The sequence below is a fragment of the Microtus pennsylvanicus genome, chromosome 16 (assembly GCF_037038515.1).
Source record: "Microtus pennsylvanicus isolate mMicPen1 chromosome 16, mMicPen1.hap1, whole genome shotgun sequence".
In the NCBI taxonomy this organism is placed as follows: domain Eukaryota; kingdom Metazoa; phylum Chordata; class Mammalia; order Rodentia; family Cricetidae; genus Microtus; species Microtus pennsylvanicus.
The window spans coordinates 17,603,093-17,675,181 of NC_134594.1; the positions used below are offsets into that span (position 1 = coordinate 17,603,093).

The 72,089-nt window shown below is 40.9% G+C and overlaps 1 long non-coding RNA gene across 2 annotated transcripts; it reads left to right on the plus strand.

Annotated features, from left to right (window-relative positions):
* Window positions 1–11,493: 11,493 nt before the first annotated feature.
* LOC142836271 (uncharacterized) lies at window positions 11,494–32,188 on the plus strand. Of its 2 annotated transcripts, none has more exons than XR_012908038.1 (3): window positions 11,494–11,636; window positions 29,510–29,652; window positions 31,961–32,188. It is a non-coding gene; the product is annotated as an uncharacterized LOC142836271 (long non-coding RNA). The 2 variants fall into 2 exon arrangements; XR_012908037.1 differs by lacking the exon at window positions 11,494–11,636 and adding an exon at window positions 11,841–11,897.
* Window positions 32,189–72,089: the final 39,901 nt, after the last annotated feature.

Genomic DNA, 72,089 nt, shown 5'->3' on the forward strand with positions numbered 1-72,089 from the left:
AATCTACATAAAACCTGAGAGGGCTTGGAAAGGAATTCTACACACTAAATAACGAAGTTTAGATACACATTTTTTTTTTTTGGAGGAGCTCTGGGCCTCCCACTACAGACATGGTGGAAGGAGAGAACCAATTCCTACAGGTTGTTCTCTGGCATCCATACATGTGCTATCATATATGGGCTCCCACACATACAAAAATAAATAATAAATGATAAATAAATGAAATGTAGTAAAAAATATTTTCAATGCAAAATTTGTTTTTCTATGTCTGATCTTCTACTACATCCTGTCCATAAAGTCATATTTGTGGTTCCTCAAGTCTAACATGCAAAGCCATATAGTACCATAAGCCTTCTTTAAATGACTGTTCTCTTTATGAAATAGTTTCCTTTCACCACAGGTATGACTCTCATGTCTTTATAAACAACTTTCGACATTCTTACTATATCCCGTACTGTTATTGCTTCATGGAGGTTTTAAACTGCTGCTTTAGTCTTGAATATAGAAACATTGTTTGTAATCTTATGCCTCATGAAGCACTTTTAGAATTTAACAAGTCAATAAATATACACTGAATTCCAAAATAAAATATGCAATTCACGATGGGAGTTTTAAATAAACACAGGTGGTGTCATCATTTCAAATATAAGCTCTCAAAGAAAAGACAATGTTCCTGAGTGTTCCAGCTGGTGGGAGTCAGGAACAGCGCTCTCTTTCTTAGGACCCCAAGTCCAACTCTCCCATCTGCCCCAGGCATTGATGGGTAGAAAGAGGGCTTCTTTCCCCAACCCATACCACCGCAAGAGAGATGAGAAATGGGGGCAACTCTCCCATGCTCACAGTTTCGGGGCTGGTTCACCCACACCTGCACTAACAGGGTTGCCCCATTGTGCTGCCCTGGCATGGGAGAGCCTCGGGAGAGCAGGCCCTGCACCTCAACAGGGTGGCACAACAGAGCCAACTCTGTTAGTGAAGGTATGGGTGTGCCGGGCTCCAAGATGTGAACATGGGAGAGCTGCGCCATTTCTCATCTACTTGTGGCAGTGTGGACTGAGAAAAGAAGCCCTCCACTTGTTCACCAATGCCTGGGGAGGTAGGAGAGCTGACCCTCTGGTCATAGAGTGGGAGAGCTATCCATTACAGTTATCAGCTGCAGCACTTGAGAGAGCAGGCCCTGCGCCCCGCCAAGGCAGCACAACAGATCAAGCCCATTAGCGGAGGTGCTGGTGAGCCACCCCTGAAATCATGAGCACAGTCCGGCTGTCCTCATTTCTCATCTGGCAGAACAACCCTATAGCTGCCCAGGCCAAGACCCAGGGTTCTGATTTGACCTGCCCCTAGGATCTGTTGGAGCATGTGAAGGGACGTGAGCTGCGGAGCCAAAGGTGCAGGATCTCCACAACACATTAATACCAAACACAAAAATTGTTTATTTTGACTGTCTTTTATTTGTGCTTGGGCAGCTTCATATCTGTGTGTATCTTTTTCCTGGCAAGACAGTATTGTAGCATTCAAGCTGTACGGATGGCAATGTAGCAACTTCAAACACTATGAGAGTTCGGAAGGATGTTTTCAGGCAGTTTCAACTTGATTTCTCTATGTCCTTTAACCGGAATGTGTTGTATCTTCAGTATTAAGATCTTACTATCTAGTTAAATTGGCCAACAAAGAAAAAAGCTCTGTTATTTAGGGATTTATAGAGAAAACCCATGTGTGGCCTTGGGATTGTTTTCTGTGCTTCTGGAGGAAGCATTCTTCACTCAACCAGAGTCCCAGTGTTCAAATTGCTTATAAAGTTATGTATTTTAAATTAGCTAATACATATATTTCCAAAGGATTCTTTATAATCCTTACTTTTGGTTAACTTTACTCCCATCCCCTTTAAACATGACAACTTGAAAATGGGCGGCAGAGAAAATCTAAGATTAATATGACATGGCGATTGTGACCATTGCAAATAGAAAAGCAAAAGTTTTCGAAGTTAGAGTTTAGATTTAGAGTTCCCTAGTTTCTTAGAATGCTTTTGACATCGATAAAGCCCAGTTCACAGTGACCAAATAATTTACTCCTGTCCACTTGCATCAATAGCTCAGAAGCTAATGCTTTTGTTCCCTAGAGTTTTGTTGTCAATATGTTAGGCTTCCCTTTTGCTAGATTATAAAATTTGACATAAAAGGCAACTGAAACTGCAGTACTTGTTACCTTTAACAATACATTTTCATTTCAGTTTTCCTCATTTCATGCGCATACAACTTTAAATTTCAACAAGTGACAAATTGCAAAAGATGACTGACAATGGAGAACGCACCAGCGTGGGTCTTTATTGTTTCACGGCTCTGTTTTCATACAGCCACAGAGCACAGATGATGCGTCATTAACTATGACATCTGCCCAATTTGTCAAAAAGATCCTGGTGCTCACAGCACCATTGGACTTGGCATTCTGCTTCCGCTCAGCAGCCCACACCTGAAAACTTAATGACTCTTTGCCACTGTAACAGTGATAAAAAGTGTGAACCCTACCACTGGAATCTCAGGAATGTCTGTCTGTCTGTCTGTCTCTGACACAAGGTCATTCTATGTAGCCTCGGCTGGTCTGGAATTCAGCCTGGCATCCAGTCACAGAGATTCACTTGCCTCTACTTCCCAAGTTTTGATATTAATGGTGTCTAGCAACATGCCTGACAGAAGGAGATTTTATTTTTCTTATTTTGGACCTTAGAAAATCTGTCTGATGGTTTTCTGATCCGTCTGACCTCTCTGGAGGGCAGGGCAATGCACACTGGACTTCAGGCCTGCGAAACGGCCCCACGTGCAATCATCACTGTTCCGTTCCCAGCCTTTAATCAGTTCCTTCCGTCTCTCACTTCTGGGGAATCCTATTTTAAGATGATTTTCTCTTTTGGCAAAAAATATCACACTCCCTCACAGTCGTCTCTCCTAAAACAATATCTTAGAAAGCAGACTTTGGAGGAAGTATTATCGCTGAAATGAGTTTCCTTAGCCTCTGGTTACTTTTAGACTCAGACCATTTTAAAATATGCCTAAGTAAAAGCTGTTCTGGCATGCAGCACCGAAACTGCGATTTGTGAATCTGGGATGCAGACTGAACAAAGTGACAGTATCTCATAGCTGATTTTTTTTTTCTCAAATGCTTATGGTCCCATACACTAAGATGAAAAATCAGTGCAATTGGGGGATAAAAAAACAATGGTTTAAAACAGTTTGGAAGAAAGAAAGTATCCCAATAAATCATTTGTCATCGTGGATAATGGAATACTGCATCATCTCCTATCAGCCAGAATGAAGGTTATAACACTGCTTGCTCCCTAAACTCTGTGATCTTGCTGGCATATTCAATAGCAGATTCCATCACGACTGTCCCTTTGGTAATGGAAACGCTTCTCTTTTCTGTAATTGTTTGTAATTCCTGAGAACTCTCAGGGAAAGCCGTCTTCTTTAATAAGTAATACATTCTCTGCTGAATGTGTTGAGACTGAGTATAACAGCAAGCCAGAAAGAGATCTCCTTTTCCAGCAAGCACAAAATACTGACAGAGCATTTCACAAATTATTTAAAACACTTTACATTAAAAGAGGGAGTTTAGAAAAGAAAGGTTGTCTTGCTCTAAAAAATGGTAGCTTTCAAATACGAGGGCATAGCATTGAAAACTTAATTTGAAAATCTTGAGGTATTCCCCCCAGGCCATTATCAGCACCAATCTGTCACTCAATCCCGCCATTAGCTCTGGTTTACCTCTTGACTCCAATCATCTCTTGGTACTTTTTGCCTCATTCCCATCTTTTTTTTTTTTTGAAAATTTTTGAAGACTTTATTTAAGTGACAATTGTACATGCACTTTATTTAAATAACTGAAATACTCTTTTAAGACCACTGAGGAAACATCAGTCTGCAGACACTCTTCCCGTTTTCTTCTGCTCAAGGAGTGAACTCCCACCTGATTATTTAGCTATTAAATTGATGCTCCTAATAAAACGTTCACAGTGCTGAATTTGGTTGTTCTGTTTCAGTTGCCATCTCTTAATGTCCCACTACAGGATAAAGCTATAGTGCTTCTTTCTGCACCTCTCTGCCATGTATTTATTTATGTACATACACACATTCATATATATGCATTCATAGTATATGTATTCATTACATATACATATGTATTACTGACACCTTCTCAATGGAGTTATATTTTGAAATTGAACAAATGAATATCCAGAGATTTCACAGTGATAGCTGGGTAGGCTCAAAAAGCCAAGATAGAAAGCTACATGTTACTTTTTCTGTATTGTTTTTCCTTTTATCGCAAAGAAACATGTCATTTATTTGGTTTATTTTTGTTCTTCACTGAACCTTCTTAAAAATAAATTTCAACCCCTCTATGGTTGCTCACATGATCATTATTAATATCACTCCACAAATTGTGTATATTAATATCACCCCATAAATAATTTTCAAAAGATTTAATTATTTTATTTTTTGTGTATGGGTGTTTTTCCTGCATGTATGTTGGTGTATCATGTGTATGTCTGGTGCCCAAGGAGGGCAAAAGAGGGTGTCAGATTCCCTGGATCTTGAGTGGCAGATGGTTAGGAGTCAACATGTGGGTGCTAAGAATTGAACCTGGATCCATTGGAAGAGCACCCAATGCTCTTAACCAATGAACTAGTTTTTGGGGACATCTCAGCTTGCTCCCATCTGCACTGCCTCCCTATACATTTATTACTCTCTATAACTTGATAGTAAGGCCACATTGCTGAAGACATCACTTACTTATCTCGTTGAATGTGGAGAAGTCAAGCTGGTGCCCAGCTAGAACTTCCCCTGCACTGACTAGCGTTCTTGGTGCTGGAAGATACTCTTCATGCTACAAAAAGAGAAAGGCAATCATCAATTTCACCAAGCTATAACCCCAAAACCTACAATACGGATCTTCTCACAAGACAGACTGGTGCGGCAGTGGCAAAGCGTTCTGGCAGTAACAAACCACTTACTGATTAGGTTAAGGCCCACTCCACGAGCTAGAACCCATGCCTGAAAGTGGCCAAGAACCTGAGACTAGATTGATCATGAGTCTCAGGGAAAACCTAATACATTATTCTACTAAAGTAACATAGCAATTAAATGACTCCTAGTGACATATTACTGTACTCGTAGATCAGTGTCTCACCCAGTCCCCATCAGAGGAACGTCTTCCTGCAGTAGATGGGGTAGATCAGTGTCTCACCCAGTCCTCATCAGAGGAACGTCTTCCTGCAGTAGACGTGGACCACGCAGAGACGCACAGCTGGGTAATGTACAGAACGGAAGCCGTCAGAGCATGCCGTCCTAAATGTGAAAACCGCTTTCCTTAAGGTTCAGTGACTCACATGGAAGTGAGAGTGAAATAGTCTAGGAACCAGATGACCCCAAGGACAGTGCCTTCCAGATACAATGAGACCGATACACATATGCAGTGACAGACACTGTGGCAGCATGTGCAAACTACACAGGTTCAAGACGGTTCCATCGCTGAGAGGGGGAAGTGGACACAGAGTCCCACTCATAACTAAGAAGTTATTTGCAATTAATACTTGCTGGCAAATAGAAAATTATTTTTCTCTAATGGAGTGTCATTGGGTGTATTAAATACACTTTGGGGCAGGCACCATGTCCAGGCAGGAGTAACTGGCCAACGACACAACTCCATTTGTGGTGTGTGTGTGTGTGTGTGTGTGTGTGTATTTTGTCTTATTGGAATTTTTTGCTGTTGTTTTGATTATCCTTTTTTTTTGTTAGAAAGACGGGGAGAGATCTGGGGAGGGGAAATATCATCAAAATATACTGTATGAAATGTATCTTAAAATAAAAAGAAAAATAAATAAAAATAGCAAAAAATCCGCCTGCTTCAAGTCTTACCCAAGTGCTGTAATTTTTTTATAGTTAATGATAGACTCTTTCTTTGTAGCTTCATAACACTTCGTTGTGCACTAAAACTTAGATGGGCAGTCAAATTTAAATGAAAGTGGGTGGAGCTTTATCCAAGCCCAAGTGCAGGACGTCTTCAGTTCTTCCTGAGCCACTTGGAACTACGGCACGTATGTTGGTGTGGTTCTTTGTTATCTTCAGTATTGGATAAGATATTGAAGTAGGGTTGTCCTCTCCCTCAGCAAGTTATGTTTGTTCAGACACTTTCTACCTTCCCAAATATGTGCTACTTTCTTCTCTTATCTTGCTATTGTATTGTCTATTCTGAGTCTCCTTCTGATGTGAGATTCCCCTCTGTATTCTGTGAATGTTATGGGTTAATAAAGGACTGTCTTGGGCCTGCACAGGGCAGAATAGAACTAAGTGGGGAAAACTATGCTGAATGCTGGGAGAAAGAAGGCGGAGTCAGTGAGAAGCCATGTAGCCCCGCCAGACACAGATGCCAGGATTTCACCCAGTAAGCCTCATGACAATACACAGATTAAGGGAGATGGGCTAATTTAAGATATGAGTTAGCCAGAAATATGCTTAAGCTATTGGCCAAACAGTATTGAAAATCATATGGTTTCTGTGTGATTATTTCGGGAGTCTGGGTGGCCAGGAAACAAACAAGCAGCCTACAACAACATCCTTCAAATAAAAATACTTGTGATTTTTATCATAGCATGATTTATAAAGGGGCAGAATGTAGATATATATTCAATTTGCCATTTTGAGTAGAAATACTAAGGGTTTTGTTCTTCAGCCTGATCTTTAAAGCCGGTGCTTTACGGGTAGGCACCACCTGCACTGCGCTTTCCTTTCCTTCCAAGTGCTTACTTCCAAGCTTACCCATTCCTGCCCCTCCAACCACTGCTTCTAGCTTTGCAACTACTTTTAGTTAGAGGTTCACTTCCAGATGGAAGGTTCTCCCATTTTACACTCAAACTAAATGTATGCAACTAATATCATTATTTTTCTACAGGCTTATTGCAGTTTTACCTACACACTGCTTGATGGGCTATTTTTTTTTTTTGCCAGTGAGGTCCTCTTTTATTGGCATAACTTGATTTACAACTGGGAATCATTCTTTACTATACCTATGCACTTTACTCGAATAATCAGTTAGTAAATTTACCGTGTATGTGTCTTTCAGTGTGTTCTTTTCATTCCTCGTCCATTGTTTGACAGTCCCATCTTGGTCAAAACTTTCCATATCCATTGCTATAGACTTTTGTAGCAACCTAACTAAGTTCATACCTTCCCTTCAAACTCTTACATTCTTCTATTGATGTAAACACTCAAGAGATACCTACAGAATATGTAATTTGTGTCTTGTGTAGTGTGCACTGGCAGTATTATGGGAAAAATAAATGGTTACTCTTTGTGTTAATAGAGAGCATAGTTTCCTGGTAAGTGATTATATTTAGGGGGAATTTCAGAAGAGTCTGTCAGTGTTATAATGGGGGGCATAGCAGGGACTAGCTAGACTTGTAAGAGAAGATTCTGACTTACTTTGGGATATTTGGAAATATTTCCCAGATGAGCTTTACTATATTTAGACCAAAAACTAAGATGCGTACTCCACATAGAAGAAACACCTCTTGCCAAAGATCTAGAGTGGTAGGAATACTGATGGACTGGAGGAGGCTCCATTTAGGTAGAGGAGAATGAAATAGGGATAAGGCTGGGAAGATGGTCAAGAGCCAGTCACTCAAATTCTTTTTAGCACAGGTAGGGAAATTAGGAATCTTATTCTAAGAAAGCAAGAAATAGATTACTTAATGTTTTACTTTGCATTTGATGAAATCTATCTGTGTGGGGGGAATAGATTGAAACAGATCAAACTGGCAGAGGTAGATAAATTGTGATAACTGAGGTGGGAGATAGTGATGGCTTAGAGTAGGGAAAGGCAGTGGCGTGAGACTAGTTAGCTTTTCTGTGTAGTTAACAATAGATATGGAGGATTGAAGAACTGGGGGAATTAGAAACAGAAAATGCAGGTTTGATGGTTCAGTTTTCATTATGTTGTTTGAAGTGTTATTAGATATCTAAGAATATAGAAATATGTACTTGGGCATGAACACCCACCACGTCCTACCGGATGGTACTGTGCTATATGTCTTGTTGAATGCCTAAATTCTTATTTATTTTCTTGTCTCTAATATGCAGGAGAAGGTACAGAGTAGGTCTTCATAAACATCTGTTAAGTGATAGGTCTGTTCTTTGTACATGGAAAGAAAATATTAGCTAAGTTTGAAATTCTCAGTGGAAACGGGTCAGATATAAATCGAGTCTAGTGGAAAACACAGCTTGATATTTTCCTATCCCTCTATTTTCTTTGGACAATATAGATTGACTTGCTGATGACCATGTTAAGCTACTTATTGCCTCTTTGTCACAAAGTCTGGGCTAATATTCTTTTGAAGACATAGGAATTGGATCTAAGAAGGAACTTAATAAAATTAACAAACAAGCTGGAAACGTAAAACCCGTCACTTAAGAATGTGTGAGGTAAAGAGTGTATTGACAGTTCCAGTAACTAAGCAGACGGATATTGATGGCAGAGCCATTTTGAAGTGAATAATCACTGGTGAGTATATTGACATCAGTTGTAGGAGCAGATATTCAAATGTGCTATCTATAGTGCTATCTTTGGCCCTGATAGGGCCAAATATTAGTAATTATTAATACTATTTCTCTAATGCGTATTTTGAGCTTTGAAATACACTTGTTGGCTTCACACAGCAGTGAGCCCCTGATGGCATGAGCTTGGCCTGTGATTCAGAAGTAAATTTCTAGAGAGGACAAGCTTCAAATGGTTTTGTTAAAAACGAGCATATAAATGGAACTAGATCCTCCAGTGGTTTAGGAACATCTTGGGTTTTTTAAAAAAGCTTTTGGAAATGTATGAAGTTTTTAAGACCACATATTTTATAATCTCAAGAGTCTTCCTGGTTTCTTTTCAGGGGAGAATATAGGTTTTAAGAGAGGAAGAATAGGCAAACACTCATCTGTAATTTTGACTCTCAACCTGTTAACGTCTGAATCTGTCGACAATTGGAGCTCTGAGGATTCCAGTCTGAGGGTATATCCTTCCTTCAGAAAAAAAGGCTTACATGTAGTGTTCAAGGAAGTAGATGGGTATTAAGTGTCTGGGAGCCAGAGTAGCCCATGGCACAGAGCTTCTGGGTAGCCAGATTGTTTTCTGAGATGCTTAAAAAGTCTGCATTTCCCTTCTCCTCTTCTTGAAGAAGAAAAGAACAACATGATGCTATGTTACCCTCTTCATTGCTCATCAGCTTCTAGGCGCTGTTTTGAAGGAGCTGGGTGTGCAAAGAAATGAAGAAACCATGGCTGCTACCACACAGCTACAATGTCTGTCTCTCTCAATGCACTAATAACTAATACCTTAAAAAATCTATCATCTTTTTACATTTATTTATTTATTTGTGTGTGCACGCATACGCACACGCGTACACATGTATGTTGGGGAATAAAGCTCGTGCCATGGTGTGCATATGAAAAGCAGAGGACAACTTGAGATAGGTCAATTCTATCATCTATGTTCCAGAGATTGAATTCCGGTGGCAAGGACTGATAATTACATCCAAATCGGTAAGTTTGCCAGAAACAGCAAACATTTGACGTGCTCTCTACTCTACATTTTCTCACTGTTCTCAGGGCATCAACCAAGAGCCAAAGGAACTCCTCCCAACAGTTCAGAGGCACTGTAGTGTGGACCAAGCTCCATGGAACCTTTCCCGTGACGTCGTATTTTAGTGGAGCATGGAGCTAAATGTGGGAAAGCAGCTTACCAGAGTCAACAGTCTACCATGGGAACCAGCCTCTCTTTCTTTAAAAAGCAAACCTTATTTCTGCAGACACAAACTATACAATAGCAGAATGGCTCCTTGGCACTGGTGAGCATCACTATCGCTGTACGTCACTGACTCGTGGTGGATGCTACACATCCAAATACATGATGAAGAGAATAAGATAGAGAAAAAAGGAAGGGTGAAAGACAAAAGGATGAAGGGAGATAGTAAGGGAGGGAGGGAGGGAGGGAAAGAGACATGAAGGGAGAGAACGAGGGAGAAGGAATAGTTAAGAGGCAGTTTAATAAGCTGATTTTTTATATAACAATGGCTATCAGAAAACATCTTTAAAATATGGAAATGGCCCAGTGCAGCAAACCTAACTATAATTTATCATACAAGAAGGAACCAGAAAGGAGAGAATAGTAATTTTCATTCTAACGCTTCTGTGACTCCAAAGCCAGCTTTTATTAAGAAAAGTTTTTAGTTATTCACAATATTCATTCTCCCTGAAATTAACAAACTCTTTAATCCTCAAACTTTTAAATTCTCCCTGTTCTAGCTGATCACTTTGTAGTTCTGTTCTAGAAAAGCTCAGAGTAAATATTTCTCACAAATTATTTCTCCTGGGCGGAAAGCAGAGAAGGCTGATGGACTATGGGAGCCGAAAGACTTGCTGGGTTCCAGGGCGAGCCTCAGAATCTTTTCCAGGCTTTGAAACAATAACTACCCAAAGTGATGATTGTCACACAGACTACATTTGAAATGACTCCTTCATGCACACTGGACCTTCTGCAGTCCAACCACGAGAGGAACTCACATCCCATAACCCTCACATTTTCTGAGCTGCTGCACTGAATGTCAGAGCAGACTGACCTCAGAGTCCCCAACTTAGGCTTAGAAACAGACGATTCTATCAAAAAACCATAACACTCAAAGACAGGAATGAAGACAAATACTCCTCCTCATCTACTTTCAAATTCATGACCTCTTTTTTTAAAAAGTGTTATTTCACGCATATTTTATTTATATAAACACATATATTCCTAAATATAACCAGTTGAATACTTAAAATGTTCCTTGTATGTGTGTTTTCAGAGAAGGCCGCCCAAATGTAAGCTGAACAAAGATGACACCAGTGGACACACCAAGATGGATGAAGAAGTGCCCATGAGGCCTCAACCCCACACAGAGAACTACAGGCAACTGAGTAAGGCTAGGAGCAGAACCGCGTGGCCCTCCCTAGGGCCAAGTCCACCAATTGGCTGTCCAGTAGCAGGTTTTGTTTTAAAGCAGATGGGAATGAATGTGCAGCCATAGATTTTGGCTAATCATTAGTTACCTGATCACAGAATAATGTGTAGGAGATGGAAATGTCTCTGAATCCAGTAACATACATTAACAGTTTAATTCTAGAGGTAGCTCCGGTGATCCTCAGAAAGAAGTTCTGTAGCTTCCTCTTGGCTTTCTTATTTACTTTTTGCCCTCTGCCCTAATTTTTCCTTGGGTTTTAACAGAAAAGGAAAAAGTCCTTGGTGTTCCTTCAAAGGGAAAAGAAAGAACTGTTCATGCCCCAGCGAGGAGTGTCAATCTGTGATCCATGCCCAGTCTCGCTGAACTCCTGAGTCCTGACTTGACCCGACTTCTCAGAACACCATATTCAAAGCTGAGTTTCCAAGAGGAGCGGCCTTCTTTACACCAGTTGCTCTCTGATAGCTAAAGCAGGCACCAGGAAGTTAGACAACGACTGTCCCATCTACTGTGCTGAGGTCACCAGCCTGTGAGACAAAGAAGTCACCCACCTGCCACATCATCCTGGAGATGGGAAGAGAGATCTCAGCTGGAGTTAGAAAGCAGTCCTTAGGTTAGTTATCTGGGTGGATATAAATCTGCCCGCCTTTAAGGGCCGATCTATATCTAGCAGACAGCACTACTTCATAAATAGTAACCTCCTCTTTCCCTCCCAGTCTGGTGGCCGCCACCCTTTATCCTCTGGTTTCTTTGCTGCCCTGGTCTCCGTTGAGTGTCTTCCAACAGTTGCTTATTTGCTTACTGGCTTTTCCTGCACTCTCGCTCATAAGTTCAACAAGGACAGGCTTTCTTTTATCAGGATCTTCTGCACATGGTAGGTAAATGTTTGCTGAATAAGTGGACTGATTCTGTTTGCCTTGGTGAGATGTTTAGAGGATGGCTCAAAAGTATATTTGAATAAATAAATAGGATTATCTTAATAGTTGTTCCGTGTAAACACCTGTAAGAATACATAACTGGAGGTAAGTGATGCATGAGGATAAGATTCAAGTATGAAATTTTAATGTTACTTTAGCAGAGAATATTAAAGTGAGAGAGGCAGGGGCCGTCTCAATGCGTTAAGCCATTGGAGGCACAGAGAACAACACACAGCATGTCTAAGCAAGCAGCTCCAACTATAAATTATCTTGCATGGTGCTTTGCTTTGAAGACAAAGCCCGGGGATTACGGAGAGGAAGAGTACACCTGCCGAACGAAGTTCATATATCTGTTTCCTACTCTGTTATTAGCAAAGGGAATCACAGTGGTTTGCTGCCTTGTTTAAGTTGCTTTGTGTATGTGAAATGAAATTTTAGGAAATTTGTTAGAAAAAGAACAGACGTTTTCGTTTTCTTTATTATAATGACTCGGTGCCAAGATTATAATAAGAATGCAAAATGGAATACAAACATCCATTTTTTATCAGAAGTTATTCTCTGGGGGAGGAAAATTGTGAATTTTTTTCATATTTAATAGTTCTGTTTGAAGAAACCATTTGTGATATAATTCAAAAGATATTGTGTCATCAAACTTGGCAATAAAATGGAAGATAACTAAAAGGCAGCTTAGTGTATTCATGGGATAAAACAGTAACGTGTAAAACAGTATCTTTGGAAATTCTCTCAGTAACAACATTGTAAGCGGTGAGAGGCAAGCTGTAGCAGTCTTGGGTAGGTAAAGCACCGAGACATTAAACTGCAAGTCATTATGAAGAAATAAATACAATTTTACTATTTTGAGTTCCGAAGCAACTTAATAAATATTACAGATTACTTCAACTTCCCATCCATACTGACATACTTTGCCCATATATGAGGGTTGGCTAAGGAATGTGAGATAAATCGTATCAATTGAGCAGATTGGAAAATGTGAGGAAGTGAAGCAAGGTCACGCGGAAATTCCGAGTCAACGTCAAAGTAGGTAGTACTGAGGAAGAAATGAGGGTATGGAATCTGGGAGGTGGTGATGAACATGGCTAGGGCTGTTAGAGTTTATTCATGCTGGATCCTGATCACGGTCTATGGATGGAATGGCTTAAATATGCCTGAAAATTCTAGACATTGGAATTCTCCACTCCCCCAAGATCTCTTAAATATCAGGAATTATAATAATACTTATTCGGTTGGTTATAGTTCTGTTTCTGAACGTTCACTATAATAAAATATTGAAGCAGTAATTTATAAAGAATAAATTTATTTTTGATAGTTCTAGAGGCTAGGAACTGTGAGATTAAGGGGCCAGAAGCTGCCATGGGCTTTCTTGGTGAGTCACACCATAGTGAAAAGCAAAAGTATAAAAGTATAAGAGGCAAAGGTGTGCGTATGTGTCCAATATTTCCCTCTTTGTATACTCATGATAGTGAGCTTATTTAACAACAGTAGTATTAATGATTCACCCTGTTCTCAAGGAGCAATCCGCCTGCACTGGGCTAGACCTGCTTGCTCTGTTTCACTGAAGATTCAAATTTCAAAACACACCTATATGGGGAGGCATTTGGACTGTAGCATATCTTTATGAAATTTTCTGATTCTGATTCATGGTCTTTGAAATCTTACGTAGTAGAGTTTTTACATTTATAGAGAAAATACACCCCACAAGTCATAATTCAGATTTAGGAGTTCCAGAATAAAATCAGTTGAGGCTGGAAAAAAGGTTCGCTTGTTAAGACATTTGTCTTTCATGCAGATGATCTAAGTTAAGTTCTCAGCTCCCACATGGTGACTCATAGCCACTAGAAACTCCAGCTCCAGGACATCTAACGCCTCCCCCTTCCTTTTTCCTCCTGGGTGCCTGTGCTGCATGTAAATTCATGCAGGTGCACACACATATATAGAAAATAAAAGTAAGTACATCTTTAAAAATATCTGTCAGGATACCTTATCTAGAGCTATTGAATACTATATTAGGCTCAGAGGTTCTCTATGTGTTATAAAAAGGAATAGAAGAATTAATATAAACAGAAAAAAAGTAACTCCCACAGTTCCAATAATGGCGAGATACAGCATCCTTAGAAAGCCTCTTGCACATATTGAGTCTCTCAAGGCTGTTAAGAAAAATCTTAAGAAGAGTCTCTCCACCTACACAAAATAACTCCAGTTAGATCAGATTAGACCAAATAAAAATGCCCATGTGTAATGAATGCAATGCTCTTGGGTAGACAGGAAGGAGCATGGCCAGGGAAGACACAGAGGGAGAGCACAGTAAAACCTGAAACCATGTGTTCCTTTTTCTGGTGTGAGCCTAAATAGCCTGTGGGCGTGGTCCTGACCCTCCCTAAGGAGGGGTCAGTGCTTGGAAGGCTGGGAGTTGGAGTCCAGATCAAGGCAACTCCCAGGCCAGGGGCTGGGGTGACACTTCCAACCCAATATTACATTCCAGACTCTTTGGATATAGGGGTGTTAGAGCGCTGGTTTCTCACTTTTGACCAAACAAAGGCAACCAACAATGATTACAGAATCTTCAGCTTATTTATAACATCTCTTAGGAAATCTAGACAAGAATTCAAAGATTAGAACTCCAGAGCTTCTTGCCGTGCACCGTGCCCCCGTGTCCGCTGGCACCCAATTCGCGAGCTTCGGGCAAGGGGGCTGGAGGTTAAAATACACAGACACACACAGACAGAGAGACAGAGACACGGATCATCCTTGAATTCCCCAAGAATGCCCCCTTTATTGTGTTCAGGGGCAGATTATATAGAGATAGCCACGCCCCAGCCAAACCCACCAGAAACCACTCTCTTGCCATCAGGAACTCCTGAAGGTCTCGTGCTCAGAGCAGCTGTAGGCACTCAGATCAGGGGATTACAAGAAATTCAGGATCTGGGGTCTCGCTGCTCCCAACAGCTTCTGATTAATGCAATAGCTACACAAAGTATGGGAACCATACTTTACCTCTTTCTCTGGGTTACATCTTTCCATTCATTAAAAATTAAAATATATTTAAAAATAAAGAGTCAAATGATAGGACTGTTTCTTTTTTTAAAAAATTTTTTATTTGTTCTTTGGAAGTTTCATATTTATATGATACAATTTGATGATATCCATCCACCAGCTCTTCCCTGTAACTTCCTCTAGTGCTCACCGACTCTGTCTTTCTTCCAACGTCAGGCCCTCCTCTCTCTCTCTCTCTCTCTCTCTCTCTCTCTCTCTCTCTCTCTCTCTCTCTGTATAATTATAGACTATTAACAACCCCCCACTGAGTCCATTGTATACATGGTTGTGGAGCCACTCAGAAGTGCACAGGCAAATGAACAAATACCATGTCCCCAAAGGAGACTGAGTCTCCCCTCCTCAGACACATCAAGGGCTAATAACTCCTACACCAGTGGTGGGCTTGTTGCTCATCCTTGCTGGGAATTCAGCTTTCTTGATCTTGTCCAGGTAACCAGAGCTGCTGTGAATCAGTGTGTGCAATAGCCAAGGCCTGCTAAGAAGTCAGCGTTTCACAGCCCTCTTCTCCATCTGCCTGCTTGTACGTTCTTCCTGCCCCCTTTTGTGAAATGTCCCCTAAACATCGCATGAGGAGAGGGTAGCATAGGTGACCCATCTGTAGCCGAGAGCTCCTCACATGCAGCGTGAGACTGCCTTGGTGGCCACAGCTTTGCTAGTGTTGGGTGGTGCTGACCATAAAGAGAGTTAGGACTTATTTTGGTTTGTCTTAGGTATTTGCAAAACGTATGTGTTAAAATGGTTACTTCACTTAGTATTCTTCTTATGTTTTGAAGTTTAGCATTTTCTTTACTAAATTGCCCTTTTATTTATTTCTGACCATTTTGATCATAAAACTGATTATTTATTGGCCAATAGAAAGATTTTGTGTAGTAAGAATGAGTGGTTGTTGAGTTGTTGCTTTTTTGTTTTGTTTTTGTTTGTTTTTTTGAGACAGGGTTTCTCTGTGTAGCTTTGAAGTCTGTCCTGGAACGAATGAGTTTTATACATACTTCTTACAGAACCTATTTGTTGGTTGACTTTATGGGATTTTGTACTAAGAAGAATTGTTTTATTTTGTTATAGAAAACAATTATAGTTATTTTCTTCATGGCTTCTATGCTCTCTTATTGCTTAATGTTTTTCCCATCTTTAAGTATATTCTAAAAACATACCTACAGGTTTTAGAAATACACCTGACAATGTTTGTAGTTTAAGTTATTTTTATTTTAGATCCATGTTTGGATTCTTTATTCTCTTTCATTTATCTACTGACTAGTCCTACACCAATATTATATTAATCTGATTGATGTAATTTAGTAATTTAATTACCAGGTGGGTATGATGTTATTATCTTAGTTCTCCTCCAAAATAATGATATTGATCTTACATTGGTTCTTCCACTTGAAATTCACAGTATTCCCTGTTTCTTAGGAAATTCATCAATGGTTGCATTAAATATGGGCTCTCACTGGGGGACAACATCCAGGTTTTGGTGTAGCTTTGCTCCTCCCTTTCCTCAATCTTTAGTGTACACCTTGTTCTAAAACTTCCCCTAAGGGGTGAGAGGTTCTCTAGAATGTAATAGCCATTGAGTTCTTGGTGCTTCAACATTGAACTAAGTATGCTAGTGTTTATGTAACTGATCTGATAGGTTAACCAGGGAAAACGGCAATGAAGACAAGGAGTGAAACAAGGGAGAAGGCACACATTATCACCTGGCTGTAAGCCTAGGAAACTGAGCACATAGAGCAGACTGGACGATCGTAGACCAATTGGTTCACCGTGAAGGTGGCAGCAGGGTGGTGCTCATCTCTAGGCACTTCGATGCAACTGAGGTCAGAGTTCAAGACCCTGAATCACTTCAAAGAGTTGCAGGTTCAGCTGTTGTTGTCAGGGGAAACAATGCATCACGTCACAGCTTTGTTCTAACTAGACTGTCCAAGAGCATCACAGAACTCTGCCGTCCTTTGTAGCATTCGCTTCACCTCCCTGATCAGCAGGAGAACAAGGTTTCTGCACTGTAACTTGGCCTTACATGTTCAACATTATAAATCCAGTTATCATGAAAACAAGGGAAATGGTTTAATTTTTGGAAAATTGACAGAAAAAATTCTTCCATATTTCCACCTGTACTTCCCGTATTATAGACAATATTTCCACGTTCACATTTATGCTTAAGGCCACACGCTAGCCTCCAGACTTCCATTAAGGTCTACCACAGACCATTTTTTAAAAAGGCTGTTTTATCTTACATAGTAGGTTTGGCTTACAGCATACTCATAATTGTGTCTGTGCTCTATTTGGTATGCTAGACAGCCAAGATTTTCTGCTAATATTTTGGCATAAAAATCACTTCAATGCTTGAGTAACCCAGTATTAATGCCTACTTAATTAATCTGAATATATTTGGTGGGCTTTGAGGGTCAAAGTAAATGTTCATTCTTTTGCTCTTCCTCCCTCCCTCTCCCTTCCTTCCTCCCAACCTCCCTCCTCCTTTCCTTCCTTCCATCCCTACCTCCTTCATTCCTTCCTCCCCTGACTCTCCTTTTCTTTGTGGTGTGATGATTGAACTCAGGGCCTTGCCCAGGCCAGGAAGGAGCTCTCCTGCCCTAACCCCTAGTCTTTCATTGTGATTGTAATTGCTTTCAAAGATGAAGCTCAGCTAGGAAGGGTTCTGGCTGTAGGTAAGAACAGAGTATATAGAAAAGTCTATTTTCAAAAAGCTAAAGGTAAGAAATTTTAGAGAAAACCATAATTCAAACATGATAAAAATCACCGGGAAATAAGCACCAAGTGCCACAGGCATAGAAAAGGTCACTCAGTTATTTTGTGAATCAAGACAGAGACTGAAGGTTATGATCAGAGATGCCCGAGGTTCCAATAAGTCAACGGGACAGTTGGGATGGATTCCTGGACAGTTTAAAAACAAAATATATTCTAAAGGACTGGAGGCCATTAATGGGATGGTTGAGGATTACGCAATGGGGGCTGCTCACTCTCTCTTTCTCTTCAGATTTCTCTTAGCAAACCTCAGCCAGTGCTTTTAAGATAACAGACTCAGCCCGCAGCAGGGGCTGTAGAGGAGGGGGATGGGAAGGTGCTGGCCCTTTGGGGGTATCATCCTCACCTTGATCTGGTTAGAGACACTAGTCACTGTATCACTCCTGGAGCCCATTGCAACCTCTGTTTCCATCTTGCCTTATACAACGGCTTGCTTTCCCACTTGTCTGTGTCTCCTGACTCCTGCAGTCTCCCCCACAAGCCTATCTTATGGAAACACTGGTTATGGCCAGGTTTCCATGGCTGCAGCTAGTCCCCTTAAGAAATGAGACTTTTACTTTAAGTATCTACAGCATTATTGGTCTAAATCTGTGTATGTGTTGTGTTTGTAGATGATTAGACATGAGGTGACCTTGACAGTCTGAGAAGTCCAGGGAGAAGTCATATTCGACCAAGCGAAAATTGATATAGCACCTTTATAAGTTCTTTATTTACTGCTCTAATGGGTCTATGAAATTGATATCACAAATAGATATATGTGATAACACTCAAAGGAAGGAAATATTCAGGAAGATGTTTAATTAATGAAAACTATTTTCCTGATTGGATGTCACATACACATGAACACTTTTTTTTTAGGAGAATACTGGAAGATTCTATAAGTATTTATGTTGTGAATCTTAGAAATCTCTATTTTCCTTTACTGGGCAGATAACATGGGGGTCCATCAGAGAATGCCTAAGGGAAAAGCACTTTTCAGCTTAGGACATGATCTGCTGTGCTGCCAGTGCAGTGGAAGACAGGCTTTTCTTGGGTCCTGACATTAACATATTAATTTCCTGCCAGTAACAAGAGGAACATAGCTTGAGGACCTGCCCTTTCTTATGCCATGTGTGTGATGAGATGTAGATTTATTATCAATAAGGCTGGGAGTGGCCCCTTTACTCCCTCATTCAACAGGGCTTTACTTCAGGAAGTCCCTGCAGCCAGCAGAGTTCTGGAAGGAGTGTTTTCTGGATGACAGCTACGGGCCTCATATTTTCGACTAATTGGCAGTGAGAACTGGCTTATTCTATGCCTTTGGCCTGCTGTTACAAAAATGGAAAGAAAAGTAGTGCGAAATTTAAGAATGGGTAATTTTCCTACTGGCTAGAGTAGACCACTGTATGAAGTAAATTTGAGTTCAATCTTAGCTTTATGGCAAACTGTTTTTGTAATGGCAAGATTAGGGAAGTTATAATCATCAATTTATACCACTCTTATTTGAGGTCTCAAAGACTCCAACTGTAGTCATAGAGCCCAGAGATTGTTCTGGTTTGAAGCCAGTACAGTCCACTGGAAAGGTTGATAAGAGTTGAGATTTTGAACATAGGCTATATAGACGTTTATGTTAAGAATCCCTTAAAAATATATGTTTTAGTTGCATTTCTGTTGTTTTGATAAGAACAGCAAAAAAAAAACTTTGAAGGAGGGAGGGTTTATTTGACTTACAATTTTAAGTTCCAGTCTATTATTGAGGGGAAGCCAAAACAGCATTGACTTTTTACAGTCAAGAGCAGAGAGAAATGAGTGTATAAATGATGTTTATCTTATTCCCATCTAGTTTCCTCTTGTTCTGTACAATTCAGGACCCTGGGCGCAAGGAACGGTGCTATGCACAATGGATTGGTCTCACTATACCAGTTAATAATCAAGTCAATAACTCACAATCATGCCACAGGGTAACTTGATCTAAAAAATCATCAGGTTGGCATTTAAAACCAGCTATCACAATATTTGAGGGCTTATTCTCTTGTATTGTGAATGAATTTTTTGGAATACTTATCATTGAGGATTTATATTAAATGTAGGAATATAATATTCATATATCGAATATTATCTGCACAAAAATGAGTTGTGCAGCCACCAAAATGTGTATTTTTAAAACCAAACATATAATCAAAGCCAACATTCTTTCTTCCCCAAATCTTTGTTTTTTTCCTGTACTGCATCTTAAAATTCACACCATTGAACTTCCAGGCACTTGCTCATGGTTAAGAAGTATCCCAAGCTGGCTATAAAGAGCATTTTTTCCTTCTAAATATGAGATCCAGGGGGCCTGTTTCAGCAGCAGCCACCTTACAGAAAGAAGCTTAGAAAACTTAAAGGTCTCAGAACTCCTCCAGTTTTAGGATGTTTTCTACAGAAAACACCGATTTCTGCCTGCCTTTAGCCTTTCATTCTGCACATTTATAGTCACTACCAAATGGAATTTCAGTGCGTTACCACCTCCCTATAGAGAACCTGTTCACAAAGAGGGTTTGGATTTATAGTTTTCTAAGCTCCCTAATGAAGATCAATCCACCACAAATGCTTTGGATTGTTGTAGACATCAGACATTGTACCAAACTATTTTTCAATTATGTTTAACTCTGTGGAAATTAGAAGGTTTATTTTCATGGGGTTTCTTCTGATTTTGGCATTTTGTTAATGAACTTCTTATTTTCAAACCAGTAATAAATGGCTGCAAAGAGTTCAAGATTCTTCTTCTTCTTCTTCTTTTTTTTTTTTAAATCTCCGAAGCTGGGTTTTCTGTTCTTATCATACCTTTGAAGATTCCAAAGCTGTAATAAGCCCGCAGGCTGGGCTGCTCTCGTCATCCGTCAGACCTTCCTGGAGATGGCAGCAGAGTACGCAGAAGCCGGCTCACTGGCCACACCGCATACACAAGATTAATGGGGCTGTGCCTTTCTGGGAACCGCTCTACTGAAATGCATCAGCCTCTTCTGCTCCCAGTGACAGGGCAGGTAGAAAGGGAGCTGATGTATGTATTAATTTGATTTTTAATTACATTGGGTAGCTTCCAAAAAGCCCTGTTCGCACTGCAGCTTTTGTTTTTCACCCCCCCCCCCCCCCCCCACCGAAGCTTCTCCTGTCTGTGTTTGTGTGCTGTTCTAATTTCTTTTCTGGTGGAAGTACTGCGAGATCTTCAGAACGAAAATCTTGCGAGGCCTTCATTTTATGGATCCATCCATAGCATTTGTTCTCTTTCCTTCATTTTCGGATAGCTATTTCTAATCTTGTAGCACACTGCATTTCAATCCCTCTGGGTTGTCAGATTTTTCGAATCTATAATGGGATGATTAACTGGCAAGGCAATACACAGCCTAATAACAGATTGCAAAGGACATCATGTTAGACATTGTAAAAGCCCTCTTTATTCCAAAGTATACATCCAATAATACCCCAGAAGACATGAGTAATGAGCATTGTTCCCAGAATAACAGGGACCCCATTGCTTTGGAATTTGGGCAGAAATGTTATTAAACTGAAAAAGAGAGAACTTCGTTGTACTGAATTGCAACTGTTGGTTTCAATGCTGAACTTGTTGGTCAAGTGCTGTTGCCTCGGATCAGTGAAAGCTCATATAAGACCAAAATATGTCACTAGTTGCGTGGGTCCTATAAGAAATTCTGCTTTGGAAGGAGCTAAACGAAAGACTTTTTAATTTAAAGTTCCACTGTTATTTTTTTTTCAGATAAAATGTGTAACTGTCTCTTGAGAGTGTTTTTGAAGTAAAATGTGCTTTTAAGATGAGAGGGAAGAGCTCTGTGGATGATGGGTAAAGGTTTCTAACCCCTGTGGATGATGGGTGAAAGTTTCCAACCCCTATGGATGATGGGTAAATTTTTCAATCCCAAATTGAGCTGAGGAAAGTAACTTACTTTTTCAGACGCTAGTTCAATAAAATGAATTGATAAAATTACTATTTCTGGTTAGATTGTCCAGCTAGAATAATGCATTTTTGTTGCATGAGGGCTTTTTTTTAAACTGCAAGTATCCCCAGGAACATTATTGTGTATTATATAATATGGAAATTCTGAACTGTTGGTTTACATTCTGATAATTGTGAAGCTAAATGCCAGTCATTTCTATCTGTTCACTTGTGGGAGGGAACTTGAGCTAAGGGAAAGGATCACTGAGAGAAAGGCTTCCACTCAGCTTCCAAATCTGGTTTCTTTTTTAGATGCTATTATTTAACTCTAAGATGCTTTGTGGCTGGGTGAGGGCTTCTGTAGATACTAGGGAAACATTCTTGTGGAGTAATGTAATTACATCTATTGTAATGTAATGACAGACTTGCACACTTATACAGGGCCAAGTGGAGGTGGTGGCGCATGCCCTTAATCCCAGCACTCAGGAGGCAGAGGCAAGCGCATCTCTGAGTTCTAGGTCAGTCTGGTCTACGAAGCGAGTTCCAGGACAGGATCCCAAACTACACAGAGAAACCCTGCTTTGGAAAACCAAAACCAACCCAATGCAAACCAAACCAAACCAAACTAAAACCAAACACACACACACACATACACACACACACACACACACACACACACACACACACACTACCCCAAAACCACAAGAAACAAACAAATTTAACTCAAATAGAATGGTGAGATAGATACACTTAAGCATGGACATATTCACTTTAAAGGATATGGTTCTTGAAAGATAAAGATCCCCACTGCTTTTCTCTTTCCATGTTCTTTCCCCCTTGGAAATGTTTTAAGAGAGAAGACAGGAGAGCTGAATCCCCTACACGCGTGGAGGGTGTTTGCTTTAGTGTCTTTGAGAGGGGTGTAGGTGAGAGAGTTTTGTCGTGGGAAGGGAAAATGATCAAGTCTCGGGGGGACAGGGAAAGAAATATTGAACATGTTTAGAATTAGGAGCAGTCTGGAAGTTTGTGTCCCCGCCCCCCTTTAGCATCTCTTGGATGGGAGCTGCTGCAGGCTCTTATCTCAGTGATAGCTATGCTTTTCTGTAAAGTTGCCAGGCATCAGGCAATGTTTTGGGTTCTTAAGTATGCTAACAAATTTGATATTCAACAATATTCCTTCGTGGAAGAGTTTGTATTTGTCTCACATTTTAAAAAATGAGGCATAAATGAGTTAAATAATTAAGAAAGGTAAAACAGTAAACAATCTTGAATATGGTGTTCTGAGCCTATTCCTCCAATGACCGGAAACCTGCACTGTGGTCTGAAGGCCGCAAGTGTCTCTCTATGGACAGTTCAGGGCTCTCAAGGTGGGAGGACCAGTGCTTGATTGAAACATGAAGGAAAATCAGCAACTGCAATGTCCGGAGTCAGCCCGGACTGAGGGTCCGGTCCATTTCCACCTTTCTGAAATAAACATGAGGCTATAGTGCCCAGTGAAGAGGCAAGCCACCTTGGTGGTGATTGAGACTGGACTCTCTGCCAGCCAGGCAAGGGGGCAGCCTGCAATTGAAGACGCCAAGCACACTGAATGTCTTCTGGATGTCCTCACTGGATAACAGGCATGGCAAGCTAAACATGACCAAAATTAGACTCCTGACCTACCCCTCAGACCACTTCCCCCCTGTAGACCTTTCCATAGCAAGCCCGGCCACTCCATTTCCTACTTGTTAAGCCCTCAAACTCAGATTAACCTCCCACCCCTTCAGAATCTGGGCAGTCCTTGCTGCCCCGTGGATAATGTCTCATGCAAATTGTCATCAGGTCTGAATTACTGCGGTAGCTTTTGGAATGGTTCCCTCTTCGTCCTTTGATGCTCTCAATGTAGCAGCCAACCTGACTGTTCCTCCCAGACCCTCTCCCTACACTAGCTCAGCACCTTCCTGCTTTACAAAGAGAAAGGGCCACTATCCCAATTACAACCTACACATCTGACAACTAGCTCCTCTGGTCTTGTCACCGACACTTCCAGACTTGTCACTCAGCTTTCGTGATATCAGTTTTTTTTTTCTTCTACCTCCAGGGCATTTGAATTCACCTTCTCTTCCACGTGGTGTGTTCTGCCTTTAGCTTTCTGCGTGGCTAACTACTTTCTTCTCATCTCAATTTAATGGTTCAGTTAAGGGATTCCCTGACCAACCTATCCCTAAAGATAATAGCTCCACACGTCCAGCTAGTCAGACCCCTTTCACTTCATGTATTCCCCTGGAACACAATATTGTCTAATAGCCTATCATTTACCATGTATAATGTCCAGATTTATTATTGATTCCTAGCTCATCATAAAAGCCAGGTGTTTGTTTATTTGGCTTTATTCATGATTGATTGCTGCTGATGTTGAGGTAGGGTCTCAGGGGCCCTAGGTTGCTCTTTAACTCTGTTACACACACAGTGTAGCTAAGTTTAACCTTAAGCATCTGATCTTTCTGCTTCTGCCTCTCAAGTGCTGGGGTTATTGGTGTTTACAACCATGCCCATTTTGCAAAACTTCTTTTCATCACCCCTTTCTCTTTGACACAGAGCCTGGCACATGTGTTTTGAGTGAGTAAGTGGGTTCATAGAAATAAAAAGATTTGATATGCCTTGCACCTTAGTCTTGTGACAAGATTTGTTTACACTTATTTGTAAAATTGCAAGGATGATCAGTGTACACTGGAAGTTAACTTTGTCATCTAATATGACAAGCAGCCTGATCGATGAACAAACCAACAAGATGGTCTGCCATTTCAATGTCTAAGGCATTTAAAATACATAACATAAAATAAAAAACGGTTTATTGTTTGACTTGTCAGATTCATCTAGACACAGATCTCTCTCTCTCTCTCTCTCTCTCTCTCTCTCTCTCTCTCTCTCTCTCTCTCTCTCTCTGTGTGTGTGTGTGTGTGTGTGTGTGTGTGGTGTAGGTGCCGGCGGAGTCTAGAATCAGATTTCAGATTCCCTGCAAGTAGAGTTGTAGGTGCTTGTGAGAATGTTCTGGGACTGGGATATGGATATCCTGACAATACCTCTGAGGATCCCTTGGGTTAAATCAAAAGAATTCTCCCAACTTTGTCACTTCTTTTCCTATAATTCTATGTACTGATAATACAAAACCTATCATTTTTTTTTGTTTGTGACACTCAGTAGCATCTGGGTTTACAAAGTACTTTTTAAACTCAGACAAATACCAGGAATACAGCTTAAGTGACTTTATAACCTTTGATTAGTTTACCTATTTAATTTCTGTCTAGTCATCCAAGAAATAGGTATATAGACAGATATCATATTTAGCCAATTAAGTTTTAAAATTATTTGAAATATCCAGGAGATGAAGAGAATAAGAAAAAGGGAGAGATGGAGGGAGACCTCAGATTTCTGCAATTCTCATTATTCTTAAAATAGCAGTTTCTTAAATACCTCATTCTGGGGATAAAAAGGTGTAATGAAACAGGAAACACAGCGCTGTTTGAACCTGGTGTTTGTGAGAGACTAACATAAGAACGGCCCAACAGTATGAAGCCTCTGTATATTTCTCCAAGTCATACTCATTAAGATCTGAAGACCATACACATATTGGGCTCCTTCTAGGATAATGTCTCCCCCACTGTTAAAATTCCTCCAATGAAACCCATCTGTGAGCTTCTACAGGATGCTCATGACATGCATTTAAATTGCTCGTTGTGTTCCAGAAACCTCTTCTTCCTGCAAACAAGTGGTGACCTCTATGCTCTCCGTTCATCCAAGGGACAGACACTGTGCATCATCCCAGGCAGGCTGCCAAATGACGGCCACATCCTGTTCTATGCAAAAACACACATTTCCATTACACCAAGATAATTAGGAGAAGTAGCATAGAGGAATATGAGTAATTCCATCAGTAATTACAGCAATTACACCCTTAATTGCCATGCCACCTCCAGTGTCACTATATATATATATATATATATATATATATATGTGTGTGTGTGTGTGTGTGTGTGTGTGTGTGTGTGTGTGTGTGTGCTGGCATTTTACAGAGAAAACACTCATATGTTTTATATTAAAAATGTACCTACCTGGTTGTGTCAGATTCCTCTCTAGGTTAAAAGATAATTGGAGTAAAATAGATTCATTACCACGAACAAAGCAAAATGCATTATACTGTTATGGTCATTGTCTTTATTGAGCTTTTTCAAGAGACAATTTCTATGATTTTGAAAAATGTGGGAACAAAAGCTAAGGATCTAAAAAACATCATTTTGGATAGGGAGGAACTATGTAGGGTTTGAGTAGGGGAGGAACATGGCAGGGGGAGGGACTGTGAAGGGGAGAAGCTGGGGGGGAGCAGGGAGCTGTGCCTGTTGGAGGGTCAAGAGGTAGGGGTGGAAGAACCTGGTAGGGGAAGAGCTGTGTATGGGGAGGTGCTAGGCAGAGGAATAAGTAAAATCCACAGGTCTTTACAGGTCAGTGAATTTGGACAAAAATGTCCAGCATTTCAACAACTAGAGACTATTTCCTCCGTTACCCAGGGTATTCACGGTCATATCTCATGCTGAGTTTACTCTGTGGCTCCAGTGGCTCGCAGAGTTGAAGATCCTTGCCTTTGCTCGTGAACCATGTTATCCTTGTGAAATAAGCATTCAAGCTCTTTTCTTTCTAAACTGAGTCAACTTTTAATCATAGAGCTCATTGACAGTGAGATGTGAACCACTTGTGACATTCGACCATTGCGAAATTGTCTCCCAGTCTGTGTCTTGCTTTTTAATTGTTTTTTCTTTTTATTAAAAATTTCTACCTCCTCCCCTCCTCCCATTTCCCTCCCCCTATTCCCCTTCCCCCTCTCTCTCTAGTCCAAAGAACAGTCAGAGTTCCCTGCCCTGTGGGAAGTCCAAGGTCCTCCCCACTACATCCAGGTCTAGGTAGGTGAGCATCCAAACAGACTAGGCTCCCACAAAGCCAGTACATGCAGTAGAATCAAAACCCAGTGCCATTGTTCTTGGCTTCTCAGTCAGCCCTCATTGTCAGCCACATTCAGAGAGTCCAGTTTGATCACATGCTCCATCAGTCCCAGTCTAGCTGGCCTTAGTGAGCTCTCATTAAATCAGCCCCACCATCTCAGTAAGTGGGTGCACCCTTCGCGGTCCTGACTTCCTTGCTCATGTTCTCCCTCCTTCTGCTCCTCCTTTGGACCTTGGGAGCTCAGTCCACTACTCCAATGTGGGTCTCTGTCTCTATCTCCATCCATCGCCAGATGAAGGTTCTATGGTGATATGGAAGATATTCATCAGTGTGCCTATAGGATAGGGCCAGTTCAGGCACCCTCTCCTCAGCTGCCCAAGGAACAAGCTGGGGACATCTCCTTGGACACCTGGGAACCCCTCTAGAGTCAAGCCTCTTGCCAACCCTAAAATGGCTCCTTTAATTAAGAATCTACTTCCCTGCTCCCATATTCACCCTTCCTCCATCCCAACTATCCCATTCCCCCAAGCTCTCCCCATCCTCCCCTTCTCCCTTCTCTCTCCCCCTCTCCCCTTACCCCCACCCCACCCCACCCTCAAGTAGACAAGATTTCCAGGCAAAAATTGGGAACTTTTTAATTGTTTTTGTGCTTTGTTTCTAACAAATTTTGTTTTGATGTAGTTACTATTTTATAAGTAGCATTATTTTGTTTCTTATGAAATAGTTTCTTGCTTCAACTAATGAAAGCATTCATTTTTTAGGTTTTAAAATCTTAAAGAGTTTTAGCTGTAAGCACATGCATTTATAATTCATTTTGAATCACTTTTATGCAGTGGCTGAAGGTGGAGACAATCTTCTTTCATGTGTTTTAAGTTACTCCAAATCTGTTGGTTGGCAAGTCTTTCTTCATTGATTCACCCTGAGCCTGTGTTGAAAATGCCAACTATACACATATGTGTCTAATTTGAAGACTATACTATTCCCATTGTGTATTTGCCCATCATTATTCAATACTACACTCTCTTGACTTTTGGTACTATACTACACAGTATGGATTTTTAACTTACTGATTCCATGTTTTGCTAGTCTATACAGTTAACTCCTTATATGCTGACTTTATGCAATTTGTTTATGAGTTCTAGTAGGTTTTCTGTAGACTATCTATGATTTTTTTTATCTTCATAATTAGTAACCTTACAAATAAGAACATCTGGAATTTTCCTTTCTAATCTTGCTGCCTTTGCCTTTCAGTTCCAATTACAGATTTTAACAAATAATTGAACTCAAATTCCCTCAGGAAAATATATGTCGTTCACCCAACTCCCTTGTTATTCCTCTAAAAAGGACTTCTAGAACATGCCTGATTTGGATGTACCATATAAATTGTCTTTGGGAATATTTTACTGAAAGAAAAGGTTCTTTGGGATGTGAAAATCTAGAGGGGGGAATTCTGTTGCTGCTCTTCTGGATTCATTACGCCAGGAACATGAGTGAGGATGTGTTCTTTGATAGTCAAGGATTGAAATACACTATTACTCTGATTTCCAGCTCTCAGATTTCACAATTTCACAGTTTTACAAGACATGTGCTTCATTGCTTTTCATATATCCCCAGGCCTGACTATCTTTCTCTATGTTTTATTAACCACATTCAATATGGAAGAAATTTGGTAGAAAATACTGAGGTTCATTAGGAATACTCAATGAAAGAGATAAGCGTGTCTATTCTGGGTTACACCCCCGCTTGCCAGATTCAGTGAGATAACTAAGTCAATCGAAGTGATGACTCTCCCACACCCTAGAAAAGGAAATTAAAAGTTGGAAAGAAGCTATGTGTTTTGCCTGTGTGCTGAGATGCCTGTGTGTGTGTTGGGTGGGGGATGTCTTCAGATGCTCTTTCATTATCCTAGACAAACAAGCACTAGGCTTCTGTGTATGCACTGGCACAGCCTGAATTAAGGTGCATTGTTTGCTCAGTTAATGCGTGCTTTGGAGGCCCCATTATTTGCTTATAAAGCTCCGAAATCCCTTTGTAGATCCATCATCTTGGAATGACAGCTTCGAGAGGTGGAGGCTGATGGAGTGCTTCCTCTGGCAACTGTGTTTGCCCTGCCATGGGCACAGCCCACAGAGAGGAGGCTGCTGATGGGTGATGCTTCTTTCTGTCACCCCAGTGATGGCACAGCCAGAAATAGCAGACAGCGTGTGAGGAGACGATGATAGAGTATGGAGGAGGCACAGAGTGACAATTACCCAGACTATGGCAGGCCTTCTCCCAGAGTGACTGAGAACTGGCTGAACCGCCACTTACGGAGAGGCACAAAGTGGGGATCTTTTTATGTCATGCCTGAGAAACCCTCCTCGTATTCAGCAGGGAGGGAAACTCTGCTTATCTCTCTCCCTGTCCTGCTTACAATTTCCATAGGAATGAAAAGCAAGAGATATCTGTTGGTTTTTGCTGAATTATGGACATCTGGCTATTCCAAGTGCAGACATAGTCACACCTCCCTTTCCCCTCACTTCCAAAGGTTGTCATTTTGTACTCTGGGATGGTGGCTTTGCATTTGGAAACCTACAGGTGTATTTAATATCGTCTTATGTTAAGAAGCATGACCTCAGAATAGCACCGCATATATTCCATGCAGATAAATGTTTTCTAGATGATGTGGTTTGTATGTGAGATGGTCCCCACAGTTCATGGGTTTGAACACTTGGTTCTGAGTTGGTGGCACTGTTTGGGAAACTTGAGGAACCTTTACCAGGGGTAGCCTTGCTGCAGGAGGTGGGTCAGTAGGGGCAGGGGTTGAGTTTTGATCCCACTTTCTATCCCCTTTCTGCCTCTTGACTGTAGGCACCATGTGGCTCACACATCTGTTGCCTTCCCTTCTACGATGGACTGTGTCTCTTCAAACCATGAGCCCAAATAAGCCCTTTCCCCTCAAGTAACTTCCTGCCAGGCCCTGGATCACAGCAAGCAAGGAAGTAATGCCTGAGGTAATCAAGAATGTGGTTCCACAAAGCTAAATGTCATTTTGACATTAGGTGCCTTCTGTGATGGACAGGAAACTGAAAACCAGGAAGTGCTCAGAGGAAGGCACTCTTGGGGTTTAGTTGATGTGTGTCTTATGATAGGCAACCCACGAAGTGAGTTGTACTAACTCATCTCCCAATCTTGTTTCCTTCAATTCTGACTCTAGAGGAATCTCAAGAATGTGGAGGCATAAAATCACGGGAGGGGTTTGAATGAAAATATGGTGACTAAGAACAGATATCTTATTCTGTACATTTTGGGAAGAAAATAATATACCCGATTTTTGCACATTTTGACGGAGCTAGTGTGTTGGAGAGTAAGTTATAAGATCAAAAGTTTTGAGAGGGTTGGCTCAACGTCTCAGTAAAGTGTTTGCTGCACAAACACGAGGACCTGAATATGATCTCCAGCCCCCCAGTAAAAGGATAGATGCAGTAGCACAGTTATAATATTGCACAGCTGATGAGGCAGAGGCAGGGGGATCCCTCAGGCTTGCTGGCTAGCTAGTCTGTGCTATTTAGTGATTCCCAGATCCAGTGGAGAGACCTAGTCTCAAAAACCAAGGTGGGGCAGCTCCTGGAGAATGACACCAGAGATTGACTTCTGACTTCTGCATAAACACACACACACACACGCACACTCACACACACGCACACACACACACAACACACGCACACACACACGCACACTCACACACACACACTCACACACACACACTCACACACACATTCACACACACACACGCACACACGCACGCACACACACTCACACACACACTCACACATACACACACACTCTCTCTCACACACACACACACGCACACATGTGCACACACACGCACTCATGAGCACTTAGAAAAGTGTGACATACCAAGGGAATACATAAATGGACTTTCTCTATAACATAAAACTCACTGCTCAGAAGTACAAAGCAAGGCCTCGTCTGTGCCTGTGACAAGTCTTCTCCCTTGAAGCTGTCCTGTTGCTTTCCCAAAGCTAAATTGCGGCATGGCCAGTGGGCAGGCAGAAGCGTGTGGGTTCCCATTGTGGACATATTCCATCTGAAGACCATTAAGAATCTGCTCCGCCAGCCCCGTGTCATTCTCATTAAACACTAATCAAAAGGCCGGGCTCCTCCTTTGCTGTGTCCCCTATGCCTTTTAATGCACCTGCAAATAAAACGAAAGGGACTGAATGGACTGAAGCTTCGACCGGTCCTCACAGCTCGGCGGCACGGTCACAAGTTGCTTCTCTGGGTAATTTACCAGGTTTCCTGCTGCCTGATAAAACACAGGTGCTCAGCCTGTCATCCAGGGCGATGATTTATTAGCTTTAGTGGTACCACAGACCTCAGGCACCAGGCACTAAATCAAGAGAATATATAGGGAAATAATGTGTTTTCCAATGGTGACCCATGGAGACTCTTTAGCTGTGCATACCCTCTACCCACCGTGGTTGGTTTCACCATTTCTCCTCATTATTTCAAAGCCCACAGGATTCACTTCCTGTCTTAATTTCTCCCCTACCAGGATGGCCTCGGCGCCGGCTCTATTGCTATAGATTTCTAGTTGATCCCTCGAACCGCTGAAGACTTCCAGCTAATGAGTAGGAGAGAGGGAACCTCAAGGGCTTTGTAGACGTCAGGGACTCGGGATCTGGCTTCTGGCTTCACTTTGATATAGTTACCAGACAACAAAACCTCCCATTGGCCTTTTAAATAACTCTCCTTTGAGGTTAAATATGTCCAGACCTTTATTTAAAATATTTCATATACTAAATTTCTCCTCCTGGAAACTTGTGAGGAGGGGGCCTGCTTTCGTGTTTCCATGACAGTGACTATCAATCAAAGTGACTCCTTCTTGATTATCAGAGCCCAATGAACATATTAGAGAAATCTTTAATTACTATTAAATGCCTGCCAAACATGGAACAGGAAGAAAAAAAATCAGCCAGTCAATCAAAGTGGAAGCTTGGTGTGGGTTCTGAATTTTTAATGAAGGGACAGAGCGGAGCTGTAAAGGGAGTCTTTGGTAAGAAAGTAAACACAGAGAAGAAACTGTCCCACGGTCTGGGAAGCTCTGGAAAGAGCAGAGCTGTCAGGGGAAAGTCAGCGATCTGCACTCTCAAGGAAGGTGATGAGAAGGCAGACACCTGTTATATCCGCCAGGTAAAGAATATAGAACTTAGCTTTTCTCTGATTGTCAGTGCACAGCCCAGACTAAGCCAGACTCCACGTGTGAACCTCACAGTCTGCCCTTCCCTCCTGATACAGGTCATCCAAGTTTCACCCTCTACTGGAAGAACAGAGGAATTCAGTGGAGTTGTACCTGGTTTACACAACCAAAGAGCATCCATCAGAGATCCGCCTTTCATTTATCTCCTGCTCATTGTTCATCATAATCACCACCATCATAATTTACCTTGTTGTTCTTGGCAATTTGAAATTACTACAAGCAAGTAACAAAAGTGTAAGAAACGTCTTTCCTTCCATTAAAGTTTTTATTGGCCAGAAGAAGTGTGATTTATATAACCTAATCCTCATGGGTGGACTATTTATTATTATTTGTTTTTCAGCTTTATTAGTAAATCTATAGTGTTTAATTTTAAAAACTTGTTCAATGTTTTTGCTAAGCTACATCCCAGGGGAAGTGTCTGCCCATTTCAAGCTGTAATTCATCTGACCAGATCCCTGTAAAATTTTATACTACTTTATACTTTAATTCAACATTGATGAGTCTTCACTTCTTCCCATTTTCAGCAAATACTGATGAGGCAGTTTTCCAAGGTTATCAGTTTGGAAAGGAAAGAATTTATCTCACTGTTTAGTCTAAGTCCTCCCAGTTATTGGTGAGACCGAACTCGGCTTGTATGAGACTGGCAGGATTCCTACAAGCATGTCTTCCTTAGCCCTTTGTCTCTTCACTGTCGTGCTCCTGTGTGCTGCTTTTATAATTTATATATCAAAACATTCTGTACATTCCTTTGTGACCTGTGGTGCATTTTAGTTTTTGCTTGTGTACATGCAGGTGTGTGTACATGCTTGCGTGTTCATGTAGCCAGCCTTAGTTGTCATTCCTCAGAAGATGTCCACCTTGTTTTCCTTCGCGATTTGGGAGATCTCTGATTATGCTACACTGGCCGGCCACATGGCTTAGGGCATCTTCCCATCCCATGAACCCACCCCTGGGATTGGTGTTTTATGAGGCTGCACATTTGTGTGTGTTAACCACTCTGCTAATGAAGTCATCTTCTCAGACCCTTTGCATTTTTGAAAGTTTTCTTTTCAGCTTTATTTTTGCTATATTATATTGTTTTTTGTGTGTAAAATTTTGTATTTGCACTATTATTTTTTCTTATGGATTTGTGTCATGTTTAGAAAAACTTTCTTCCAAATTGAACTAAGCATGACTGTGGGTATCTGTTAGTCCCTCTATATTTTCATGATTTACATTTAATTCTTTGTTCCTAATTTGTGTTGAAAGACTTCCAGGAAAAGGCCAGTAGAATGCTTAATAGCACTGCCCGAGAAAACTTCAGGACTCAATGTCAAGTGGGTTACGTTGTTGGAATCGGTATCAGCTTCTGCTGGTTTTGTGCATAAAGAGGCACAAATATGCCATCCATTTTTCCATGAGTACCAATCTGTTTTCTTGCCCATGTTGCCCTCTCTCTGCATCTTTGCAAAACCCCTGGCCTTTCACTGCCTGTCCAGGGCTTTCGCCATCTGCTTTCCTTTGCTTTCTGATAGTCATGCCTTCCTGTTGTTGGCCTGCCTGCTTGATTCCTGACCTTGTATTTGTCTGACTCTCCAGGAGCTGTGAACCTCTGTCTTCCTTGTGTCTGCTTAATTCCTACCTCACTGCTTCTGCCTGCCCTTTGATGCTCAGTCCTTCCTGATGCCGGTGTGACTAACTGCCTGCTCTCTTGTCTGCCCGACTGCCCTCCTGTCTGTCTGCCTGCCTTTCTGCAGGTTTGCTAATCTGCCTGTTTCTTATCTGTCTGCCTGTCTATCTCCTGTCTGCTGCCTGCTGCTCTGTCTGCTTGTCTGTTTGCCTTCTTGTTGGCTTATCACAGTTCAACTTCAGTGAATTGTTGGCCCTCTCTATTTCAAATTCTCACCACTTGAACCCTCTATATTATTTATTTTGGTTTTTTGTATCCATATCTCAGTCTCCTCTCCTCAGTTTCTTTTAAGGTCTATGATTTTAGCCTGTGACTAGGTGTCAATCTTTGACAACTGAGGGATGTGTGTATTCCTTATGTCCCTTGGACTTGCTTTGGAGTTCTGGCATCCTCTGGAGTGAACTGTCCAACTCTAGGAGTTTTTTGTTTAGTTCAAAGAACAGCCTGTCACTGAGGTGACACAGAAGGCCTAGTCATGTTGTGCATGTGGCAGAGCCAGAGTTATAGTTGTGGAGTGCCAGCTTCATGATGGATCCCAGAGGAGAGCCATCCAGGAGCCTAGGGTGTTAGCTCAGGTAGATCCAGCTGAGTCGCACATGTTCATCTTGCAGGTGGGAGGTTAGAGCCTTTTTTAGTTGCTCCTCCCCAGGGAAAGGCAGCAGCTTACATCTCGCTACCTGCTGGGCAGAACTGAAAAGCATAGTTTGAAGTGAATTTAGTGGTGACAAGGGTGTGAAGAATGAGTCTGCAAGCAGAACAGTAGGACCAGAGAGCTATTTAGAGCTGGATTTCATCTCGTTCTAGTTAGTGTCTTGAACAAGTATTTGCTTCAGATTTACTTCAGTTACTTCAGATGGCAACAAGAAAATCCATACCTGTCTCATATGAAAGTAAATTAAGGAGCACTGTAACTCAACTAGGTAATATATGCAAACTGCTTAAAACAGTCAGGTACAGTAAGCACTCAAAAAGTGGTATTTATCATCTTTGTAAGCAGTGTTTTATCAATAGCTACCTAGAGATGTTTCCTAAGCTTTTACATCAGGCCTGCTTTCTCAAAGCTCAGCAAAGCTGGCCAAGAGTGTATTAGGTTGAGGTTACAGGAGGTGCTTCTGGCAGTTAATCCAGTTAAAATGAGCCTCACTTTGGTGCATTTGAGCCCAGACCTAGAGTATCAATGAACAGCTCCAAGGGCTGAGACTCAGAACAGATGTCAGACACACTGGGAACACAAAGGTCCCATTAGCAGCTCTACCACACCTATAATTTCTTTCTCTTCTATCCCCATTAATTGAAAAAAAATGGGACATTGCATATCTCGATGCAAAACAAACTCTCACCTTAAAGGGAACCAGAGATATTTTATTCTGGAGCCAAATGTTAGTTGATGTGAGAGTGTCATATATCAATCTGTGGATTTCATTGGTTAAGCAATAAAGAAACTGCTTGGCCCTGATAGGTTAAAACATAGATGGGAGGAGTAAACAGAAAAGACTGATGGGAGGAAGAGGAAGTGAGCTCAGACTCGACAGCTCTGCTCCAGAGACGCCATGCTCCCCTCTCCTGGGCGGATGCGGGGATTGCTCTGCTCTCTGAGGCACACACAATGAAGCTCCGACCCAGGATGGACGTAGGCTAGAATATCCCTGGTAAGCCACCTCGTGGGCTACACAGATAATTAGAAATGGGCTAGTCCAGGTGCGAGAATTAGCCTAGAAGAGGCTAGATAGAAATGGGCCAAGCAGTGTTTAAATGAATACAGTTTGTGTGTTGTTATTTCGGGGCACAAGCTAGCCAGGCAGCTGGGGTGCTGGGGACGCATCCCTGCCGCTTCCTATTACAACAGTTAGTGAATGTGACTAAAGGATATGGGTTTAGCTTGCTTCAAATACCATATCCCAACATGGCAGGATTTTCCTGATTACAGCGCCAAAATGTCAAAAATCAAGGTTCTTTTCTAATAATAGGCAGAACCTTCAAGTAAGTGGGTTACCCCAGGGTGGGGAAAATTCTTGCTATAGACCTCAGATGATGACATTTTTAGCTTTTGTGTAGGGTTTACCTAATGGCCATGAGGAGGGATGTCAGGTCAGATATAGAGGTGGGCAATGATAGCTAGGAACAGGGCAAAGATAATGAATAGCTAGGAACAGGGCCAAGAAAATGCAAGATAACTTGGCTCAGGACCTCCAACATTTCAGCTCTGTTCAATGACAGAACTTCTAATCTGTCATTCAGCATTGTAGAGTCTTTAACCCAGATTTGAAAATTTTTTTGGAGGGAGTGGTTATGGGTTCGGTTTGTTCACAGACAAATTCAGTATGTTCCTAGAACATGGAAGAGAAGATGTGCACAGATGTGTCAGAAGACACATATTTTCTCTGTTCTTTGCAATGATGAATGCAAAGAGAAAATTTTGTGAGGAACAGGGACATTTAAAGGAGCAGTTATATTCTTGTTATATTTATTATTACTTAGGACTAAGGCAGAAGGGCCCAGCACAAACAAGGAAGAAGTTTATATGCTCTAAATTTTAACTGAGGAAATAGTCTAGGCAGCTCCCCTTATGGATCACATCCAGGGGAGGAAGTTGACATAAAGGCCAGCCTCCAGGAAGATGGCTGCTGAGGCTGTCTAATGCCTTAAAAGACCAGACAGGAAATGAGCCCCTTAAAATGAGGAGCCTGGCATGCAAAATGCTAACCAGCTGTCTGGCAAAGAGCCCATAGAGCCAGCGGCAGCAGGTGGCTGGAATGATCTAGAAGGGCTTGCTATGTGGCATGAGGTATATGAGGTGAAACTTTCCCTTTCATTCTGTGAATATATAATTCAATTTGAAATCACTCACTATTAGTGCTTTCAGAATTGGAATTTTGGAATAGTTACGGGGTAGGCAGATGAAATACAGAGTCCAGCCACAGGTAAATAGGATTGGAGCAAAGGCTGCCCAAGGGCGCCAGGTCACACCTTTATGTCTACAATAGAGTATAAAATAAGTGGAGAAGAAGCCAGTCTGTTGACTGAGTGGTAAAACTATCATCTGGTCTACAGCGGGAAAGAGGTGAGGGGAAGTTTTGTTAATGGTGTTAGTGGGATTGGGCTTTGGCAGATTTCATAGTGGACACCTGTTCACCAAACCACCAACTTCTTTGGATGAGTGGTCAGAGACAGGTGCTGAGCATCTGTGACTTTGTAAAGGACTGTCTCAGAGATGAACAGGCCCATTCTAACTATACCAGTTGGGGCTTCTGGGAAGAAGGAGCAGCTTTTTTTTCTATTGAACGGAAACAACGTGTTGAGCTTGAGTTGCTGCTAGCGATGCTATTATAGCCCCAGGAAAACCAGCCTTCTATAAAGGCTGGATGGAGAGACTTAAATGGCCCAATACTCTGATAAGAGTGGTGATCATGGGTCTTAGAAGCTCTGTGGGGTGAGAAGCAAAGCAAGTGATAAAGCAACATGTAGTCAGAGGCTGCTTGTTCGTTCCTGGCAGCCCAGACACGAAATAATCACACAGAAACTGTATTATTACAACGATGCTAGGTATATTAGCTCATGCTTCTTATTGACTAGCTCTTATATATTAAATTAATCAATTTCTGTTAATCTATTTATTGCCAAATGGTTGTGGCCTACCAATAAACTTCTGTCCAGCATCCAGAGTCTGTCTTCTGTGACAGCTACATGGATTCTCTATGACTCTGCCTTCTTTCCTCCTCTATCTGCTTGGAATTCCTTCCTTGCCATATTCTGCGCTGCAATATTCATAAAACAGCTTATTTATTAGCTAATTGTATTCACAGCAAAGAAGAGGGAATCCCACATCACCTCCCCTTTTCTGTTTAAATAAAAAGGAAGTTTTTAACTTTAACATAGCAAGATTACATACAACAAAACAGTTATCAACCAAGAATTACAGTTACAATATTTATATCTACTTTTCTTTTATCATAACTAAGGAAAACTCTATCTATTCTTCAACTCCATCAGAGAGCCCAGAAGTGATGGAGGAAGGTCATTGGTAATAAACAAACCGCCTTGGCCCATTTTGATAGGCCATCCCTTAGGTGGGTGGAGTAGGCAGTACAGAATGCTGGGAGGAAGAGGAAGTGAGCTCAGACTCGATAGCTCTCCTCTCTGGGGCAGACGCCTCCAGACAGAGGCCATGCTCCCCTCTCCCGGAGAGACATGATGAAGCAAGCCGCCAGGTCAGACATGCTGAATCTTTCCCGGTAAGACTGGTGCTACACAGATTACTAAAAAATGGGTTAGGCAAAATATGAGAATTAGCCCGTAAGAGGCTAGAGCTAGTGGGCCAAGCAGTGTTTAAATGAATACAGTTTGTATGTTGTTATTTCAGGGCATAAGCTAGCAGACGGCCGGGGTGTTGGGGACGCAGCCCCTATAACTACACAAAAGGTCTTTTACTTATTGCCTAAGTAAATAGGAAGTGCATTGTAGGCAAATTCCAAAACTGTAGAATTGACAGAGACATCTTGCTGCAGGACAGTCACATAAAGTTCTTCTGTAACATTGGGGCACCCATCTTCAGCCTTCAGGCTTCTAATATCCAGAAGACTTTTCCATGACGCAGGACATTTCAAAGACAGTCCCACCTATATTGGCAGTTTGTCAGTCACTTTCCTCTGTGTCCTGCAGAATGTCTGGCAGACTCTTTCACAAAGCAGGAACCCTGAAGGAGTGTCTCATCTTCAGGCAACTTCAGCAGTCATTTTTCTGTGGGTCCTGCATGTCCAGATCATATAGCATACCATCAAGCAGTCCAGGCAAGAACAGTTTCTTGCCCAAATGGATAACCAACTCCATAAGGAGCCACTTTGATGCCCATCACCCTCTTGAAGTAGATTGGTGCTGCCAGGAGCAGATGAGTCTCATTGTCATGAAAAGTCCTAAGTTCTTAAAACATTTTAAATGCTATATTCTGTTAGTCCTTGAAAGGTTTGAAGAATACCTAACTGAAATCTCTCTCTATATATATCTAGAAAACCTAACTAACATACTACAAACTTGACTACTACAGATGATTATCTATTAACGTATATTTCTTAATAATACATTATATTTTAAATGAGTTGCACAAACACAATACCTTAATCAAGAGCAGAAATATACATATAACAAAATTGACCTTAAATTTTTCTCAATAGACCAAGATCCATACCAATGCAAAGTATCTATCTCTATAGCATACCTCCATTTAAATGAAAATAAACATTTATAAACAATATTTGGAAATTTGAACATAGTTCTCTTCAAACTGCTTCCTGTTTTGTTGGATGAAGTAATTTTAGGGGTTTATGGAGACCTTTTAGGGGTCTTTTTCTATTGAACCACATTAGCCTGAAAGTAATCTACAGATTCTCATCTTCTGTGGAAACAAAAACAAAACCTCTTTTCCACAGCAACATATCCTTAGACCTAAATTTTGAAGTCAAGATACTCTTAAAATATTTATGTTGGTTTAATTTAGCAGTCTTTACAATGAAATGTCTCTCTGTACTTATTCATAGTCAAAAAATTTAAAGAAAACACACTAACATACACAATCCAGACTTTCTGTGTATTTTCCCTCCTTATGTGACTTATTTTTCTATACTCCTTTAATCTATGACTGTCTATGTGCTGTCTCTCCAAAGACTTTGTTTTATTTTTTAAAGCCATTTACTTCCTTGTATAACTGTCTATGTTCCTTTTCCTCTCTCTCAAGCCTATGTATGTTTATTCAACACTGTGACTTGTTTAGAGGTCTTTTACATCTGGATTTGTTTTTATTGCATGCCTATCTGTAATTTTTTTTTGACCAGGAGCACTTTTTTAAAAAAATGCTAAGTGGTTCTTCCTGTTGGCTCTGCCCAGTCCAATAGAGCAAGACATGTTCACTGTCTCTGAGAGCCGTGCATGCTGCTCTAACTCCAGGGTTGCCGCAGGTCTATGTCATACCATCAAGGAGTTTGTAACAAGCTGTTCACAAACCCCATTTAAGTGCTTGACATCCTGAAAGAGCCAGAGCTGTTCATGCAACTAACATGAACCACGAAGCCACCATTTTGAAGCTGTACTTTTTTTTTTGCTGCTAATTCTGAATCAGAAAGACCTCTCTTTAAGAGAGCCTTTAAGGAGCCATGATGATCTTGCTTGTTGCCAGAAAACAGAGCCCATCTGAGAAAAAGAAAAGAGGCCACTACCAAGAAGCCATGCTTAACTCTGTTCTTTTGTGACTAGAATCCCTTTCCAACCTTTCTCTAGGTTTTATGTAGATATTGTCAGACCCACGTTGGTGCAACAATTTGTAAGTGGAGGCTGCTTGTTCATTCCCAGCCACCCAAACCTGAAATAACCACACAGAAACTGTACAGTTACAACACTGCTTGGCCTGTTAGCTCATGCTTCTTATTTTCTAGCTCTTATATCTTAAATTAACCAATTTATGTTAATCTGTGTATCACCATGTTGTTGTGGCCTATCAGTAAGGTTCCGTCCAGCATTTGGCATCTGTCTCCTGCTGCAGCTACATGGCTTTTTTTTCTAACTCTGCCTTCTTTCCTCCTCTATCTGCTTGGAATTCCCACATTGCCCATTTCTGCACTACAATAGGCCCAAAGCAGCTTCTTTATTACCAATGGTATTCACAGCATGGAATCCCACATCACCTGTGGGTGTATACAATGAGCAACCAGAGCTTCAACACCAACAGTCCTCTCCACAGCTACTGGTCAGGTCTACACAGCATCTAGAAACTCCAGTGCACCCTTTGACTATTTTGGAAAAAGAAGTATTTTAAATTTATGCTTGTATTTCGTATTGATTTTTACTTTTGTAATTTAAAATATGTAGGGAAAATAAACTATTTGGTAATGATTCACTTTTCTTAAAGGTGATATAGTTTGCTGTGTCGGTAGCCATGTGTGGGCTTGACTGCATTGTCTTTATCTAGAATTTTCTTCTGAAACAAGGTGTTGTGGGAAGAGCTTCAGAGACCATAGCCCACAGCTTTGAGCTGTGACTTTGATGATGCTGTTGATAACTTCTAGAGCTCATTTCTTCTGTTGTGCCTTAGAAATCCTTTCTCTTAAATGGCGTGGAATCACATCTATCTTTTAAGCTTGCTACACTCCTGGGATCTCAACCCAAATCAGTGCTCTGTCCTGCAGTGTTGACAGAGAGAAACAACTGAGAAAGGTTGATGAGGGGCTGGGTGAAGAGTGGTCACGCTGGGGATCAGGCCAAACTCTGTCTGGAGCTTTGCATTCTACCTTCCTAGGATTTACACTAATTTTTAAAGCTAATTCTGTTGAAGTGGGTGTGTGTTTCCTTTTTATATTCTATTCTTTGTTTTTAATGGAGTTAGTTTTGTCTGGCTGGACTGTAAGTTCTCTGAAGGGAGGAATTTTTTTCTGGGTGTCATTTTCAGAAGAGTTGTGGGAAAATAGCTAAACAAGCCCTGCTTTGTCGACTGAATTAAGAGCTCAGTGCTCACACATGCGTAGGGCAGCTCTGCTTTTCTTTCTGGGAAGCTTTGTTTTGCTTTTTACTATATTTTTAACATTATGAATTAGATTAAATGCTTATTGGAAGTGATTTCATAGATAATAGCTGTATGAAGTCAGTATTTAAAATGAAATCATGCAGTCCTTCTGCTTAGTAAATTGTAAGAGAAAAGAAGACTTTGGAAATAGTACTATAAACTACATATCTCTTGTTAACAGGAGGCTAATGAGCTGCTTGATCCCTCTGAACAGGTTTTGATCTTTTCATAAATAACAAAATAAAATAAAAGCTCCTTAATTAATTTTCCCGTGCTTCCTATGGATATACTTAATTTTATCAGGTACCGCACTCACACTGACACTAGAATCCAAAGAATCTGAGGAAGAAGCTTTCAATTCAGCAACAGGGAGATGAGGGGACGGAAAGAAGAGCAGCAATAACAATAACAATAAAAACAAGAAAAAAAATCACCCAAGTCTCCATTAGCAATTTGACGGAAGCAAAACTATTTGAAATAAATGGCCCCACATGTCTTACAGCGCGCCCTCTTTTCTTGCTATACGTTAGTAGTAGCTCTAAGCAAGAGTGTGTGTAATTACTGCAACTGTGAGGCAAGAGTGGAGAAGACAATGTCCCTTCCCTTTCTAGTTTTTATGACAAGGTCTCATGTAGTAAAGTAGGCCTCAGATTTGTCGCTCAGCTAAGAAAGACTTCTCATCTCGCTTCTCCCTCCTGAGTGCTGGATTATAGGCATGCACCTCCAAGCTTGGATTATTCATTGTGTACTACTCGGGATCAGATCCAGAGTACCCTGCACTCCAGGTAAGCACTCTGTCTGTGTAGCTGCATCCTGAGCCCTGAGGCGGATGTCTTGATGGGAATATGAAGCGGAGGAGATAATGAGAGTCAAGTAGGAAGGATAGGGACCCAACTCCTCTTCATATTGGCATGGAACCAGACACAGAGCAGTGGGAGGGCCTCATAAACATAATTCACTGGAATGGGAGGGTGATAAAAGGCCTTTTTTGTTGCCTTTCGCGGAGATAAATTACACCCGAAGCTGCAGAAATCTTCCTCTCCAATTTCAGATTGAATGTGCCTGTATAATAAACATTTCTGTAACATTCGGCTTCTTTAACCTAGACAGCTCAATTAGGGCTGCGCGATAAAATACAGCTTCTGTGTACTTCGTGAACACTTAATGCATCTGAGAGCCTGTTAGCAAGAATATCACAGAAAACTGGTCTTGTCAAGTGTTTAAGGAAGTTGAATGGACATTGAGTTTAATAAACATACAAGCACATATGCATCTGTACATATATTTTTATTTACAAAAATTCTGATTCTGCATGATTTGCTTATTTATTCACATTCTCTTTTTGTGAAAAATCTTGTTCGTTATCTTTGCTATTTACTGGAAAATGATGGGAACACTTGGGAAAATTGTTACTGGTAGGGGCAGATATGCAGAAGTCAGGAGGTCTTTTATTTTAAAGATTGACTTATTTTATTATAGATACATAAATACCTTGCCTGCGTGTATGTACACTTATTGCATATTTACCTGGTGCCCTTGGAAGTCTGAAGAGGAAACTGAAACAGGAGTTATAGATGATACGTTGCCATGGATGTTCTGGGAACCAAACACAGGTCCTCTGAAAGAGCAACAAATGCTCTTAACTGCTGAGCCATCCCTCCAGCCCCAGGAACTCTTCTTTAAAATAGTGTGTGTTCCTTGTACAAAGTAATGGGTTTCTGAATAGTACTTTTTGTTTAGGTTGCCAAGTGCTTTGACCATGTTCACGCCACATTGTCCTCTTCTGCTCCTGACATCCCTCCCCCAGCCAGTGCCCTCCGTGTCTCCAATATTCCTGGGTGTTAGAGAAAACAAGTCATGTTTTCTCTTTTGGGGCCTGACTTATATCACCTACCTAGCCTGGTAATCTCTAATTCCATACATTTTATTGTTTTTAACAGCGGGACAAAAGTCTGTTGTGTATGTATACTACTTTTTCTTTTTCTGTTCACGTGTAGATGAACTCTGATTCCATGCCTTTGAAGCCAAGAACTCTGAAGACTCATAAGAGCATGTGAGTTGAAGGCAGAAAGAACTAGCTTAGATCTGATTGCTCAATTGATTTGCACAGTTCCTTTCTTTGGAAAACACATGTTAAGGTTTCCACAGGATTGGCTCAGAGGAGGATCTCAGTGCAGATTTCAGATTGGTCTGCACATTGCACTGTGCACAGGGCACAGTCCACGGTCACCCACTATCCATATTAACACAGAAGCTTCTTCCAGACCACAGCTCCAGCCTCTGTTAGATACAGTAGTGATACCTTGCATGCTGTCATCATTCGATCCCAAATAGGGCTTCAGTGTCCTGAGGTCTCAGAAACTAGCCTCAGTTTTGCCCATTCCATTTTGGATATACTTCAATTTTCATTGCACCTGAGGAGTGCTATCTTAGTTAGGATTACAATTTCTGAAATGAAAAACCATGACCAAAAGAAAGATAAGGAGGAAAGAGTTTGCTTAGCTTAGGCTTCCATATCACTGTTCCCATCACTGAAGGAAGGCAGGACAGGAATTCAAACAGGGAAGAAACCTGGAGTCAGGAACTGATGCAGAGACCATACAGAGGGGAACTGCTTCCTGGCTCAGTCTTCATGGCTTGCTCAGTCTGCTTATAGAATCCAGGACCACCAGCCCAGTGATAGCACCAACCACAATGGGCTGGGCTCTTCTACATTGATCACTAGTTAAAAAAATGGCCTATAGGCCTATTTACAGCCAGATCTTAGAGAGTTGTTTTCTCAGTTGAGGTTCCCTCCTCTCCAGTGGCCCTCGCTTGTGTCAAGTTGACATAAAATGAGGCAGCACAAGCATAGACTTTCCACTTACCAGCCAGAGGCATTCTCGCAGTGCATCCATTTGATTGTAACTTAGATAAACATTATCGTTTCATGACCTCAACTTCTGTGACAGATGATATTCTCCTGGGTCCCAGTTCTTTCTCTCCCTTTGTCTGCTTCCCTCATCCCACTCCGTGCCTTCTACCAGGTGTGGCTCTGCCCCCAGAAGTCTCCTTCCTAGACACCTCTTGGTTCCATTTTTACTTCTCTTATGACACACCAATTTCTGCTTATATTATTGTTATTTATATGCCTGTCTACCCTCCCTGATTTGATTCTCTGTTATGCTTTGGACTAGCGCTGTTTATTTCACACTCATTTTTTTCATTTACCCAGAGTGTATTTATAAACAGGCCCTGCCATCCAAGAACAATGAATAGTTTATATATATATATATATATATATATATATATATATATATATATATATGCTTTTTATACATATAATTCAAGTGTCTATAATAATGTTGTAAGAGGAATGGGCCGTGTTGGCTAGAATACAAAATATGTGTTATAGTGTGTTTACCGCCACCCCTCAAAAACCCCATTCACTGTCGAACTTAAAAGAACAGCCTCATTAAATAAACACAGAAAGTTCCAGAACATCAAAAGGTGAAAGATTAATTTTTAATGTTACACGATGTTTCTGGAAGTGGGTATTTCAGAGGAGCTGGATGCATCTCTCCTTTCCTGGATTCGTTTTGTCTTTCTGCAGAAGAGGAGGCGGGAGAAAGTACCTGATTCTTTCGCATGCTTCCGAGGCTTGTTTAGCAGCCTTCAGATCCACCAGACAAGTGGGACTGTGGGGAATTCCTCGTTTGTACTTCTAATTGTTTCCTTAAATGTGACAGCAAAAATTCATTCAGAAAACTGCAGCAGATTTGGGAGATAAAATAAGGCCTCAGACGGCTGTTAGTAATACAAATAACTTGAAATGTTTTTGCCAACTGCATGTCAGCTGCAATTAACAATACGATGTTTATTTTGGTGCGGATGGATACCCTGTGTAGGCAGTCTCTCCCTGTACAACAACAGCTCTTTTGTAATGTCTTCCTAATTGAAACAGCCTGTCGGGGAGAAGGCAGATGGGAGTGTAAGCAGCGTCCATGGCACAACTCTTTGAGGTCATAGAACTCATGGATGTCAACTCATCCCTGCCTGCAAGTCAGGGATGCCCCTTGGTGAGGGGGAGGGAGTGAGACTCTCCCAGGAGCTTGGGCTACGATACCATACACAAACTCTTTGCCAAACTGTAGCAATTCTGGCATTGCCTGATTCATATGCAGTGCGATCGTGGGAAGATTTTGAACAAATATTGATTTGTGAGTATCAGATGAGTGTCACGATTCCCATTTTAGTACTCCCTTTTCTCACTCAGTATAATTTTTTTTTCTATCCTCTTGAGAAGAAGTAAATAAGGTATGGGAATGTTGGCACACTCTGAGGAAGCCAGACTAATGTTTTCTTCTGAACCACAGAATGTGTTCTGGTGTGTGTCAAAATTGCTTGGGTGCTCTGGTGTTTGAGTCCTGATGCTACTGAGCTTTCACTCGGTTTCAATAAAAAAGCAAAGCAGCATTTGCAGGCGTATTGAGGTGGATTGAAAAGCCAGTCGGCTAGTCCAATATTAATATGCCACCCTTCTCTTACCCTGCTGCCGTAATTTGAACCATGAACTATGACTTAACTGGCAGCATCCTTCTTCTGATGAGGCAAGGCTTAATGGTAATGAGTTTATCTCTTTTAGAGGTGTTCTTCCTGTACTCAATCATCGCAAAGGCTTTATTCTTACCATAAACATTGAATGGTACTTTATCAGGAATATTATGTAATGAACCCATTTTAATTTGTCTGACAATTATGCAAACCAGCATCACCACGGAAATGGACCAGCTCACTTCCATGGCAAAGACTCCAAGGGTAGTCTTCCTTGTAAGATCTATAAATAAAGATACTGCTTCTATTGGCTGCAAATAACATAAACACTACTATAGTACTTGAGTCTACTTTGTCATTCTTTGTGTATAGAACAAACAAAATTCTGTCTGGAGGTTGATAGCTGCATCTTCAGGATACTGTCCAGGCTGGAGATGGAAGGGAACACAAGGGACACTGAGTGTCGTATAGTCTGTGTATACTTTATTAACCACAAGGATACTCCTGCTGCCCTGGAATCTGGGGCATCATCACACAAGGTCCGATACAATCTCCTATCTCTCTCTCTCTCTCTCTCTCTCTCTCTCTCTCTCTCTCTCTCTCTCTCTCTCTCTCTTCCTCTCTCCATCTCTCCCTCCGTCTCTGCCTTTCTGTCTCTCTGTGTGTGTCTCCCTATATTTGTCTCTCTGTCTCTGTCTCTCTCTTTTGGGGTGTGTGACTGTTGTATGTGTGTTCCCAAGTGTGTGATGTGGAGGGAGACTTTGTGAGTCTCCCTCAGTCCCCCTTGTTTTTGAAGAAGGGTCTCTGTGCTCACCTGCTTGGCTAGACTGGCTGTCCATCAGTCCACAGATCTGGAGTTACACGTGTGAGTCTCCACCCCTAACTTTTTAAAAATATGAGTTCTGGAGGTTGAGCTTAGATCTCCATGCTTGTACAGCAAGCACCCAGTGCTCAGATCTCGATTCTGCATTGAATGGAAAGGAAATAAAATGATTTAGAGCCCACTGATAGTGACCATTCCACTTGCACACGATTTTGAAATGAGTGGGGGCTGCTGGTCTGTGTTTCAGAAGCTTCAGTCTGTTGGACTTGGTATTCTCAGAGAGCACGTTGGGCTGGGAACATAGGAAAGAACTAGAAACTGGAGCAGATTGCTATTTATAGTTCGCAGGCCAGTTAGCTGGGAAGTCAAGGAAACAGAAAGACTTAAAGTGACTGAAATATGACTCCTTCCTTATTTTCATCTTTTTTCCCTTTTACGCACTTTAGCATTATCCTTGATATGGTGGAACTTATAAAAATCATCCCATTGCCTGTGACCTGCCCTGTGAAGACAGACACTCGGAGAAGATAGATAGCATTCAGATAAGCCATGCCCAAACAACGCTTGCAGAAGAAAGGAAAGGAAGGAAAGGGCTGGGGAGAAAACAAAAACCTTGACATGCCAGAAGATAAAATGTGCCCAGAAACTGATGCTCATAAACCCTTGCCTGGTTTTATTTTCAATATTTATTATTTCACTAAGATTACAGAGTCCTTGACATTAAGCTTTGTATTCCTAAGTGGTGCCCAGGAGAATGGTGGGTATGTGATTAACGACTTTAGGTAAGAGTCATTCACTGGTATCACAGCAGATTTTATGTTCCAACGATTATATAAATTAAACCAGTAATGCCATAAAAACGCACCAATATTTGTCTGAATTTGTCATAAACATTGCTATGTCATCAGCATACATTGTAATTCTTACTGCCCATGATTAGAAGCAATCCTCCCGTTTCCCGTGAGGATCTGATAACAGTTAACGGTGTTAATGCAAAAGTAAGTAGCTGAGGATTTTAGCTGCAACTCCACTGCAGATGGAGACTGATCTTATCTTTCCTGGGCACCCAGATCCAAATAATCACACAGAAACTATATTAATTACAACACTGCTTGGCCTATTAGCTCAGGATTCTTATTAAGTAACTCTTACATCTTAAATTAACCCAAATTTATTAATTCCTGTGTATCACCATGAGACTGTGGCCTAACAGTAAGGTTCTGGCCACATCCTTCTCCTTCGGTCTCTTTGACTCTGCCTACTCTCTTTCTTTCTCTCTGTTCTGATTTTCTGCCTGGCTTTGTTCTGTCCTGCTATAGGCCAAAGCAGCTTTTTTATTAACCAATGGTAATAAAAAATATTCACAGCATACAGAGGGGAATCTCACAACACTATACTCTGTTGCTTCAAAAAGTAGGCTTGTATGTGTAGAACATTTTTATGAATTAAGAGGAATAAAATACCAACTACTAATTCTTATTTTAAATTACTATGTTTCAATAGTGCACAGAATATATTTTATAGGGGAGTTATATATTTGTGTTTGATAAAAATTATACTTAGAGTGAGTTTAGCAAATATTTAGAATGGTCACAACACCTTAAATAAACCATGACTGTAATCTTGACACATACAGTTTAGTTTATTGTCATTTAAATTAGTAGTTTGGATCCTATAATGTTGAAAGAATAACTGTGAAACGGCTCCCATCTTACAGGTCTATGTGAAATAGAAAATTCTAGAGGCTAGAGGGATGATTCAGTCTTAATGGTGTATACTACCCTTGCAGAGGCCTCAAATCCAGTTCTCAGCACCCACATCAGACAGCTCACAACCTCCTGGAGCTCCAGACTGGCCATTGGGCCTCTGTTGGCATCTGTACTCGTGTGTATATGTTTCTTCCCACAATACACGTAATTTAAATAAAATATACAAAAAAAGCCTACATATATGTACTGGCTAATTTTTATGTCAACTTGATATAAGCTAGGGTCATCTGGGGAGAATCTTTTTGTTCTTTCTTTCTTCTTTTTTTCAGATAATTCCCACTTTTATTTTATCAACAGAAATTTGATTATAGGTAGGTATCCCAGACCTCACTGTAAGACTATGGATCATAATTCAAAACTATGCATATTCTATAAAATAGCTGGTTTTGAGTATCTCAGATACAAAGTTATTGACAAGAGAGCCTTTAATTACTGTCAACTCAGTGGATAGAAAACTACAGAGACTTCTGGGAGTCGGGAAACTTCTTGCAGGAGAGCAGTGAGCTGAACCTTAGTGAATGTTGTCAAAGGAGGCAGATGTAGTTCCAGAGCACCACTGCCTTCATGATCTGTGAGTGGTGCTCACTGTCATGTGCTTGTATGGCCGTGTGCCAGTACCAGCATCCTAAGAAGAATCATCAGTCCACGAAATGTACATGGGAAGAAATGTCATCAGCATCTAAGGAGCAATCTACGAGTTAGCCATTGTCATCACTTCAGGAAGCTTATGGAAGAAAGCCAAAGGTGATAATTTAATAAGATGCTAAGTCAAACTCTGGTTGTCCACGAGGCAGAATGTCTCTTTTCTATCAAGTTATGTATATAGCAAAATTCTACACAGGGTCCCAGTGGGGATGTGAATACATTCATATACTTGGAACTAAATTTAGCCTATTCCACTCATCCCCAAGTCTTCTTTCTTTTCTTTCTTAAATTTAGTATTTTTATTTTATTAACATTTTTTCATTTATTTTATATACTGACCACAGTCTCCCCTCCCTCCTCTCCTCCTGTCATTCTCCCTCCCATCTATCTCCTCCCTCCCCACTCACTCCTCCATTCAGAAAGGAGCAGGCCTCCCATGGACTTGAACAAAGCATGGCTCATCAACTTGAGGCAGGACCAAGCTCTTCTCCCTGCATCAAGGCTGGACAAAGTAATCCAGCATGGGGAACAGGATCCCCAAAGACAGATAAATCACAGAGACAGGTCTTTATCTCACTGCAAGCAGCCGTACAAAGAGACCCAGCTATACAACTGCTACACACATGCAGAGGGGCATAGGTTGGTCCCATGCAGGCTCCCTAACTGTTGTTGCAGAATCCATGAACTCCCATGAGCTCAGGTCAGCTGTCTCTGTGGGTTTCCCTGTCATGACCTTGACCCCCCCTGGCTCATACTATACCGTCTCCCCTTTTTCAGCAGGACTCCCAAAGCTTGGCCCAGGAAGACAGAATCTTTTTTTTTTTTTATTGGAAGAAGGAATCTTAATCAACGAAATGTTCTGTAGGATTGGCCTGTAGCAAATCTGTAGGGCGTTTCTTGATTGTTGATTAACATGGGAGCACCAAGCTCTTGTGTGCAGTGCCACTTCTGGGCAGGCAGTTCTGGGCGGTAAGAAAGGCTGAGAAAACCATGAACGGTAAGCCACAGTAAGCCAGTAACCAGTGTTTCTCCCTAGTTCCTTCTTCCCTGGATGAGGATCTACAAGGTGAAACAAAACTTTTTTCTTTTCTTTTTTATTCTCATGGTGTTTCATGGTGTTTTATCACAGCAGGAACCTTGGACTTTCTTTTTTTTTTTTGTCCTTTGAAGAACTTGTCTTTGTGGTAGAGTCACTTACATTTTAATTTTTGTATTTCTGCAGTTCCTACAACTTTGTAGCCATCTCAAAGATGAGATCTGTCAGTGAATATCCCAGCTATTCATTTTTTAGTATTTCGAATGGTTCCAAAGTAATCTATTGGTGTGTATTTATTTTATGCCAATTTGAAACATCTTGACTCTGGTTTTCTGGCTGAATATGGCCTGAAAGAGGGTTTGATGCCAGTAGTGGTTCCACATGCCCAAGCATCAAGGGGGAACAGTCAGTGAAGGAAGAAGACAAGAAGACCTTTCTCTTCACTTTCTGCTTGGAGAGAGATTATGGACCAGGTTGCAACAGAAAACTCCCAGTACAAGCCAGAAGGTTCATGAGGCTGAGGATGCAGTCATCAAAGTTCAGTAGATCGATGCAGGTAGAAATTTGAAGCACTAACCTAGAAAAGGGAATTAGATGGAGACAGAGATCCAGAATTCTATGCAGGGATTTTCACAGGTCTTTGCTTGAATACTGAGTTGTTTTTCATAGCGTGAAACTCCATTAAGTCAGGCAGTGAGAAACCAGTAGAAAGTTCTAAGTGATAGAATCTGTAGAGCTCACACAGGGTATAATAGATTGTGTTTTGAAAAATGACAGTGGAGAGACTTTTTCTAACAGTCAAAGGATTCATCTTAAAAACAGGGATTAAAATGATCAGATTGATATGAAAATATCTCGAGAAAACAGGACCCAACAGTCTTTAAAGAGAATCAAAGCATCCAGATTCTGGACTACCTAGTAATCATGTCTGGCATTCAGTAAAAATTGCCAGTCACATGAAGGACCAGCGCATTGGGGACAGGAAAACAGTAGAAACTTGTCTCGAAGTAGCAGAGAGAATTAAGTTTCTGACAAGAATGCTCAAACAACCACTAGAGTTCTTTCCAGGGACTAAAGGGGAAACAGACATTATTATAAGAGAAATCAAAGCTATGAAATAACAACAATTCTAGGGATAAGCTGTGGCCTGAAGGGACAAGACGGTGTAGAATTAAAAAGAAATCAGAAACAGTGTTGGGCAATGGTGGCGCATGCCTTTAATCTCAGCACTCAGGAGGCAGAGGCAGGCAGATCTCTCTGAGTTCAAGGCGAGTCTGGTCTACAGGACAGGATCCATAGCTACTGAGAAACCCTTTCTTGAAACACACACACACACACACACACACACACACACACACACACACAGCCAGAGAATGCACAAGTAAAAATAATCACAACCGAAAAAGAAAAAAAATAGATAAATAAATAAATATTATAGTGGTTTGAATGAGTATGACTCTCATAGGCTCATATATTTGAATATTTGATCCCCAGATGGTGGAACTGTTTGGGAAGGATTAGGAGGTGTGGCCTTGTTGGGGAATGTGTGTCACTGTGGGGGATGGGCTTTGAGTTTAAAACGCTCTCTCTGCCTCGTGGTTATCATCTCAGGACGTGAGCTCTCAAATACTGCTCCACTGCAATGCCTGCCTGCCTGCTGTCATGCTTCTGGCCACAATGGTCCTGGACTCTGTCCCTCTGAAACTGTAAATTCTTCCTTATATAAGTGACTTTGGTCATGGTGTTTTGTCACAGCAATAGTAAAGCAACTAAGACAGATATGAATTCAGACAGAAAAAAGCAGAAACTTAGTGGTTTGTGAGACAATATAAGAGTATAAAATATTGAATTGGATTTCAGGAAGTGGGCAGAAAATATTTAAAGAAATTATAATCCAAATTATTTTGTATTAGAGGATACCGATAAAACTACATAAACAAGAAATTTAGTGAGCATGAAGCAAAACATTAAAGAATAGTACTGTTAAGGAACATTATAATCACATTTTTGAAAAGCCAGGTTAAAGGAAAATCTTGTAAATGTCTACTTCAGGCTATCATGTGAGGAAACAAACCTAGGAATGACCTGTCACTTCTCGTGAGAAGCAGGACAGGCCAGAAACATAGGGAGCAACATTTCTTAAGTATAGAAAGGAGAATCAAGTTTCTTAGTGCAGAAGTTCCTATCACAAACATATTTATTTAGGTTTAATTTATGTGTGCAAGTATTTTTCTGCATGCATTTTGATGTGCTACATACAGGCCTGGTACCCACACAGGACAGAGAAGGTGTCAGATTCTCTGGAACTAGAGTCACAGACAGTTGTGAACTGCCATGTGTGTTGGGGATTATGTTGGGGAATGTTATTATAAGGTGTGTTACTTCTGTTTATGCTACATTTGTTTAACTCTCTAAAGCTGTGGTTCTTTGCCTATCTAAAACACCTAATGGTCTGATAAAGAGATTAACAGACAATAGCAAGGCAGGAACAAGGATAGGCAGAGCTAGCAGGCACAGAGTATAAGTAGAAGGAGAGCCGAGGAAAAAGAGGAGCAAGAGAACAAGGAGAGGAGGACATCAGGGGCCGGCCACCCAGCTACACAGCAAGTCATGGGGGAAAACGTTTAAAAAGGTAATAGAAAGATGGGGGGGGGGGAGGAAATATAAAGATAAAAACCCAGAGGCAAAAGGTAGTTGGGATAATTTAAGAAATTCTGGCAAGAAACAATCCAAGCTAAGGCCAGGCATTCATAATTAAGAATAAGCCTCTGTGTGTAATTTAGTTGGGAGCTGGGTGGTAGGTCACTCAAAAAGCCCAAAGAGTAAAAGATCACACAACACATATGAGTGCTGGGAGTTGAACCCGGGTCCTCTGAAGGAGTGGCCAGAGCTTTTAACTGCAGGGTCTTTTCTCCAGCCCCACAGACTATTTCTGTTAACTATAGAGACAAACGAGAATTACTTTTAGAAGAGAATTTTTGCTATAACAAGTAGGTTACCAATACAAAAAGAGAGAAAAGATAGTCTTTATAAAAAATATATAATTTTGTCATTTTAAAATTTTTCTGGGTTAAAGGAAAACATAAAGCAACAGTTAAACTAGGAGCAGATAAGCCAGCCCTGAGGGTCTGAGAATAGAACTGACTGACCCCCCCCATCTCCCATTTGGTGGCATGGGTGAGGGAAAGATGCCCTCCCCCTTTGCTACCTGCGGCAGAGAGAGAATCTGTCCTTGTGGGCACGAGAGCGGGAGAGCTGGTCCTGCCCCTTGTACCGGCACAAGATAAAGGCAATGCAGATATCAAAGAATATTTACCAGTTTATTGTTAAACTTATTGAACCAAAGTTCCAGCGTAGCACAGGTAGCGAGGAACAAAAGGGACGAGCCGCCTCTCCGCGCACCCTTTATTGGCATGGATTTGCCTGAGGCAAACCCCGCCCTCTAAAGGGAGCTGATTTAACCCCTTTAGCCCCTTACCAGCTGCAGCACTTTGGAGAGCAGGCCTTGATGGTGTGTATGTGGGTGGCCTGGTCCAGAGGGTGTGAGGGCAGAACTGGTGGGGTCCTGGCTGTCTGCTATATTGGGTGAGCTAGCTGGGGGCAGTGCTGGAGAGCTAGTCTTGGTGGTGGGGATGAGGGAGAGCTTGCAGGCTGGCCAACCCAGATACCACCCAGGCCCAGAACCAGGACTGTGAGCTAGCCCTCCCCATCACCCACCCAGCTCATCTATGAACTGCTGGAACATGCGAAGGGGCTAGGCCTGCAGACCCAAAGCTGCAGGATCTCCATTACACAAGGCAACAACAGAATATCCAAGAGGAATCCCAGTGAGGGCCCTGGATCTATGCGGGTAGCAGAAGCCAGAGGCTTCTAACCAGGCCAATGACTCACTGCAATTAATATTTAAAGAAAAGATGTATGGAGTAAGGGTTTACTGTGCAGTTCTCTGTGCCACACTACAGCTTCCATGCTGAGAATTTGTTTGTTTGTCTGTTATTGTTTTTGTTTAAAATTTTTATTTTTGGGGGTTGGTACAAGAACTGAAGGTAGATTCCAAGGGATGGGGAAATGGATAGGATCGGGATGCAGGAGGTGAAATCTACAAAGAATCAATAAAAAGTTAAACTGTGAGATTTTACTTAGTACAAAGTGTTTTAAAAGTAAGAACCTTGGGGATGAGGATTGACTTCATGTGTGACACGGCACGATATTATTCCACGGTCAGCTATGACAGGATAAAGATGCATACCGTACAATCCCCTGCAGTGAGCAAGAACGGAAGAGAAAGGGACGGAGTGAAGGAGAGGAGGAAGGAAGGCAAGCAAGAGAGCAGAGCAAAAGAGAGCTCACAGCAGAGATGATACTAAAAACTGAAAAGCTGCCCACCAGCCTCAGAGCCAAAGACTAGCAAAGAAAAGCTCATGTCATAGCAGGTAAGTGTGAAGGACAAAGCAAGGTGGTACACTGAAAACCAGTTATAATAATGACATTCTTTCACCAATTGGTGTAAGCAGTCAAGTAAAAACATTATCAGAAAGGAGAGAAAAAACAAAATATCTCTATCTGAAGAGTGAATCACACAATGCACAAGTTAGTATCACCAGGGAAGACAGATGAGTGCAGATATCTGTGGAGATACAGGGGGATAGTGTTTCATAATAATAAAATATCCACAAAGAATTTGTACAATGCTTTTTGTTTTTTTTTTCAAATTTCACAGCTTCAAAAGATATGAAGCAAAAAAATTGACAGAACTGAAAAAAAATTGGGAAAATTTCAAATCATATTGGATAGTTTCAGCATGTGTCTTTATAATGACTAGAACAGTAAAGTCAATAAGGGCAAAGAAGGCTTTAGTTGGTTTCACTTAAATGGAGTTTATTGACCGCTACCCCACCTTTAATAGACAGCACCCTCTCTCCAAGCACAAATGGAACACTAATTAATACAGATAATATTATAGTAAATAAAATAAGTCTCAGTTGTCTGGAAAGAAAACTCACAGCTTAAATGACTTTAGGAAAAGTCCACCAAAGATTGGGTTTAAAAAAAATAACAAAAACCCAAATCAAAAGAGCACTATGTTAACTCTTTCAGAAAATAGAAGTATCTTCACCATTACTCTGTGATATTACCAATCTCCTGTTCTTATGAAAACTTGAAATATAGATGATAAAAATGAAATTAACAGTAAAGATACCCCACAAACAGGTGGAAAAATTCTCAGCAAAATAAAGGCAAACAGATTGGAGCAATGTAGCAAATGACAGTAAACCATGGCCAAGCAGAGTTTGTCTAAGCAAAGCAACACCAGTTCAATATTTTAAACCATTGATACAACAGATCAGATTAACAGAGCAAGGGAGAAAAGACACATGATTATCTCAAAAGATAGCAGAAAAGACTTTGATATAATTTAACCATCATACATAGTGACTTTAGCAACTTAGGAACTATAAAAAGACTTCTTCAAGTTGGTAAAAAACAACCCATAAAAATCCATTATTAACACAATGTTTAATGGAGAATATTTTCTCATTTGGAAAACAGAAACATGGAAAATCACTTATTTTTCTATGATTACACTATGGGATATAGCCAGCATATTAATTTTTAAAATGTAATCAAAATCTTATGCTTACAAAAGAAAAAATTAGAAGACATTAAAATACCAATTTAAATGGATACAATATCAGAGTATAGGACAAATAAAAAAGCCAGTTGTGGTTTTATATATCAGTATCAAAACTAACAATAATAACAAGAAATATAATGAGAAATAGCATTAAAATACAAGTAGGGATCATTTTTAACAATCTGTGAAAAATATTTACACCAAACCCAAGAAAAGAATGGCTACTGTTGCTACCACTATTTGATATCTTGCTACTGAGAAAGAAGTAAAAGACAACTAAATTAGAAAGAAAATAAATAAAAATATAACATACACTCCATCAATTATAGAAGGGCTACTAGAATAAATAACCATTGTTAGCAAAGTTCCAGGAAACAAGGCGAACACACAAAAAATCCGTTGTGTTTCTGCACATTAGTAACAAGCAATGAATCATCCTAAGGGAAACCACTCAATTTACAAAATAATTGAAAAGAATAAAATGCTTAGGAACATATTTATCTTGGACTGGGTAAGATTTTCACATTGAAAACTACAAAACATTGCTGAGATTAAGAAATAAAGGTCATATCAAGTGGGAAGGTGTCTCTTGATAGGGTTGTAGGCTTACTATTGCTAAAATTGCAAGGTTTCCCCAAGCAATCTTCAGAATCATTTTAATTCCTATCAAAATCTCAAAACGGTGTTCTTTTAGGATATGGAAAGCTAATGTTAAATTTTGGTTGAAAATGTTAAGAATCACCAGCTTTTATTAATAATCAAATCCCTGAACACCTATACCCCTCACGCTGCAGAACGCGATGCTGGACTGTGACACTCATGACCTCATGCAGTTAAACCTGAGAAACAAACGCAGAAAGAAAGAAAGAAAGAAAGAAAGAAAGAAAGAAAGAAAGAAAGAAAGAAAGAAAGAAAGAAAGAGAGAGAGAGAGAGAGAGAGAGAGAGAGAGAGAGAGAGAGAGAGAGAGAGAGAGAGGGAGGGAGGGAGGGAGGGAGGGAGGAAGGAAGGAAGGAAAGGAAGGAAGGAAAGAAAGAAAGAAAGAACTTAAACGTCTCAGAAGCCTCACCAGACCTGAAGAGGCTCACCTGTGGTCAAAGGTTACAGGATTTTAGCATCTTAGAATGGCGAGAAATCCTATTCAAGGTGCAAGAAAGTCAGGCATGTGCACACTCATCAAACCGGGAGTGACTCTTCCGTCTGTGTCCTTGCAACCCACATATACGACTCTGCTTTGTCATGGCGTGTTTGGATTTAGTGATTTAGAGGTCTTAGGTTGCAAGCAGGAAATGTTTCTCAGAGGGAAAACAACACTAATTTTATTGACCTGAATTTGAGAATAGCATGACCTCCTTGGGATAGTCAAGCCAGTCACCTGCTAGGCAGAGAAGAATGCCAATAAGCTAACAGTTGCCTGATATGACAAAAACTTACAATGTTGACACCTACTGATTAAGCTTCTTAGCAATTTGGTGCCCACATGAGTGTGTGTGTGTGTGTGTGTGTGTGTGTGTGTAGGTAGACCAGAAGTCAACCTCACGTGTTGTTTCTCTGGTACCTTTTGTTTCTTTCTTTGAGAGAAGGTCTTAACTCGCCATTTTTTCTTTTAAATTTTATTTAAATAGCATTGTTTTTCATTTATTTTACGTGTCAACCCTCCTCTTTTCTGGTCCCCTCATCTTTTCCATCTATGTTCTTCCCATCCACTCCTCCTTCATCTCTATCCACAAAAGGGCAAACCTCCCATGGGCCTGCACAAAGCATGGTGCATCAAATTGGGGCAGGACTGAGCTCCTCCTTTTACCAATGGAATACCCATGAGGTAATCCAACATGGGGAACAGGAACAGGTTACCAAATGCCAGCTAAAGGCCAGGGATAGATGCTGCTCTCACTGTTAGAAGCCTTACTAAAAGACCAAGCTACATGATTGTTACACACATGCAGAGGGCCTAGGTGGGACCCATGTAGAGTCCCTGACTGTTGGTCCAGCATCCAGGAACTCCCGTGAGCTCAGGTCAGCTGTCTCTGTGAGTTACCCTGTCATGAGCTCCTGGCTACTACAATCCCTCCCCCTTCCTTCCACAAGAATCTAGGAGCTCAGCACAATGTTTGTCTGTGGATCTCTTCATCTAGGTTGTTTCCAGGTTATAACTATTACTAATAATGCTGCTATGAAAATAGTTGAGCAAGCATCTTTGCGGTATGATTGTGTATCCTTTGGGCATATTTCCAAAATTTGTATAGCTGGGTCTTGAAGTAGATTGATCCCCAATTTTCCAAGAAACCGCCATATGGATCTCCAAAACGACTGTGCAAGTTTGCACTTCCACCAGCAGTGAAGGAGTTTTCCCCTTACTCCACATCCTCTCCAGCATGAGCTGTCATTAGTGTTTTTGATCTTAGAATGACTTCTATTTTTACTTACTGAAAATACCCAAGATTCTTGCAGTAGTAAAGGATGCCCCACCTTATGTGTTACTCACCTAGAAAACACATGGTAAAGATATACACACATGTTTATATATTTTATAACTATAAGATTCTACACACATATATATGAATGAAATTATTAGTATTACAAGATCATTATAAAAATCCTCCCATATGGTCATTTTAAGGCTGTAGATTTGTACAGTGTGTAGTGGTAAGGCAGAGAAAGGAAAGCAGGAAGCCAGAGCAAGAGAATAAAAAAGCATGGATGCCTGTGCCTGCATACAAAGGCATAGGAAGCTGAATCCTGGTGTTGCTGCTTGTGCCTGCTGAAGAAGAGCTAAGCTTGTGCATGTGGGTGGACTTCCTCCTTTCTCTGCTTAGTTTCTTATTTTGTCTGAACCCAGAAGCCTATTCAATGATGCCATTTGCTGTTGCTAGGAGATCCTCATCTTCAGTCTGATGACTCATACGGCACCTTCCCAGACATTCCAGAAGTATGCTTTATTAATGTCCTAGGCTTCTCAATCAAATTGACTGGGTAAACAGATTCACCAGTCACCCCCAGACTTCTGTATAATATTCTCCATCACTGCATCTTACTATAGATTCTTTGACTACACTCTCTTGGGTATTGCACTATGGGTTTTGAGTGTGCTTTATTCTATGTCAAGGCTGTAACTTCTCTGGCAGACAAAGCCTTATTTTATAATTTTATAAGTTTTAGCTTGGAAGTCATCCCACAGAAGGAACTTCTCTGCCCACTCCACATCTATCTCATCTTAATTCCTAATTTACATGTTCATTGTCTCTTCAGTAGAACATCAGTACTATTACATGGAGGACTAAGCCATCAGGTTGCTGTAATAAAATGCCTTAGACTGTGTGACTTATAAAGAATAGACATGTGTTGGACTGGAGAGATGACTCAGATTAAGAGTACTGGCTGCTCTCCCGGAGGTCTCAGATTCAATTCCCAACAACCAAATGGTAGCTCATGGCCATCTATAATGAGATGCCCTCTTCTGGTGTGCAGACATATATGAAGGTGAAACACTGTGTACATAGTAAATAAATCTTAAAAAAAGAATAGAAATGTATTGATCATGATCATGGAGACTGGAAGTTTCAAGATCAAGGTAGAGTGTGGTGATGAACTTTTAGCTCATTGACCAGAAGCTTCTTCTCTTGCTCTTATTCCTTTGGCACCCTCTTTTTGCTTATTTGTTTGATGTGGGATCTTCTGTAGCCCAGGCTGGCCTCAAACTACGAAGCCATTTAAAACCTTGAATTTCTCATCCTCCTGCTTCTACTCTCTGGAGTGCTCAGATGATAAGCATACTGTGCTAAGAACCAAACTCAGGGATTCCTGCATGCTAGATGTTTTGTCAATGAGTCACGACTTCAGTCCTGGACCTATTTTCAAGGCCAACCACATTTGCAAGGGCCCTTTCCCTGAGCTAACTACTGCCCAAGGAACTCACCTCACCATCATCTTACTGGCTTTGATTTCTACATAGGAATTTTGGAGAGATTCAAGCATCCTTGCCATAATGAAGATATTCTTTGTGTTGTGTATCACTATATGCCCGGAAAACAACCTAATGCACGTTGTGGGATATTTCACTTGCACTCTGACACTCCTGAGACTGACAATAGTTTGTTTTGTATCAGAGGGTGGAGCTGATTAAAATTAGCCTTAGAGGTCTTGGAGGACAGAGTACATATAGAGAGACACAGGAAGCAGTAGGCTGGGACTTGGAAAGACTCTCAATCCTTTGGATCTAGGAAGGTGAGAGAGAGGAAGTCACTGGTTGCTTCATTAGTATTTCTTGATCATTCAGGTTATTGCCTTGATATCTAACTTTTTTTTGTTGATAAGGAATAACCAGATAAATGCTTTAAATGCACGCCATGTATTAAGTACTATTAAATAATTGCTTTAGTGTGTTGAATGGTTATTGCCACCCTTTGGAGTTGCTGAAAACTAACTGTTTTGGTAACTGTATGTCTCATGTGATACACTGGACAATGCATAATAACTATTCAGTGCATTTTCTTAGTGAAACAATGCAAGAATAAATGATATACATGCACTCAGAGCAATGAGTAAAACTCCAGACTCACTGTCGCTAACAATTATTATTACATCCTTTGGGTTGGAGAGATGGCTTGACAGTAAAGAGCACTCATCACCCTTCCAGAGGACCCACATTCAGTTTCCAGCACAAGTGCCAGGCAGCTCACAACCTCCTGTGACTCCAGTTCCAGGATACCCTGTGTCTCTGACGTCCACAGACACCTGCATTCCCAGCGCCCATATTCACATACAGACACACACATCTACACATAATGTTAAATAAATAGAAATAAATCTAAAAAGATTACGTTGTCACAAAATAGAAATAGTCGTTATATTGATAAATAAAACCATCAAACGTATAAGTACTTAAAACAGTTAGTTTTCAGATTAAACTATGAAACCAGAATGTCCTAATTATAAGCTCTTTGAAAGCATAGCATGCTTTTGCCCTTTCTAGCTCTGTATCCAGTTTGTGTCTTCCCCTTCAACTGTGAGTAAAGAGAAAACACAACTGTTATTACAGCCCAACCTTAGAAGCATTTCTTCCCAAAGCCAGTTGCCTTTGAGCAATCAGGAAATATGTTGACCTACATTTTATTGCTTCTCACTTTGTGGTTGTCATCAAAACAATATGGTCCTTCCACAGGCTGGACAAAGTGCAAGGGAGACATCCTCCTCATTGGCTGATACGTGATGGGGGATAACACATTTAAAATTAAATGACTGTTACGGAGAGAAGATTCCAAATTAAGAACCACATAGGAGCATTGGTTGAGATAGTGCCCCATGCTGATTTGTACTTTATGACATGTGGAGTGACGACCGTAACCAATGTTTCTTGGTTTTATTTAACAGGATAGCAGTATCCCATGTGTGAGAATTTATATTACATCTCTCTCAGGGGCACAGTTTTTTCCCCCTTGAAACCAAATTCAAGTGTGCCCTGGGATTTCTTTGACTTAGAAGGCTCGAGTGTGTTTAATAGTTTTATAGCTTCCAGTAGAATTTTGGGATTTTCTTAGATGTAAGCCTCTGATTCTGGCCCCTGTGTCTGAGAGCTTTTCCCCCGACAGCAGAAGAGCACCCAGTCCCAGGCCACCCTGTGGCGGCTCGTCTGCTCTGAGGATTAATTATAATGTTTAAGGAATACAGGGTTCTGTGGATGAAATACACTTTTTTTTTTTTGCTTCAAAGCATTAGTGACCGAGGTGACACTTTCTGGTTATAAAAATTGAATCAAACGTGTTTACCACAATAGTGTGTTCCTTGTGATGTTCTCATACCATCTCGCATAGCCAGCATATGCATAACTTAGAGGAGTATCTTGCAGATACAATCGGATGAACACGATGCAGTTGAAATTTAATAGCAGTTAACTTACCAAGTCCTTCACCACAGTATTGGCAGTAGAGGTTCCGGAAACTACTCAGTATATTTACCAATAGAAGTATAGTAACAGACCAAATCTTCCAAACAATTTAATCCTCTCATAACATTCTTGAAGGAAATTCTATCCTTCCATAGCATTTTTTAAAACTTGGTTTTAAGAGCAATTTATATAACAACAGCCTGAAGTCTAAGGGTGTGTCTTACCTGTGTGTTTCAATTCATTACTATTGATTTGCCAGTGTATTTTATATGAGTTCCATTCTTATTTCACGTGTACCACACAAGGCTGTGCTTTCCAGTCTGAAGATGAAGGGGATGCTGTTGTTGTCTAGCAAAGCAACACACATACAGACAGGGAGATTACTGGCACCCTTCAGGAATTAAGGTGGCAACTGTCTCAACTTCCATATATCATTAATGTACATAAGTGGTAATTTACTAAGGATGCTGGGCACTGTCCACCTCTGAATAGGCCTACAGTAAAATACTTAGAAACATTTTGTTCATATTTTACATGTGTCCTTCAGGACGGAGGAGGAACTTTTCTAGTCTGAAAGAACCCGGACAGTCTTTAAAGCATGCAATATTTGGATAGGGTTGTCTTCTATGTGGGTCAGAATCAATTTCTTGATGGACATTTTGGTCATTAGAGAAGAAAAAATTATATGTGAATAAATATTTAAAGACTCCAATATAGGCAAACGAGAAGATAAGTACCTAAGAAAGAAGTTAGCTCTTTAATGAGAATAAACTAAAACAGAAAAGTCTGATCTCAGTTCATCCCTCCACAGTGCATTTGTCTTAGGTGTTGGGTGAGCAAAGTCTGTTTTGGTTTGCTTTTAATAAAATGTTTGTACTGAACCCATAAAACAGTTTAGATCATTAAATAGCATTATCATACTTAATAATATCATCAAATATTTATTGAGTTTCTTGCATAATTCTTGGCATATGGGAACCATTAAACAAATGATTCTTGAATTCATTAAATTATATTGAATAAAATTAATTTTTAATACAGAAAGATAGCACCGAGGTGTATTCAGAGCAAAGTCAAACAATGCATCTAAAATTAAAATCTACCACGTCTATGTTTGCTCTAGACCACATTCTGTTCAGAACAGTTGTATTTTTGATCCAACTATTGCCCGTTTTTGTTCTTTAGTATTAAAAAATAGACAAAAACTGTAGCCCAGGTAGTGTTGGAATTCACTATGTAACCTAGGCAGCCTTAAATACATGTCACTCCATCTGCTTCAGCCTGGCCTGAGTCACCATGTTTGGCTTTATTCCGTTTCTCTAGGTCAACTTAACTCACACCTAAGTAGAATGAAGAGAAGAGTTTGAGTTAGGGCCTCCTGGGTGCATGGCCACAGGGCCAGCTTCAGTATTTTGAGGAGTTGGGTAAGCCTCAAAGAAAAAGGCCCTTGGCATTTAGCATACTTTTCTTCTCTCTTCCATGGATTCTCCCCAAATGCCTTTCTATTGAACTCAAAGTCTTGGGCCAGTGCACAGTGTGACCTGGTAAGCACTGGTGGGCCATTGCATGGTGTGGTGGGGGAAGCTCTGGTGGGCCATTGCATGGTGTGGTGGGGGAAGCTCTGGTGGGCCATTGCATGGTGTGGTGGGGGAAGCTCTGGTGGACCATTGCATGGTGTGGTGGGGGAAGCATTGATGGACCATTGCATGGTGTGGTGGGGGAAGCATTGGTGGGCCATTGCATGGTGTGGTGGGGGAAGCACTGGTGGGCCATTGCATGGTGTGGTGGGGGAAGCTCTGGTGGGCCATTGCATGGTGTGGTGGGGGAAGCTCTGGTGGGCCATTGCATGGTGTGGTGGGGGAAGCTCTGGTGGGCCATTGCATGGTGTGGTGGGGGAAGCTCTGGTGGGCCATTGCATGGTGTGGTGGGGGAAGATCTGGTGGACCATTGCATGGTGTGGTGGGGGAAGCATTGGTGGGCCATTGCATGGTGTGGTGGGGGAAGCATTGATGGGCCATTGCATGGTGTGGTGGGGGAAGCTCTGGTGGACCATTGCATGGTGTGGTGGGGGAAGCATTGATGGGCCATTGCATGGTGTGGTGGGGGAAGCATTGATGGGCCATTGCATGGTGTGGTGGGGGAAGCTCTGGTGGGCCATTGCATGGTGTGGTGGGGGAAGCATTGATGGGCCATTGCATGGTGTGGTGGGGGAAGCATTGATGGGCCATTGCATGGTGTGGTGGGGGAAGCATTGGTGGGCCATTGCATGGTGTGGTGGGGGAAGCTCTGGTGGACCATTGCATGGTGTGGTGGGGTAAGCATTGGTGGGCCATTGCATGGTGTGGTGGGGTAAGGCACATCAATTGGAGACATTTCATCTGCTCTAGGTTTCTCCTACTAAGGCATCATGTGCATTAACTACATTATAATATTTTTCACAGGTATCTTGAAATCTATTTGACCACGGAAGCCCTTTTACCTTCTCCAATTAAGTCCTATTGGTATGCCAAGGACATAATGCTCCCTTCGGCAAAATGTGGACAACATCATCTGAAGCTGCTATTAGTAATATATACTGGTCATAAAATCAAGGTGAGGACAAAGAAAACAGAGATTTGTAATAGTAGAAAAAGTTGGAGAGAGGCCAGGAGGAAGAATGAGGAAGTGATGGGGGTGACGGTGACCTTCTTCATAATGTAGCAAGAGGTGGCTCGCTACTTTGTAACTCCTGAGGAGTACTGCATGCAAATATTAGGGATTATTCACTGTCTGTGGTGATTTAGAAATAAAATGCATTTGAGTCAAGGAGGCAGAGAGTATTAAGATAATTTAATTTGAAACATGAATAGAATCTATGTGAGATAAAACCAGTGAAGAAAAAAAAAAGCACGAAGCAGGCCGGTGAATCAGCCCTTGAAAGAATGATTCTCTCTTTATTCCACCCCAAAATCTCCTCACTTAAGATAAAGCACACTCGATTACTTTGTTGATAAGCTTTCCAATTTTCCTAAGTATTATGTCATAAAATTCTAAATCGCGTCATTTAAAATTTGAGCCTGTTTTCTCACGGCGTGAATGATTATGCAGCTCGTGGAATTTTGCCATCTCTCATCTAAATTCTTTAAGCCCCGCTCTTCCCCGGGAAGAGAGATTGAAGTTGTACTCTGAAGCTCCACTCGTGGCAGCAATATCTTCTTCACTTCTGATCCCATCGTCTTCAGAGTTTTCCACACGAGACAGGGAGAAATGCCACATAAGTGCTGATTTGCTGGGGAGAGAACAAAAGGGGATTTTTTCTGTAATGTCTTGGGCTCCTCTGAATGCGGCTGTGGTAGGCACAGAGTTAGTTTGTGCAGATAGTTAATGACGGATAACTGCCTCAGTCGAGAAAGTCAGACAGCATGTGGGTTTTTTCTATTCTCTTTCAAGTCAAGTTGCTAGTTAGAAAAGAGAGTCTTTATTAGCACCGGGTGCTTCTTTAAGGACAGCAAAAGCAGCTTGGGAAGCAGGTGCCCATGTTCAGAAGGGATTCTGGATTGTGACTTTGCTCCCCGGGTGCTTTTGAACACACATGAAGAATGTATTCATCTACCTTCAGTTCAATAATTAATGTCGCTGTCCCTCCAGCTACTGTTAGAATAACAAATACAGGCGACTCCAGGCTCTAAAGGGATTTGACTGAAGAAGCTTTATCTCCTGTGTATTTTGGCTTTGGTGAGTGTATCATTATAAATTTCACAGCGGCACAGAGCAGACAAACTCTTTTAATTTATGGGAAAGTTGGTGACCTCCACAAAGCAGAGAACAGTGGACAGTTGGGCAGACTATCTTACTGCATTTTCATTTATCATAAGAGAGCAAAGCGAGGCCGTAGTGATTCTTACAGGGCTGTGGAACAAGCTCCAATCGTAAACCAGACTCTTAGCACTCTGAATGGGCGATCACTTTCCCTTCAAATCCCGTCTTATTCCATGTAGAGCTTGTTCCCCTGAGAGGGACCTAAGTCCAGAATATCTCCTGAATTCGAAGAAAACTGAAACTGGAGCATTTTCATGAGAGAAGAATACAGACAGACAGACTGACAGACACAGATACACAGACACACGCACAGATACAGAGACACACAGATACACATAGACACTCATGAATACACACACATGCACATGTACACTCACTTGCCTTAGCGTGCATATACAGAACCATTTTCTTAGGGTTTTAGTGAACATCCTGTTGTGGCTGCCATCCCAGAAGTGAGTGCTGTTGTTTTTTGGTTTGTTTTTCATCTTGAATCCTGCTTCTGTTGGGGATTGGCAGTGGCTGTCCACTAATCAACTTCTCCAATGGACATTCCATTGTGTAGAAGATATATTTTACTTCGTGTGAAACGGATATCTCAATCACACATGTAACATACAAATTTCTACCACCCATCATTTTTTTCTGCCCACTTATTAAATTCAGTTTTCTCCATCACTTACATCTGTTGTCATTACGCTTGTAGCTTGACCTTTAGTCTACTCATCCTCTTTACTGATGTACAAGAAAAGAGTTTTCAAATGATCCTCTGAGGTCATGTGCTCAAACTGCCATTTGCCATCCCCCCCCCCTCGTTTTGATAGAAGTGTCATGAGTCTTGGGAAGAGCAGAAATTAGAATTCAAACAACCTAAAGCCACGTGTGATCCAACTGCTGGAATGCTGATTCTCAAGCCAAGAAACAGTGGCCAAATTCACCAATTACGATTCTTAAGTACCTGGTTAACCTTCTGCACCACATTTGCTGGCTGGAATGAATGCCAGGTCTTGAATTACAGGTAACTAAATCATGATTTCTATACACCTAATAAATATTCTAAGTTGTATCCTAGTCACTTATTTTCTCTCTATATTGATAAATCTACTTTTTTTTTCTATTAAAGTTTTTAAAAAGTCTTCTGAATGGAGACAAATGAGCCAACAATTGTCTTCTCTCAATTGAAGTAAATTTTGTCTCAAATATCTGTTGGGCTATGTGGGAAGACATATCCATTTATAAGTATAAAAACTAGCTCGGATGGAGTTCGGAGGTAGTATCTTATACATTTGTGAGTATCTATTTGCAAATGAAGTAACCCAAATGCCAACTAATGCTACATCGATACTTAAAGTTTTGTTGAAGCTTGTATCATCTTTTTTGTATGTTTCAATAAAAAAATCCTCAAAACCAGTTTTAAATCATAAGTCTGTATTTTTGCTTTAAAACAAGTTAATAGACCTGGTTTCAAGAAATCATAGTGTCACTGGGCAATGGTGGCACACACCTTTAATCCCTGAACTCAGGAGGCTTAGACAGGCATATCTCTGTGAGTTTATGGCCAACCCAGTCTACAAAGGGAGTTTTAGGACAGCCAGGTGGTTACACAGAGAAACCCTGTCTTGAAAAAAGGTAAAACAAAGAAAGAGACAGAAATCATAGTGCAATATCAATATGGCACAATTACTATGACATCACTGACATTTAAGATTTAAATAGGCCTCTTTGGCTGTTAGGTAACATTTGCTACAAAGAATGAGATGGATTATTTTGGTCGTCTATTTGTATGGGATTATGTATCCACCAAAGATACAGCATTTACTATTTAAGTATAAACTAGATGAATTGATATGATTACCAGAGTGGAGTCATTCACTCTGCATTATTGTCTGTATAAAGAGATTTATATATGCTGTGATAAAGAGAAACAGTTTAAAGATGTGGCAATTTCAGTAATAACTTACTCTCTAGTTTTTTTAATCACACCTGATTTCTAAAATATTTCTGCCAACATCCTGACAACCTGCTTCTACTTATTTTCGCTTTTGAACTTTAAAAGTATGGTTTTTCCCTCTATGTGTATTTATTGTCTCTCAGACCTCCTTATTACATCCTCGTCATCATCAGGATCAAAAAAGGGATTGACCATCTTGTGTTTAATTTACTCATTTTCAGCTGGAATAAATACTACTTATGGCTGCCTTCAAGTCCTTTCTACCTTACCCTGCTATTCTCTCTCCTTTTCACATAAACTCGTGTTTGAGCTCTGAGGATAGATCCTGTTATGTGGAAAGAGTCAATTAATTCACACTTTGATCTAATAAGATAGGTTCTATCCTTGGACAGGATTTATGGGCATGACTGTAAAGCCCCTCGCTCTAGCCTGAGTGGAATCCTCCTAGCCAGCAAATGGCTAGACACGTGGAAATCTCTGCCGATTTTCTACGTATGGCTTTCCAGCCTAGCAGTCCCCAATTCCATGGTGTAAACTACCCTTTTAAAAATCTAAACCATGTTGAAGGTATTTCAGAAAGTGCTTCTCCATACAGACACTGTTTTAATTGAGCCTGGTGCTGCAGGCCACACGTGTTTGCTTTGATTGTCATCAGGTGGCTAAAAAGCAGGCAGTAAGTATTTTTTTTTTCTCATCTAAATGCCCGTAAAAGCTATTGGCTATCTCTGCTACAATACCAGCTGGTTGGAATGAATCCATTCTTGACAGAGTTATCAATCATATATATTATAATTTCACTCACTCATTCTGAGCAGTAATCTCAGTGAAGCCCCCTTTTTAAAAATCAGACCCAAAACATCCACTTTTAGTCTCTTCTGTGGGGTATTTGGTGTACAGTGCCACAGCCTCCAATTTATATAGACTATATTCTGAAAGTCGATTTTGTAAGTCATAAATTCCCCACCAACATGGAAATCCTTGTTACTCTGCTTCCTCCTATTTATCGTTATTGCTTACTATCACACCCTGCTTGGTACAGAGTAGATGTTAAGAAAAATTGGGGAATTCATGACTGAATGCAATGCTTATGTTGGAAAAACCAAATGCAATGTAAATAAGGGTGTTCAGTGTTCTCCTGTGGAATGGTGCCAACCACAAAGTCAGACACATGAATGCGCTGCGTAAGAAAGAACTCTGTCTGTTTTCCCCACACCGAGAAGATGAAACTTCTCTGGTTCTTGGAGGTATCTTCTGCAGATCTCAGGCTCCTTCTCATGCTTCAGAAACGTCTCTGGTTCTTGGAGGTGTCTTCCACAGAGCTCGGGCTCTTTCTCATGCTTCAGACTTTGCTTTTGTCCCCTTCTGCTGGTCACTGAGTGGCTTCTTATCCTTGCAGCTCTCCTCTGTAGTTTTATACATTTTATTGAAAGTACTGTTCCCAAAACTACAGAAAAGCACACCAAATATTTTTAAAAAGAGGGGAAAAAAATCACAAAAGCCTTGCAGACTCTCTTATATAGTTCATAATTACCTTTCTGACTGTTCCTGACAAAGTAACACAGTGCTATATAAATTCTGAAGAATCTTTTCACTCTGATAGGATGATGAAAAACCTTTCCTCTCTGCAATGTAGGTGTTTAGACTTTGTTGGTACTGACCATGCTTGGGTAAGAGTCTAGAACTTTGTAAGTCTTCATAGACTGTACCACAGCTATCAAGCTTTCATGAAAACGGTGATCATTAAAGCCTGTTTGGAAACCCTGTTATGAACAAGAATGCAATTCTCTTTTCTTCCCACACTTGAGCCTTAGCTTGGTCTGTGCTGAGCTGATGGAGAATGGGCTTTTCAGAGGCCTGGAAGAAAGGTTCATGGGCTTCAGCTGTCTCCTTCAGATCACTGTGCAGCTCAGAATGTGTGCTAGCAAGAACGTGGAGGAAAGTGCAACAACCAGCCAGCTGTATCAAGCCTCGACTTGTTTCCTCATCGGCTAAAGAAGGCATCTGACCTAGCCATAGAGAGAGACTGGAAGGTGAACCTCCCATCTGCAGGGTTACATGGCAAGGAGTAGAGATAAGGGAAGGGGAGAGCTCTCACCGCTAGTGAAAAGCTACAGACAGTTAGTCACCTCTCCAGCCCCTGTAATTCTTACATAGCTCAGATAATTCCTACAACTCTCAGATGTGGTGTGATGATTTTTGTCTTTGAAGGGGTACCCTTTCTTGACTCTAGCTTGCCCTCCTGCTGCCTATCCTCTTCCTTCTTCTCCAAATGCCAAAATTCCTTGGAAAAAAACTCCCATCGTTATCTCCATTTCTTTTCCTCTCAGTCTTTTGAAAGAATACACGTTAAAACCAGAATTTTCTTCCCATATCTCCATTGAAAAGACCCTCCTCATAAACACCCTAGAGCCCCAGCAGGCAAAAACTGATGCTAGCTACTTGTTTTATTCAAGTTAGTCCCCGCAACTTCTCTGCACCTGTTTGTGGGCTATCAGGATGACTAGCTTCCCTTTCAGTCGGCTGGCTGCTCTCTCTCAGCTGGACCCTCTGACTTCTCAGTTTTCTAGTCTCTTGATTTACAAGGTGACATCTTTGGACCAACTATCATTAAATCAAGACAGGGTGAAGGTTTTCTGAACAGGCCTCCCAGGTTGAATTGTTCTCATGTGCTTTAGACCTATAGACCCAACTATCCACATCTGTTCTGTAGTCAAATAAATGGCTCAACCGGCATTAGTAAGATAGAGCTACAGGATTCCCCCCCCCCCCCCCCGTCCACCATTCTTTATATGTGTCCCTCACAGGCAATGATTTGAAACCATCCTCTTGGTTAGATGCCCACTCAGCATATCTCAGACCAGCTTCATCTCTCTGCTGGATTGCTAACACCTTTGCCAGTGTCTTTCCTTTCTTAGGTTACTACAGCTTCTCCTAGCCTAATTCTCAGCTTTTTTTTCCTGTTGTGTTAGCAGCAATGCACCATAGATCAATCAGAGAAAAATCATTTGAAAGTATTTACATGTTTATAGGACCATGCCATCTCCTCCTTAAATCTTTCAGCAAATTGTAGGCATTTTTCTGCAGCTCATGAATATTTCTTAGATGCTGCAATATAAGATGTAAATTGATCTAATTACTTCTTTTAGTTGCCAAACTCTTATTTATTTGGAGAAGACTCCATGCTGTGGCTTGCTTCTGGACAAAGTGTAAATTGGTTTAGATTAATTTAGGATACCATTATGACCAGGAATATTTATCCTCATGATTTGAGGAGCTTAAATAGGCAGACACTCAAGTAGTGGTTGTTCTGTTATTATTACTGGGGCTTTTTTGATTTTGTCTTTAGGATGATATGCAAAAGGATATATAATTTCAAAATTACAGACTCATAAAGGAAGCAATATATAAATAAAATTCTGGTCAATGAACCTGACACCATAGACCATGCTATTTGTTTTTATTTATTCTTTGAGAATTTTTTTTTATTTATTTATTAAGGATTTCTGCCTCCTCCCCGCAACCGCCTCCCATTTCCCTCCCCCTCCCCCGATCAAGTCCCCCTCCCTCATCTGCTCGAAGATAGATATATAGTATGAATATCACATGTATATTAAACACATGACATACAATATAATATATATATGAGGGTTTCTCTGTGTAATAGCCCTAGTTGTCCTGGAACTCACTTTTTAGACCATGCTGGCCTTGAACTCACAGAGATTCTCCTGCTTCTGCCTTCCACATGCTGGGATTTAAGGCATGTGGCACCAAGCCTGGCTTCATGATATATTTTGTCTATGGCTAATCACCTTCCAAAACTCCTCCCAGATCCAAATCCCTGCCCATACAATTGCATGCTCTTTGTTTCATCTCTCTTTCTCTCTCTCATTCTCTGTCTTTCTTTCCCACCCTTCTTTCAGCCCTGCAAATCCATGGAGTCCAGTTTGTGTTGGATGTCTACTCCAGTGGCCCTGGAGAAGCCACACTATTTTTAAATTTTACTTTATGTGAACTTCAATAAATATATATTTATAAATTCTAATAAAAATAACAGTGATGTTTATAACAGGTTGTAAAAAAAGTCAACTAATGGCATATCATTCAGGATTGTGATCTATTTGATCATGTCAGATTCTTTAATGTTTGAACAAAAAAAAGTATATTAGGGAAAAGTTACAATAGAGAAGCTGATTATTGGCTAAAGATGTTATCATATTAGTGATGACTCTTAGTTGTGATTATTTTTTTTTAAAAAATTAGGTATCTTGATAAATGCCTTCATGATTATTTCAATGATAATTTTTCTTCATGAGAAGAGACTTTTAGGTAAGAATTCAGATTTATTAATAAATGATACAACAACATCATGTTTTATGAGAAACTAATGATGAAATACAGGGATTTTTTAAGTTTCCTTTGTTTGTTGTGCTTCAGCAAGATTAAGTGTCTCTGAGATAATGTGGTGTGAACAAGCCTTGCACATGACCCGCATTCCAAGTTCCTAGTGCAGAGCAGCAACTTCTCCTCCTCTGAGACGCAAATGTAGACAGCGTGCCCTGGACCTCCATCACCTTGCGTGTCCAAACGGCCCCCAAATGAGTTGTGATGGGTCTGCTTTTAATATCTTGGAACAACTGGTCTCTGAAATGTCACAATTGGAGATTTCACGGTGTCATTGAAGGTGAAAGAAAACATGAAGGAATTTCGGGAGAATCATGCCTGTCTATGGGATGTGACAGGACTATGTGGCGGGTGAAAGCCTGGGGCTTCTGTGGTGCACTTTGTCAGGTTCGTCTACCTGGCTGTCGCTCTTGATCTTCTTCTAAACCCCAGAGACACATGCTCCTGAATTCACATTAGACTAATATCCCAGGTAGTTTTTT